Raw genomic sequence first — 72,089 nt, 5'->3', positions numbered from 1 at the left:
CTTGTGGTCTGAGAGAATGCAGGGCATAAATTCAATGTTTTTGAATTTGAACAAATTTGCTTTGTAAACTAAAATGTGGGCTATTATTGAGCATATTCCATGTGATGCTGAGAAGTATGTGTATTCTGTTGCTGCTGGGTGAATTATGTGGTAGATGTGTATTGTCTATTTGATCTATGCAGTTGTGTAGATATGAGGTTTTTCAGTTGACATTTTGCTGGGATGATCTATCCAATAGGGATTGTGATGTGTTAAATTCTCCAGGAATTAATGTCTTTGGATCTATAGGAGACTTGAGGAAAAGTAGTTTCTCAGATGAATTTGGGTGCTCTTTTTTGGTGAAGAGATATTAAGAATTGTAGTATTCATCTGAAGGGTTGATTCATTAACTCAGTGTCACTTCTTGCTCATTTTAATTTGAAATCTATTTTATCTGCTATTTAGTATTGCACCTCTGTTCTTTTTATTCCAGTCTTTTACTTTTTGAATATGTTTGTTTTTGCGGAAGGGAGTGTCTCTTGAAGGCAGCAGATAGAAGCATCTTGTTTTTTGATCTAACTAGACAATCAATGTTGCTTACTTGGACAGTTCAGTCCACTAATATTGAGAATTACAACTGGGAGGTTTTTGGTAGTTCCTGCCATGTTATTCATTGTCTTGTGATCTGTGCCAACTGGGGTCTTCTTATGATTTTTAGATTCTCTCTTTCGAAGCTATTTCATTCCTTTATCATGTTCCTATTGGATTTCTAGATGTGGAAAAATTCAAGTATCGTTTGTAGGGCTGGATTAGTAGAGTTATATTGTTTGAATCTTTCTTTGCAGTGGAAGATAGTTTATTTGACCTTTTCTTTGACGGAGAATTAGTTGGGTCCAGTATTCCTGGTTCATAGTTGTTTGTTTGTAGGACATTGCATATATCATTCCAGACTCTTCTTGCTTTAATTAACTCTGGCTAGAAATCTGAAGTTATTCTGATTGTTTTCCATTTATTGTGATTGATCTTTATTTGGTAACAGCTTTAAGGATCGTTTCCTGGGTCTCATTTGATCCTATGCATATTAAAATGTGCTATCAGGATGTCCTGTTCTGGACCAGTCTCTATTTGTGGATATAAAAGCTTCTTGTATTAGAATGGCCCTATCTTTTAGCAAATTTGGGAAGTTCACTGTAAAAGTCCTGTTAAATAAAGTTCCTAGATCTTTTACTTTTGTTTATAAACATTTGTTTACACACATAAGCTATAAATAAGACCTTTTGATGCCGTCTTCTCATTTTGAAATAGATCTATCACTTTTCTTGGATTTGTCTTGAATAGTTGTTGTTTCTATGTAATGACGAGGTTCTTCCAATCCCAGAAATTTGGCCTTTTGCATTAGCTAACCTACTGAAAAGGCTTTTTCTTTTTATTTATTTATTTTTTAATTTTCTTTCCTTGTAAATGTTCAGATTCTGTCATTTGATTTCTTTGCTGGAGCATTGTTTAAGCTTTTTTTATTCCTTGATTTAAATTTTAGTGTTCTTTCTCCAATTCCTTAGTTCAGTTATTATAGTTTCATTGGAATTCCTTTCCTTCTAGTGGACATCATTCAGCATTCCCTTTTTGGCCTCTATGGATTTCCCTTGCCTTCTGTTTGTGGATTCCAGGAATGCCTCTATTAATCTTTGCTTATTCTCATCCTTCTCATGCAATTCCTGTATTTATCTGAAATTCATTTATTAATATTTAGGTAGACATCAGCCTCCCATAATTCCTGTAATAATCTTTGGGTAAGCCGATTATGCTCAGACCCTGTCCAAGCTTTCATTCCTTTCATTCAGCATGTTTACCAGTCATGTTTGAGAGCAATTTTGGAACTCTTGTCTGGATTACTCATTTACACTTCTGTTACTGATTATCATGAGGGGAGTTGAGTTCCTGGATGATATTTTTCTTGTGTTCCTCTGACTCGTTCATCAACTTTGGGTACGAAAAGAAAATCAATTCAGTGCTAGTACACTATTTTAAGGCAAGTATCAACCCTAGACCTGTAGTTGCCCAGATTTTTGGATGCAGTCAATGTAAGAACACATATAATCTAGTTCAACACATACAATCTAGTTCAACACATACAATCTAGTTCAACCAAAAGCAAGGAAACAAACAAACAAACCTGAATAAATTATCTAAGTCAAGAAGCAAGTCAAAGAAGGAGTCAGCAGATTAGAAATTAATAGGTGTAGGGAGAATTGTGGTGAGAAAGTAAGATTAGAGGAATGTGGGAGGGAAAAAGAGTGAGGGATTCAGAGAGCAGAAAGCATATAAGGAAAGGAAGAGTAAAAGAAAAAAAGGAAACCAAAAATAAAAAAATAAAAATGAGACAGCTAAACATTATATAAGTATAAAATAATAATAGTACAATGATAGAAGTTAAATCAGAGTTTGTGAATTGAGGGATTTATATCTGAATTAAGGATGAACACAATAAAGGATAAGACCTAATAATAGAAGTTGCATATATACTTGTGGATGAATACAAAAGCAACTAAGTGGTGTAAAAAAAAAAAAAAAACAGAAAAAGACCAATAGAGAAAAATATAGAAATAATTTTTAGAACACACACCTAAAATAAAAATGATGAAAAGAAAGAAAAAAAGAATTTTTTTTTTAATTGGTAGAAAGGAGTTACTGGATTTTTTGAGTATGCGGCGTAAAATGTGTGTACCCTGTGTTTGTAACCAGACTCTTGGTGGAGTCTCTGTTTTCCTGTTCTGTTTGAAAGTCTCATGGGTTGACTGGTTTCATAAAATAAGTTTGAGCGTACACAAAGAAGCTCTGCCTTCTCAGAGACTTTATGACCCTCCTTCGAGAGTAATTCAATGGGAGGTAAATCTGCTTTGATCATCACAAAAGAGGGAGATTCCCGTTTCCTCTATCTTGGAGTTGCTCTGGTGGGGCTAAGTTGTGGGTAGGGTTGAGACCTTTCAACAGTCAGTAGCTTTTCCGTGAGGGTCTAGCTCCTGAGACACTCACACAGCCAAGGTTGGAGCCATTCTCAGGAATTTTGTTTCCTGAGTTTCAATTACCTTTCTTGTAAGCCTTCTGCTACCGAGTCTGTTGCCTATGCTGCAAGTCATAGTGGCATCCTCTGACTTTGTTTACCAAGTAAAGAAAGTCACTCTTCCATGGGATGATCTCCATCTGCCTGGGGCAAGTTGAGCCATGTAATTGAAGTTACTTTGACCTGTTGAATGGCTCCTATTGTCTTCTTCCAAAAGCTGAGTTATGTGCTGGCTATTCCGGTCAGGTCTTTTTCACTATCAAAGATTGAGATCTTCTCCATTGATGCGTGCAGGTCTATTTTCCCACCACTACTCCGTGAGGTGTTAGGATGTTGTGGGGTACACACATCATTCCCTCGGTTTCAGAGTTGTCCACCATAGGCTACTGTCTGTGGTCAGTAGGATGAAGATTTTCACTTCTTGTTGGTTCTTTATGACAATGAGTAGAGTCCATTCCTAGGTCACTTCTGGCACCTTTGTCCTGGGCTCTTTCAATTGATATGTTGGTGGAGGAGCTACCACCACCACCGCACTGCAACTACTCAAATCTGGATATGAGCACTTGGATATTTCATTTCTCGTCTAAGTCTGTGTGCTACGATGGCACACTTGGTATGACTCTGTAGACTTGGACTTTTCACTAGAAACCTTAACCTACTTTCTATGCAAGAGCTTGTTAATCCCCAGCTGATCATCCATCATCTTCTTCCAGACCTGTAATTTCATGATTTTTCTCCTCACTTTTCAAACCAGAATGTATTTGACAAGAATTTTTTTCTGACACTAATAAGTCATTTTAGATGTCAATTAACATGTGGTAAACATTAAAATTTTATTTCAGTTTAATTGCTGTTCACTTTTCTGCATGAATCAATGCAACTCCAGCCTTCACACAAGAAAAAAAGTGAAAATTCTTTAATACAGTGTGTTTGATTTAGCATTTAGAAAGTAGCACTGGCTAATGTCCACTAGCAGAGTCTGTATATCGACTCTTATATCCTGCTCTCATTTTAGTACTTAAGGCAGCAAATAATTTTCAATGGAAAAATTGTTAATACATGATAAAACTATCACTACCATATACAGAGTTATCAGACATATTTACAAAATTGTCAGTTTTTATTGATCATTTACTAAAAAGAAGCAATCACATAAAACTTAGAGGAGAGAGGGACATGTTTTATAATTTCCTACTTGAGTTATACTTGAAGGGTTAAAACTTGCCACAAGAAACATGTTCAGTAGATCCTGCTGAGGCATAGTTACTGCATATAAATTTACTACCTGTCCAAATACAACCGTCATGCAATTTTCTTGAAGATAGTAAGTCACTCATTTTGATATATTTTCATGTATTTTTATATCATTTCTTTCCTGCATGTTGGATGAATAATATTGAAGACATGAAATTTCACTTAAATATGTTTGATTCAAAACCAATTGACTAAAAGGACACAAATATTGCTTGACTGATTGATAGCAGTTTGAGGTAATGAATTCTATAGTGTAAAAACAGGCATGAATTTGAATTGAACGATATTTATAAATAGTTCAAACTCTTCCTTCAAATATTCTTTGTTACGCTTAATTTCAGATCACAGTTATTATGACCAATATTTTGAGATTTCCACCCATAGTAATGAAAGGATGTAGAGTGAGTGGTAATTGCCAACAAACAAAATACACGAAATATGCAGAAGAAAGGGAAGAAAGGAAGGCTCTGTAACTTTCTAATTCTTTCACACAGCAAAAGGAACCATAAACATTTGACATAGGTTTAAGATCAGTGTAATGATAATTTTTTAAAAAAATTCATGATAATTTTAGAATTATGTTTTTGACCTTTCTACCCTCTGTGAAAGACAAATTACAATCTTCTAATATATAATTAGGATAAATGCTAAGAACTCTATTAATGCACATTTTGAAAGTACTGATGTGCCATAAGCAATTCCCAATCAATTTGCAATTAATCGATTTTACAAATGAGGGAAATCATCAATACTTGTGTTTTTCCTATAAATTCTTTCATTGCTCATACATACCAGTGTTATGCATATCTTTTTTTCTGAAAATGCAATTCATTTCTAGCCTGTATTGCACATGAAGGAATGATACACTGTAAACATTCAGGCTGCTACATGTACTGCTTAATAAGTAAAATTTATGAAGATCTAATGTGTGAAAGAGATTTGGGAACTATAATTGGAATGTAAGTTAGACCTTTGAATTCAGAATGTGACCAGCAGATACGGTCGTTTTGAATTCACGTTGTTTATGATGATGTGCATATAAAGGCAGTGATATTTTTCCTGTTGAATTCTATAAAATCTTGGGTGCAATTTTGCAGAAATATTTGAACATGATTACAGTTCTTGAGTATAGCAATTATAAATAACATTTTCTCACAGTGCTAGGCTTTTTTCCAGGAACAAACTAATGGACAAGACACTGAAAGTCAGTATAATTGCTGAGAAATATATGTAGTAATAGATTTTTGAGAGATCATGAATTTTCTATTGCCAATCCATACTTACTTCAGAAAACTGATTGGTGAGAATCCATTTTCAGACATATTCTGCTAGTTTCCTGTCCTTTTGACTCTATCATTTCCACAAAAGCAAAGGTTCATTAAAAAAATTATTCTGTCACTAAGCCTGTGTGCACATTTTGCTCAAATTTTCTTAGCACATATTTTAAAAGTTCATAAATCTTTGAAGGTCATTGTCTAGAATATAACTCAGAGTGTTTTTTTCTGTTTCTTCAGAATTCACCCTGTCATATCAAGTGCTAATTTTCCAATGCATACAATGTGCACTATTTGTAGTTGTCGTTATCATTAGACAGCAACTATGAAGAAAAGCAATCGAAGTATTCTTCATCTGGCCAATGTGATTAATTCTTTAAAACCTGATATCTATATTTATCTCTATTAGTTGTATTGAAAAATGTTGTTAACAAAAGTCATTTGCATGTCATAGAATACTGGAAAACAATGCAAGAAATAGAAAACACCAGTGATTTATCAGGATGGATGAGAATAAAGATGAAGTTGCATGTTGTTCAGTAACAGGGAATACCATCTAGGGATCAAATGTACTTAATTTTAGTAAAATTGAAATGAAATATAGTTAATTTAAATATAGGTAGTTGAATCCTGTCCTCCAGTTTGACTTAATTGAGAGAAGCAAAAGTTGTGCTGAAAGTCCTAAGATCATGATTGTTACAAGAGCTCTATTTGTGCAATCAAAGAAATGATGATCACTCCCACACAAACCTGATCATTGCTTCTGAGAAGCCTTCTCATGGCCATCATTTCTATATACTTCAGAAAGGGTTCCAGCTCTGCTTTGGTGTGTCTGATTAACTTCATGAGACATCAAACACTCCCATAACATCCTCTCTTTTTCTCAGAACCTAAGTGTCCAAGTTCTTTGTAAGACTGAGATGTTGTCAGTTTTTCCATTTATATACAATTCGTGGCCTTCTAATTCTTCACTCCCATGTTGGGCTTGTTAAGATTTTCTCAAAACATGTCTGCTTTTTCTACCCAGAGCATTATTGTGTGCTTTAACTCCTCAGTAATACTGATAAGGGAAAATTTGAGAACCCACCTTTTCCTCTCCTTATGAATGTGATATCTCCTTATTAATGTGCTATCCCATACTTTGTTCATATGCATGTGATATTTCAACAAATCAACTTCCACTGAATATTACACAAATCCAATGTCAATATTGAAATCTCCATACACCCGAAGATGCTTCTATAAGTTTCTATAGATTACCCTAACCTTTGAATTAGAGAAGTCAATGTATTTCAATTCAGTGTGTCTAGGTACAAAAAAAACCATAGAGATTAATATGTTCTACATGGTTGCTTTTCCTTTTATTGGAAAAATCACAACATTTAAGTTGTCTAATTTTGAAATACTTAATGATCTTTTCTCTAAGAAAGTTTTTCTCCAAACAGGAATGCTGACATTTACCTTCCTGTCAAAACGAAAAGAAGTACATATCTTTCCATCTTTGTTTTGAAAAATTATTTCAACTGGTTTTATTTCATATTGACAGGAGTACTTGTTGACAGGAGTGAAATGTGAATTGAAGAATCTTTTCCTGATAATTGATCAATATATACACTTGCAATGGGTACTATCATTCTCAAAATGATTAATGAAATATTGGATATATAACTAGTTGGCTGAATTCTATCATGGCATTTTTATAAAAATATTTGATGAAGCCAGGCGCTGTTGGCTCCTGCCTGTAATCCTACCCACTCAGGACTCTGAGAACTGAGGATCACGGTTCAAAGACAGCTTGGGCAGGAATATCTGTGAGATTCTGACCTCCAGTTAACACTAGAAAACCGAAAGTGGTGCGATGGATCAAGTGATACAGCGCTCGCCTTACGTTGAAGAGAACAGGGACAGTGCCCAAGCCCAGAATTCAAGCCCCACACTGACAAAAACAAAATATTTGGTGAAATAAATCCTTGAATATCTCTATTAATGAAATGCATTTAAAGTTTATTTTTAACCAGCTATAAATACATACATTTCAAATTACACGTTTCTTAGGAAATTATTCAAAAGATTGTAATTACTATAATGAACTTGTCCATCTAGGCTCACAAAATTAATTGTACTTTTTAATTAATGGAATGACCAAACAAAAGTCTCTCTTACTGAAATAGGAAGATGGCAAATACAACAACAATGAACAGCAAATTGGACTTCCTAGGAATTTCTTATAAGCATTTATTCCATTTGTAATCATGAAATTTGTGTTGCTTGTCAATATTGGCCCTCAACTTTCTTCTGAGCAAGACAACTCATTCTAGATTCATTTATTATTCATTCAATTATTTTCTTTTCAGATCAATGCTGAAAACCACAAGCTTTTTCTACTTCAGACTATGATGTACTTATGTTAACCTATCATTGCAATGGGCTTCATGTATACTAACCCTGAAAAGTAATATACATACTAGAAAAATTGAATTCAATTCTCTGTTTCATGTCAAAAGTATTTGAATGCTATGTGAATGATGAATTTGCCATTTATATAATGAATAATGTGCTTACTGAGAAGGACATATGGGAATGGGAACTTCACTTTTCCATCCTATAACTAATTTTCTCATTCATGAAGATTATACGGAAGACTAAAACTCATATTGCTTTCAAATTGTAAGGTCAATACAAAATTCAATCAATATTATATGTTTATCCTTGTGGTTCGGATTTTCTCAACCTCAATGCAGAAGAAAATGAATAGGACATGGGATTTTTGAATTTGGAAACCCCACTTGAGCCAGGCCAGATGATCTTGATGGTAATCTTAATATCTCAGGCATTTAACCTATGAGGATCTCCATACAGATTCATAAACTGGAGTATTTTTTTTCTCTGAAATTCATTTCTAGAATGAATCCCCAGAAAATTCAACACTATAGAGTCTTATCCTTGAGAAAAATCATTGATACATCATAGAACTGCGGTGTGGATGAAAGTCCTAAAAAACAAACACAAAAATCTATCAACACACCAAGGAAAAACAGAAAAAATAGCCCCATGCGGGTGGCTTAGAAACCTGCAATCCTACCAACTAAGGAGGCTGAGATCTGAGGATTAGGTTTCAAAGAAGCCCGGCAGGAGTCTCTATGAGTCCCTCATTGCCAATTAAGAACCTCAGAATTAAAAGTGGCCCTGTTGGTCAAGTGGTAGAGAATTATCCTTGAGCTGAAGAACTCAGGGACTGCACCAACCTCTGAGATTTAGGCCAATGACCAAAACAACTGGAAAAATAGACACACATGTTTTGTAATGTTTGTCAACAATGCGCAATATTCACTCGTATACTCACTTTAGAAAAAGTGTCTCAATTATTTCTGCCCACATAAGAGCCTTTAAGATGTTATTCACTCCCTATATGGAACTTCTTGCATTTTCTCTTTGACATCTATAGAGTAATGTGATATGTGATATTTCCCTAATTCCAAAAGTTGTTAAATGACCTAATATGACCCCATGATAATATGAATCCTTTTCCCTTTTGCTAATATGTCTTATTTATGGAATCATAATATTCTGTCTTCTAAGAAGAGGATGGTACTAGAGAACTTGTGAATTGATTAGATAATTGTGACAATTTAGGACACATGCTATTCTTTGCTGATTTGTCTCTTATAGTTGGCTAATATTTTGCAAACCATATCTTTATCATTATACATATGTGAGGAGTTTTGTATGTCTAATCATATATTTCTGTTATCAGTCCATTTGAAGAGGCAATAATTGTTTGTGTGTGTGTGTGTGTGAACAAACTGAAATTATGGTACAATTTTTCCCTACTCAGTTTCAACATCCATATAGTGCGTCAGGGCACATTACTATGTTTTTCGATTCAAAATTGAGGTCATTTTTTGCCTTTCTTCAATTCCTGATTTAATTAAATTTTGATAATTATTTATTATAGGTTTTTCTGGATTTCATTTCTTAGATATTTTTCCTCGATCAGGAGGATTGATACCATGATGGTGCCATTCGTATCCAAGCCTCTTATGCTGGGCTTGATCTCAATGTATTCCCAATGTTAGTGTGCCTATTGAACAGAATTCTCCAACGCATGCACATTTGTGAAAGTAGTATTAACAAAGAAATGCTACCTACGTGAATGGTAATCTTTTCAATGTTGCTATCAAAATCCAATATTTCAGTGTTTATACAGAGTGTGACATGCATGTATCTTAAATGTTAATTTTATTTCCTGATCCCTGAACATATTGACTAGGTATTACTTCATAATGTAATTGTCACTTCATTATGGCATTTGTTTTGTCCACACTTAAGAATGGATAAGCAGTTTTTTGTTGGAGCTTATGCACATGAAGAGCCATGGCACATTCCTCTTAATTGTACCTATCTCTTCAAGCCTTTTTCATGCATTACATTATGCATGTATCCTTTATTAGGATACCTCTCATGACATAATCAATCATTGTGCCTTGCTTTGATGCATCCTTTCACAAACTGAAATGGAAATTTAAACTATGTTGTTTTAAGTTCATAACAATAACATGTTGTAAATCCTTTATAGCTTTCCTTTCTAAATAACCACGTAAAAATGTCTTTTAGATTTTCCTGGATATATATAGCTATATATATACCTTTATATAGGTATATCTATAGTTACATACTTATATCTATGTATACATAGCTATAACTAAATATAGGTATATAGATATATGTATAGATATATATTTATAGATAGATAGAAAGATATCCATGAATATTGTGTAAGACATTAAGGTTTGAATAATTGGGCCATTATCCTTACATTGATAGAGTGATTAGGGTAAGATTTCAAAGGTTCAATGCATTTAATGTGGTGAGAGTGTCCAAGCATAGTTTGTGAGAAGGTGTGTAGACAATCAGCAAGGTTCAATTGAGGAGAAAGTCGAAGCAGGAATAAAATTAATTCAAAATTACTTGCAAAAGCTATTATTAATTTTTGATTATCTCTTGGACAACCAGTAAAGTTTCTTGTTGTTCATAGGCAGAATTCAGAAATATAGTTCCACATCTTTTCCACAATATATATATATATACTATTGTTTCCTCTTATTTCTTTACAGGAACCACTCAGGCGACTCAACATGAGTTCAAAGTATTTGTCATAATCTCAATTATATATTACATTAATATATACATTGTGACACTGGCTAAACCAAATGAATATTTTTATTTCTACTGCCAAATGACCCTATCTGATTTTATTAGTTCATACATGATTTTCTTTGAATGCAGAAATAAACTCTTGTTTTATATCTTTGTTGGAATTCACCATGTCCTTTTCCATACACATGTAGTAAGTTTGGAGTAAAGAAACCTCAATCATCAAATCAAAATGTGCGTATGTTTCCCTATATTGTACAAATCACACTACATATATCATTGTACTAGTCTTCCTGTGAATATCATATTCCATTTCATTTCTTCTTATACTTGTAGAGCGTAATAAATGTGTAACAAAAGTGCAATGATATTGGAGTCCTAACAAATTTTACATCAACTTATTTGTTCCATAAAGAATGGCCATGGAAATTTTGATGGTTTGGTTCAACCAAGGATTCTGAAATATATTTCATACTAAGTAAGTTTCTCACACATCTCAATAATTTTCATGTGTAAACTCATCCGTCAAAGGACACTTACTTCTTTCCTACACTTCTGTCAGGGAAAAAGAAGGTTTTGTATGTAGAAACAAAATATTATCAAAAACTATTTTTGGAAAATATGCACGTTGTGAAGATAGTATAGTTTTCTGCTGAGAATCTGATATTTATAGGGTAGGAGGATACGCATCGTTTAATAACTTCTCAGTATGTATTCTGTAATGTTGAAAGAAGGGTGTACTGTAACTGTCAAGTGTAACAAAAGACAATTTCAGGAAACTATATTAGATGATTCTATCTTTGTTTACGGTTGTGTGTAATTTGCCTCACATATAAATGCCCCCACATATTAAGAGTTGATTTGGCATTGTGGTCCACAATAATCCTAATGAAAATTGGAAAAGAATTTGAAGCATATTTTACATAAATCAAACATATCCAAAATTACTGGTAGAACTCCTAAGCAATCAAATGTTTTGAATTATATGGGTATAGATGAGGAAGTTAAGGATGTGAGAATGTTACTCATATGTATTAATAGTGTGTATATATATATATATATATACATATTTGTGTGTGTGTATATATATATATATATTAATAGGGAAGACTAGGCTAAGCGAAAAAAACTCAAAGATATAGAAACTATAGCTATCTCTTTGTTGCTTCATTTTAAAGTATACTATGTGAAGCTCTTCCTTGTGTTTTTCCTTTATTTTCCCATGGCGTATCCAGGGTTGTCACTTTATTTGATTTTCTTATCTAGTATATTACATGTACATTAATCTAAGTTAGGGAAGGTAAGGGAATAACAATATCTCAGACAAAGGACCAAGATTCAACCAATGCAACTGCAATCCTCACAAAATAACTTCTTGTAATATACTTTATACCTTGTGGGAGGGGATAGAGATTTGAGGGAGAAGAAAAAAATATGAGGAAATGAGGAGTGGGTAAGAACATATGACCAGAAATATACTCACGGCCTTTCATATGTAACTAATCCCACTATGCATCACATTGTTAATAAGATTCTATTAACAAGAAGACTATTCATAAATGCACTCTCTGAAAGTATCTTTTTCACAATGATATTATGTTGATGGGTTTGTAGTACTTATACTGACCTGTGTATATAGTTCTCTTTTCTTTACATCCCTACATCAATTGAAAGACACAGGTTTTCCTCAGTTTCCAGGCTCCAAGCCATCATTTATAAATCAATGTTGAAATCATTTTTTTCAGATATTTATGTCGAATGCTTTACAATGAATGAAATTATAAAATAGGAGAAATCTTGGTGCCCAAATATGTACAAAGTTAGAAACCCTCAGCTTTCCACACCTATCCTAAATACGAGCAAGAATCGCACTTGTGAAACTTCCTTTTCTGTGGTCAAATACTTAAACTCTACTGATTAAATGGGAATCCAGACCTCTAATGTAGTTTTTGCAAAGTGCATTTTCTAAAAATATCCTGCAAAACTATTTTATTTAAAGTAGGAATGTTGTAGGCAAGAAATGTGATATCAGCTATACAATGACATTTCGTGACTTAAATATGTGTGGCAAATTACACACAAGTTGAAAACAACATGAGATTCATGGATATGGTTTCATGAAGTGTCATAAATTATAGTCAAAAATTACAGCGTAATTTTTTTGAACATTTCAGAAATATAACAGGAAATTCTGAAATGATGCATGTGTTCTTGCCTTATACATGGCAGATTCTCTGTGCAAAAGTATGGTGTCTTCCTACTGTGTATATTTACCTCCCAAACTAATAAATATTGGTTGATATTTGAGGGATACATGAAAGAGACTATTTTTTGCCATGCCATGTTCTGTGAAAAAGTCACAGAACACTTCTGCAAATTAGATAACACATCAAAAATATTGAGATATATTAGCCTCTTCTAGTTTGAAAATATGTTGCAAAATTATTTTATTTTCACAACTCACAAAATTTTCCTGCCTATTCTTCTTTTTGGAACATAGAAGTTGATAGGAAATTTATATGAGGGATAAAACATCACTATATTTTTCTCATATTTTATTATGTTCTGCAGAAATAATAAATAATAAGGAAGTTATTATTCACAGGCAAATGTACCTTATTCGATGGGTCCACTTACATTTGGAAATAGCGTTTTCCTCAGTTTTCTTTTTTCTTTGAGCAACCTAGGCCTGCTAAATAATGGGTACTTAGTATTTTCAGAAGGGACAGATTGTCCTAGTCCATCTGCGAGTCTCAATATTCACAAACATTTCTTTGTTCTACAGTAAACATCTGTTGTCAGTAATTCATTCATGGAAGTCTTTTAATAATATATAGCAAACTGGTAAGATTCTAGGTATATGTAGGCAAAGGACATTGATCTCACACATTCTCCTTCATAGGGAAACAAATCTGTGATATGTCTTTGGAAATTTTTGAAGGAAAATTTTGAATTGATTAATTTTGAACTCTAACTTGGCATAACTATATAATGCCGTCAAGAAATGGCTTTTCATCATAAGCCAATGAGTATGTTGAAGCATTTATGCCTAATACAAGGTTTGTAGACTTTCAATGTTACAGAGAAATATGGTGAATGCTTTGTTCTTGCTATTTTTATTCATAACATGCCTGTCATAGGGTTTGTATTCTGGATTTGCAGGCTGTCCCTTTTCTCTTCAGGTCAAAGCCTGAGCTTTGCCAGTTGAGTCACAGGGCCACTTTCAGTTATTTGGTTTTGGGGGTCATTTGGACATAGGACTCCCACCCATGTACTTTCCTGCTCAGGCTGGCTTTGAATCACAATCCTCAGATCTCAGCCTCTCGAGTAGCTAGGATTACAGGCAAATGCCAAGAGCCACCAAAACTTGGCTCTTCTTACTTTGAAAATATAATACCAAATAGAAAATTTAAAATCATGCTGAAATATTTAAACAACATTGAAGTAATTTTGCATCATTTCCAAAGAGAAGAATTTCATGGAAGTTTACCTTCCAACTTTCATGTTGCTTCCACCTGAAGAGCAAACCCAGGTATCAGTTAGGAAGAGAAATGAAAATTTTCAGAAATCCATAGAGCAAAAAATCATGAAGAAAATTCTTCCTTTGTATTGAATTGGACTCATTCATGGAAGTAAGATTGTTTTCGAAGCCAGTGATTTTCTTTTTTAACGATTGCATTAAAAGAACATATTTACCTCTAAAAGTATGGTATCATTTGCCTCTTTTTTATAAGGTTAGACACACTTTCTACTGTGTACAGTTTCCTTTGTACACAGTAAACTATTTCTGAATTAATATTCTGTTTTTGAAGATAATTTCCTGTAAGCATGTACTTTTACTCACAGCGTCTGGAAAAACTTACAAATTCACAAGTTTTACTATCTCTCAATATCTCCACATTCATCCATCAAAACCTCCTTAACAAACTCTGAAGTAATGCCTGTTGGTATGGTAAGAATTGGATAAATGACATGCTAGTGGTGACATGCTAGTGGTAAAGGCTTCTTCATATGAGATCATTTCTTCAATAGGCAGTCGTGAATATTGAAAAGTCATTTGAGGAAGGTTCTTCTACTGCCCTAGAATCACCCTGATTGAAACCTAATATGTAATGTCCAGATTTATGATTTCTATTTATATGAACACTGGTATCAAAAAGAATGAAAAGTTCACATGAAACGAGTGTACCATTTGAACCAAGATGATGGGTAGGCACGGGCAAATAAATATAAGCAGTAGGATATTTTTATGTGTGAGTTAAAAAGGGTAAGAATTCCCCAGAGGTCAATTCTACTGAACCACAGCACAATTCTCAGGAAGTCTAAAAGGGAAAAGTTAGGGCATGCTGTGGTATCTTTGCTTTTGAAATTAGTTCTTTCTGGGAGCCATTCACATGCCATAATGTGGGGTGGTGTTCAATAAACTGAGTAATCTTGACAAAGAAATTATGGTTATGGGGGCAGCGATTGGAGAGGGATGGGAATGGGAAAGAATGGAGGCAACAATGCTTTATAAGTAATGTACTCATTAACTTGCCAATGTAATTGTAACCCCTCTGTCTGGTATTTTCAAAAGAAAAAAATGAAATTATGGTTATAGAAATAATAGAACACATAGATCCCCATCCCGAAGGCACACTGGAAGCAAGGGACAACAGCAGTTGACATACCTTCTTAATGTAGGCTTCTTTCTTTAGAGGGTTAAGTGTTTGCTCTCCTTGATGAAACTGGTTTATATTGTCACATATATGATAGGTTCAGTTTATTTTCAATCTTGTAGCATGTACTAGTTTATTTGCTTCACTTCTCTCTTAGCTCTAAATAACATACATTTTACTTCATTTCTCTAAAATTTAGTGGTTTGGCTTTTGACAAATTAATTGTCCTAAACTTTATTGTATTTATTATACCTCCAAACAACTACATAAGCAACTACATTCTTGTTAAGATATTTTCTACCTATGCAACTGAAGTTGAAATCTTGCAATATGAGCCTCAATATTTCTTCACTTCCCTCATATTTTTATTTTGAATCTTTCATGAGGACTTGTTAAGTCCAGCTGTTAACCAAGTTGCAATACCATGGTATATTTTCAGTAAATGACATGAAACTGGTAAAGGAATCTTTATACTTTATAGGTCTACTGGGCCACAGTGGGTTCTTGATAACTTTGTGGTAATTTTCAATTATTTAATGCTGTTATCCATAATCTAGGAATATTCTACAAAGTTCATTCATCAGAATATAAAATGCTCAAATATTTATTTTTTTCTGTATGAGACATTGGTTGCATAGAATCAACCTGATCTTTCTGTCAATTTGACTGTGTGTCCTCAAAATATTCATGAATTGCGTCCCATGGAATCAAACCAATAAGCATATACTAATTTTGATGGAACCAATATCTAATTGGGAAGTTGTAAGTAAGCTTCATTTGTAGCACAAGTCCTACAATAACTTCGACCTTTTAGTCCTTTACTATGCTAGATGTATTATCTCTCTGATTGTGTAGTCAACATTTCTTGGTAACATGGCATTTTCTTTTCTCTTAGAATGACTTAGTTTAGTAAATATACTCCTTCAGTTTTGCATTCTATGAAGCATAAATCTATCTTCAATGATGACACCTTTATTGTCATGTTTATACACCAAATATTTTGGTCAATCTTTTCTTCCTTTTAAGTGCAAATCTTTAAAATCCTATCTATCCTTTTACAGAAATTATGACAATTGAACTGAAGTGTACAAAACATGTCAAAAAGTGGCATAATTACTTTCTTCTTGAGGCTGCACAACCATTGATGTATTTTTTTCTAAATCGTTAATTGTTTTATGGAAATAGATTAGTGTCTTCAATATACTTCCTTATACCTGGATCAAAGTAAAATATACTGTCCTAGGGCTTGAACTCAAATCTCATCTTGCACCTAAAATGAATATCGGTATCTCTCCTGGTAATTATGATTGAGAATATATTAGCCCCAAAATTTGTGGACACAATCAGGTACTGTCACAACAGGCAACAGAATTACCATTTTAATTTGGAATTCTTTTACTTATTTGAAATGAAAAAGAAAATATACAATGACTAAAAAGCGAACTTCTTCCTTCCTAAACACAAGCAATATTTTGGATTGAACTGTGACTAAATACTTGCACAAAAATCATACATGAGGTGATAATCTCTTCTTATTAATCACATATTTTAAATGTAATGTCTAGAACACAAAATGACAATCTGTCAGAAAAGAGTTTTAGTGTAATTAGTCAAGTGCTATTTACAAATTCTGGTATCAATAGCAACCCCTATGATTAATCTTGTTAGTTATTTCCAGATTACAGAATGTGTGTTATTTTTCGCAGAAACTATATAAATATTGTTTTGTCATATTCTTTTGGAAAAGACGATCCAGTCCAAAAGGTTCTGTTGATTTGAAACATTTCTCCTTTGCAAAACTAAGTTTTAATACATAAATAGATGATGAGTAAGATCTGAAAAGTTTTATATTTATTATGCAATATATCTGAACAATTCTCTGAATGGGTACACTTCTTATTATCAGGGAGTCACACAATTGGTCTTCATAATTACTTTAATGCTAAAACGAAATTACTTCTCTGAAGAGCAAATGAGAATAGTCAATAGATAGTTGAAGATATGCTCAACTTCTCTGGCCATAAAAGAACTGTAAATCAAAACAGTATTAACATTCCACTTTTTACAAATTAGAATGGCTATAATAAATAGTCTAATAATGACAGATGCTTGGGCTGGAGGTGTGGCCCCAAAGGAACCCTACCACACTCTTTATGAGAGAGTAAACTTGTTCAAACTTCTGAAAATCAGTATATATGTTCCTTAAAAGATTATGCATAGAGCTCTCATATGATTCAGAAATCCTAATTTTGGTCATTTAACTACATGATCACTAGCAGGGCCTTTGTAAAGCTACCAGCATAACTATATTTATTGCAGTAATATTCACAATAACTAAGATATAGATCCAACCCCAATGACCCTCAATAAATGAGTTAGATGAGTGCATCAAAAATACGGTAAATATAAACATTTGTATGTACATATGTAAAGAGATAACAATTCTATGTTTCAACAGAAAGCATGGCACTGTCCCTTTGGTTAGGAAATGGAATGACTTGGAAAAATAATAAGTTGTGTAACACAGTCCCAAGGAATTTAGGTCCCATTATTTCCCTTATTTGCAATAATAATGTACATATAATATAATCTTGTTAGATGAACTGAAAAGATCAAAAGTGATGTATATATAATCATATAAAATAATGCTAATTGAAATGAATTCAATATATGAAGACAAGAGATCTCTCTTTATAGTTATTGTTTTAAATATGCTCCATGATTTTATTTTATTGTTGTTTCCTATGGCATATCCCCTGTTGACACAGTACTCAATTTTGGTACCATGCATCTTGTATATATATTTGTCTGATCTGGGAAGGGAAAGGGTGTAATAAATCCCTGAAATAAGGACACATTTCAAGTAGGATAACCACAAGACAGTATATTAGAAAAGAACATTACAACTTCGGAAGGGGTATGCGGAGGAGTGAAGAAGTTGAGTTGGGAAGGGATAGTGGGCCAACAACAAGTCAAAGTGTAAAATTGGTTAAAAAGTACTGTTCTCATTGCCTTATTCATGTAAATGAAATTCCTCTGTCCAGCAACTTTACAATAAAACTTTAAAAAAAAATGCTGAGTATTTTAAGATTGTGTTTTTCCCCCTGTTTGACCTAGAAGTACATAAAATTATACTGCCTGGTGAAATTTGTGAGATCACAAATTTTAGAAAATATTCCACAGCCTGTTACCCCATCCAACACGCATGTCCCACCCCTTCAAAGAAATGTCGTACAAAGCAAAATTGCTGACAATGTGTCTACTGTGTTAATGTGTATATATTCAATCCTTTCTTTTTTGGGGGGATGTGGGGTCCAGTCGTGTGGCCTGAACTCTGGCCCTGTGCCCTGTCCCTCGCCCTTCAGCTCTAGGCTAGTGCTTGACAATTTTAGCACAGTGACAACTCCAGCTTTTTTCTTTTTGCTTATGTGGTGCTGAGGAATCGAACCCAGAGCCTCAGGCATGCAAGGCAAGAGTTCTACCACTGAGCCAACTTCCCATCCCCCTATATTCAAAACTTTCTATGTGTCAGGTTCTTCATGTAATTCTCTCATGCATATTTCTGAAGCATTTGGTTGGACATGATGCAATCTTGTTTCAACTTATGCCTCCTTGGTGGTAAAAGGAAAAGTTAATTTGGGAAGCTTGAATGTTCTCGCTATTTTAATGTGATCAACCCAAATGTACATATATACAATTTGGCACCTTGCCATAAATTTTAAAGTAAATCATTATTTGCATGACTTCTGCCTATACTCCTCACTTCTTATCATGCAATTCGAATAACTATTAATTTCTCTAACACATAGAGAGCTTGCACATATTGGTATTCCCTTTCACCAGAGTTCTGATGATACAGGAATTTAAAAACAATTTTTAACAAGAGCCAATCTTTAGAAACTCCTAATGTTTCACTGTCCAATTGCAATACTCATATCGACAGATATTAATATATTCATGAAAATAAAACTAATTCTACAAGGTTCTATATCTCTCCCTATTATCACTATGTATGTGATGTTAATACTTTAAAAATGTGCATGTTTCACATGTATACTGATTAAACATAGGGGCATCGTTATGCATAACACATGTGTTTTTATTATGTTAAAGACTTTGGATCATATCACTTCAAAATTTTTTGTATATTGATATAATTCTTGTTGAATTCATCATAGTATTCTCATCCAAGTACACAGATCGCTTCACACTGTGATGTGCAAGAGCTTAGGAAATGACCAAATAAGTACAGTAGTCACATAAAATCATGAATAAAATACTTCCAAAGCTAGTAAAGTTGTATTGTATTTCTTCATCACGTCCTGAGTTTTGAAAGACTGTAATTCCTGAGAATACACTCAGTTTTATCAATGTGATGTATTTCCAAAAGTTTTATAAAACTCTGTGGAGGCTTGTGTGTTCACCATGATACTAGTGTGAAAAGTTTGACCTAAAACATTGAACTTATGCAATGACTAGTATGAAAATAATGTTGAATAACAAATAAAAACGGGGGAATCCTGTGTAACAGCATACTCACAATACAATGTGTTGGATAGTATCTGTAATAAGAAAGGGGGTAACAATTTCAACAAGGATGGGACTCATTACTTGTGTAACTAACTATACCCCAACTTAGGTCACTATGACAATAAAATTTAAATAAGAAAGAAAAATCGATTTAAGTAATAGAATTGATGGAAACACTAGTGTTACATATCACATCTTCACACTTTGATACAGATGATTATAACAATATATATATATGTGTGTGTATATATATATACATATATATGTATATATATATATGTATATGTATACATATATATATATACATATATATATGTATCAGTTCCTTCAATTCTAATTTTTCATTAATTTCTTTTTGCATATATAAAATGAACAGAAGAAAAAAGAATTTTAGGCTAATTAAACAACTCTTATTTTTAGAATTGTTGTATCTATAACAATCTCTATGAATATGCTTATCAGTTATTTCCTGATTACAGAAGTTATGGTAAGGTCTTTTACACATATAAAAATATGGTTTTGTTAACAGTGAATAGTATTCTTCCATTTACTCATTATTCTTTAGTACCAAATTACCCATTAAAAATTTTGAAGTTGTACAGAAATTTCATATGCATACGTATAGTCCACTCTCAATGTACACTGATAATGGACCGAGAACTTTTTTTTTTTTTTTTTTGTCGGTCGTGGGGCTTGAACTCTGGGCCTGGGCGCTGTCCCTCAGCTCTTCAGCTCAAGGCGAGCGCTGTACCACTTGAGCTACAGCGCTACTTCCGGTTTTCTGGTGGTTTATTGGAGATAGGAGTCTCACGGTCTTTCCTGCCCGGGCTGGCTTTGAACCGCGATCCTCAGATCTCAGCCTCCTGAGTAGCTAGGATTACAGGTGTGAGCCACCAGCGCCCGGCAGACCGAGAACTTTTAACGAAGTTTTAAACATGAATAAACTGCCAGGGTTTTTGAAAGAATTATTCTATCACAGGTGATCACTGAGTAAATGGTGAAAGTTGTATGATCGCTTTAGATTGCAGTAATTACTCGTAATAAAATACGAGCTACAAATAGAACACATGTCAAATATTTTAATATGGTGATTTGTGAAACCTCTATTGAATCTATCAATATATATATTTATACCGTGGTGAAATTCATAAATTTTAGAAAATATTTTACAGCCCAATACAACTATGAGCAAGTTCAACTTTCATCCACACACTCCACCAAAAAAGAATGGTATATAAAACAAAGTTCCTGAGAAGTTCTTTAGCCAAGTATGAATCCCAATTTTAACACTATATCTCAGTTACTTTCTTTCATTTTATTGTCACTTGAATGAATTACTGCTTACATTTTACCAATTTTGGATGAACATTCCACTCTAATAAAAGTGTATTGTTCTTGTTAGTATTATTATTGTTTTTATTTCTCTTCTTTTTGTCTTAGACCAATTTTGTTTCCAAACAACAATGTAATCTTCTCAATTCATAACATTTGTTTTGTATTTCAAATCAGAATGTATTCCACAAGAAGTTTTCAGGGGATTAAGTAATCCTGAATATTAATACAGGTGAAGTTAACATTATATTTGACTTAATTGCTTTTCACAGTTCTTCATATATCTAATTCCACCCTTGAATATATAAAAAATGATCATCATTCTTCAACACAGTTTGGTCAACTTAGCATTTAGTAAGTAATACAGTATAATGTCAAAAAGTATATATATATCAAAGTTACTTCCTGCTCATATTTTCAGTATCCTTCAGTAAATTCTAATTTCCTTGGGGAACTTTAAAAAAACAAAAATCTCACAATGCAATGATAGTCACATGTGATAAAGCTACTTCAACCTCATATAGATAATAAGGCTTTTGAAAACCATAATCAATTTTTGTTTTCTGTTGTTATTTTTGGCCTTGTATTTTAAAATCATTTTCTTCAAAAGATGCTTTATAAAAAAGCTACATTCATGTCAGTAATGAGTGCATTTCTTGTCAAGCACTATTATCCCTTCTTTCTTTTTTTCTTCTATCATTTACTTCATCCACCTTCACAACTCTTCCTCCACCCCAAAGCTGCAGAGTTTATTTTCCATATAGTGTCATTTTCTTCAAAAGATTCTTTATAGAAAAACTGCATTTGGTAATGATATTCTTCCAGCATAGTTCTTTATGTTGAGGATCGTTTTTGCTATTCAGGGTCTTTTATTGTTCTATATTATATTTGGATTGCCTCTTCTATTTCCTTTCAGAATGCGGTTGTAATATTTATAAGTATCGCACTGAGTTTTTAGATAGCCTCGAGAAGTATTGCCATTTTCACAATGGTGATCCTATTCCAATGCAGGTGCATAGGAGATTTTGCTACTTTCTAAATTCTATTGATTTCCTTTTTCAGGTTTTTAAAGTTTTCTTCGTACAGGTCCTTCATTTCTTTGGTTAATTTGATTCCTAGTGATTTTATTTTTTGTTGAACCATTATGAATAGAGTTTCCAGATTTCAGTTACGCTTTTCTCATTATTGGCAGACAGAAAAGCCATTGATTTTTGAGGGTTAATGTTGTATCTTTCCACTTACCAAAGACTTGAATCACCTTGAGTAATATGGGAGTGGAGTCCCTGGAATTGTTTAAGTACTAAATCATGTCATCTGCAAAGTGGGAGAGTTTTAGTTCATCTTTCCCTATTTGGAACGGTTTTATGTTCATGTATTTTCTTATTACTGTAGATAGACATTCTAATACTAGACTGAAGAGAAGTGGAAAGAGAGGATATCCTTGTCTTGTTCCTGAGTTAAGAGGAAATGGCTTATTTGTTCACCTCAGAGTATAATACTTGCAGCAGTTTTCTCATATACAGCTTTTATTTTATTGAGGAATGTTCCCTGGATTCCTAATTTTTCCAGAACCTTCATCATAAAAGGGTGTTGGATCTTGTCAAATGTTTTTTTTTCTGAGTCTATGGAGATAACCATGTGAATTTTATCCTTGGTCTTGTTGATGTGCTGAATTTTATTAATTGATTCACGTATATTGAACCAGCTGTGCATCCATGAAATGAATTCTGTTTGATCATGGTGTATGATTTTTTAGATGAGTTCTTGAAGTCGATTGGCCAAAATTTTTTTGAGAAGTTTTGCATCAATGTCCATCAAAGAAATGGGTCTATAGTTCTCTTGCTTTGATGAGTTTCTGCCTGGTTTTGGGACGAGGATTATGATGGCTTCATAGAATGTGTTCGGTAGTGAACTTCTCTTTCAATTTCATTGAAGCGTTGGAGGAGTATTGGTGTGAGCTCTGCTTTGAAGGCATTGTAGAATTCTGCTGTAAAACCATCTAGTCCTGGACTTTTCTTAGCTGGGAGGTCTCTTACTGCTGTTTCTAATTGAATGCTTGATATGGGCCTGTTAAGATGGCTTAACTCATCTTGGTTTAGTTTTGGCATGTCAATATTTGCTAGGAAAAGGTTCATTTCTGTCAAGTTCTCAAACTTATTACCATAAAGTTTGAGAAGTATTTCCTTATAATGTTCTGAATCTTGATTGTTTCTAGGGTGATGTTTCCATTCTCATCTCTGAGTTTATTTATTTGGGTGTGTTCTCTTCTTTTTCTGGTAAGATTTGCAAAGGGTCTGTCAATTTTGTTAATTTTTCCTAGGAACCAAATCTTTGTTTTGTTGATTCTTTCTGTGTATTTTTAAAAATTCTAGTTCATGTAATTCTGATTGATTTTTAATTATTTCTTTCTGGGTACTGGATTGGGGTTTATTTTGCTGCTCTTTTTCAAGAAGGTTCAGATGTGTCATTAAATTGGTGGTTTCAGATCTCTCCAATTTGTTGAAGTAGGAACTCAGAGCAATAAACTTGCCTCTGAATACTGCCTTTGCTGTGTCCCAGAGAAGCTGGTAACTTGTGTGTTCATTTGTATTGATTACCATGAACAGTTGAATTTCTTTCTAATCTCTTCTGTGACCCACTCGTGATTCAGCAGTGTGTTGTTCAGCCTCCATATGTTACAAGAATTTGTTGGCTTTTTGCCATGAGTTCGACCTTTATTTCCTTGTGGTGTGAGAGAATGCAGGGTATAACTTCAATGTTTCTTAATTTGGACAAGATTGGTTTGTGACATAAAATGTGGTATATTTTGGAAAATATTCCATGTGCTGTTGAGAAAAACGGGTGTTTTGATGCTGCTAGGTGACATATTTGTTAGAGGTCTGTTTAATCTAGTTAATCTGTGAAGTTGTTTAGATATGCGGTTTTTCTGTTTAGTTTTTGCAGAGTTGATCTAGCTAGTGGGGATAGTGGTGTGTTAAAGTCCCCAACAATTAATGTCTTTGGGTCTTTGTGAGGTTTGAGGGAACATTGTGTTTCTTGTATAAATTTCAGTGCTCAAGTGTTTGGCAAATATCCTCCTTAAGGGCAGATCTTTTCATTAGTATCTAGTGACCTTCCCTATCTTTTCTCACTAATTTTAATTTGACGTCTATTTTATCTGATATTATGATTGCAACTCCTGCCTGTTTATGGGGTTGATTTGCTTGATTGATTTTTGTTCTTACCTTTCACTTTCAAACTGTGTTTTTTTGATGGGCAAGGTGTGACTCCTGAATGCAGCAGATAGAAGGATCTGGTTTTTAATCCAACTAGTCAGTCTATGTCGTTTAATTGGAGAGTTGAGTCTGTTTATATTGAGAGATAGGACTGAGAGGTATTTGGAAGTTCCAGCCGTTTTATCCACCTTCTTGGGGCTGTGGCAACTGGCTTCTTCCTATGGTTCTTGGATTCTAATTTTGAGTGTGATTTCTTGGCCTTTAGTGTGGTATTGTTGGTTTTCTAGGACTTCTGTATATGTTTTGTATGATTTTTGATTGAGATATGTGGGTTCACTTTTTCTTTGCTGTGGAATGTTTTTATTTTACCTTTGGTTATGAAGGAGAGTTTAGCTGGGTACATTATTCTTTGTTTATACTTGTTTGTCTTTAAGGCATTCTATACATCATTCCAGGCACTTAATTGTCTCTGCTGAGAAATCTGAGGTGATTATAATGGGTTTCCCTTTCTATGTGGTTGATTTTTTCTCACTGATATCTTTAAGCATTTTTTCCTTGGTCTGAATTGGTCTTTATAATGTGACAGTGGAACATCCTCTTCTGGTCTGGTCTCTTTCGGTTCGCAAAAGCTTCTTGTATTTGAAAAGGCCTATCTTTTTGCATGTTTGGGAAGTGCTCTACTACGATCCTACTAAACAATCTTCCTAGACCATTGACTTCGGTCTCTAGGTGTCCTCTACAGCAATTATCCTCAGATTATACCTTCTAATGGTGTCTTCCAAATGTTAAATAGATCTATCATATTTCTTGAATTTGTCTTGGATAGCTGTATGTTCTTCCTCTATAATATCTAGATTGTCTCCAATCCCCAAGATTTGATTTCTGCATGGTCTAACCTACTGTCAAGACTTTATATATATATATATATATATATATATATATATGTATACACATACATATATACATATATATATGTATATATATACATATATATGCATATATATGTATATATATATATATATATATATATATATATATATATATATAATTTCTTTTACTTTTAATTGGTCAGCTTTGATGGCTTCATTTTTTTGGTAACTTTGTTTTAGATCCTGTGTGAACTTCTATACTTCCTTAATTTGGTGTTCAATGTTTATTCTAAAATCACTTAGTTGATTGGATATGGTTTCCTTGGACTCCCATTTCTTCTGTTGTGCTCCATTCAGCATTCCCTTTGTGGTCTCCCTGAATTCTTACATCTGTCTGTTCATGGATCCCATGAATGCCTCTATTGGTCTTTGCCTATTCTCATCCTGCTATTGTAGATCCTGTATTACTCTTTGATTAGCTCCCTCACGTTCACCCAATTCCTGTAGTTCTCCTTGACTGTTCCCAGCCTGCTCACGTCATTCCTGGCTTTCTCTATGTCTGTTCTCAGACTGGTTATGTATTTCTGGTCTATCTCTTTGTCTGTTCTCAAACTGCTCACACAATTTCTTTAGTTCTCTTGATTCTTCTAAACCTCCTCACACAATTCCTGTGTTAAATATTGAGAAGCTTCTGCACATTCATGATATTCCTGTATTGACCTTTGGTTTGCCTCCTCTCTCTCCCTGTGACGCTCACACTGAGCACTTTATGGGTTTTCAGTCTTTTCATTCTCCATGTTTACCATTAGTATTTGTAGAGCTTTTTGTGCACTCTCTTCTGGGTCATTCATTATCTGTTCTGTCCCCTGATTATCATGAGTTCTAATTCAAATATGCTTACTTGCAATTTTTTGTGTTTTTCGAGCTTGTTCTGTCCATTTGGCATGAAACTAACACCAGTTTATGCTAGCAAACTATTTTAAGGCAAGTTTTAACCAAAGTCCTGTAGTTACACAGTTAAAAGGCTGCAGATACAATCTAGTTCAACAGATATAAATCTATTCAATATCAGACAACTATGTGTTAATGGGCTAAGAACAACAAAGAAGAATTTAGCAAACCAGATATTTTTAGGTTAGGGAGAAATCAGAAAAATAGGATTAGAGGGATGTGGAAAGGTAAAAGGAGAGTGAAATTGACCAAGTCCTAATCTCAAAGAGGGAAATGGATTGGACAGAATGATAAAGAGAGAAGAAAAGAAACAAGAAAAAAAATGGAAAAACATACATTTAAATTTAAAAAGTGAAACAAAAATTATCTAATATCAAAGATGAAATTGAGAGAAGAGCAGGGATTGGATGAGAGTAGGGGAGGGAGAGAAAGAGATATTAAAAACTAAAAAAAAGGAGTTCCGGGAAGATGGCGGAGGAGAAGCTGGAATCTGAACAAGCTCTTGCATAGAAAACAGTTTCAGAGTTCCAGTGAACAGTCCCAAGCCAGAGAATCACACCAAGTGTGCCATCACAGGACAGAGAGTTAGTCAAGAGAGGGGAAGCCAAGCAGACACATCTGAGCAGCTGCTGCTGCGGCGGCAGGGTCGCAGCGGCGACCACCGCCGCAGAGGCATACCTGAGAAGCAGTCCGGGACGAAGGAGCCAGACGCAGAGGACGAGCGGATTCTACTCAACACCAGCAAGAACCGACAAGGAGCGGACAACTTCATCCTGCACTTTGCAGACCAGAGACGACCCGGGATCCAAGACTCCGCGTGAGTAGAAGCCCCACTTCCTCACTCCTCTGGGAGCAGAGGAGGGAAGGCCACCCCTCCCCCCCCCAGCACCGGTGATCTCCATCTTGGATACCAACAAAGCTCGGAGGAGCGGCTAGCTCCAGCTCAGGCCTTGGAATAAAACGAGTCATTTAGCAGGTCACAAGAACTTAACGGCGAAGTGACCTCACAGACTCAGTTCCATCCAGGGAAAAGTCACCCAGCTCAGGCGCCAGCCATTGGAGTGGCTCTCCTCACCGGGTAACCAGAGCCAGAGGCTGCCCCGCCCTCTAGCAGCCACCACAATCAATTGAAAAACAGAAACCCTGAGAATGGCTCCAGGCTGGGTGCTGTGAGTTTTTTTTTCACAAAATAGCCCCAGGGAAAAGCTACTGTTCTTTGAAAGGCCTCAACACTACCCAGAACCTAGCCTCATCACTGCATCCCCCTCTTTTGTGATTCTCAAAGCAGATCACCCTCCCAGTAAACTAACCTGGGAGGGGGATCTCAAAAACTTGGGTAAAGCAGAGCATTTTTCTGCTTGTTCCAACAAACTGACTTAAGAAACCAATCAAGCCACAGGACCTCAAGCTGACCAGAGACTCCAACCAGACTCTGGTTACAGACAAAAGGGGGATACAGGACTCTTCCCACCCCTCCCAAAAAAAAAAAAAAAAATCAAAGAACTTTTTTTTTTCTTCTTCTTCTTTTCTTTTTTTTTCTTTTCCTTGTTTTTTTTTTTTTCATTTTTTGTTACCTTATATATATATATATAAATTTTTTTTGCTTTTCTAAAACTTTTATTAATCTTTAATTTTTGCCTCTTCTGAAAAAATAATTGTTTTCCATTAACTTTTTTTTTTCTCCTCTTATAATTTTTATTTTAGGAATACGTGAATGTGTGTTTTCTTTTCTTTTCTTGTCTTCTTTCTCTTTTTCTTTCATTCTTAATTATCTTTTTGTTTTTTTTTCTAGCTCTACTGAACTTCTGATCTTTTCTTCTCACTTTCCTATCCTTTCCATCTTTTCCTCTTTGTTCATCTGTATGTGACTTAACTCTTGTCCTGCACATCCTCAGATAAACCCGTAGTTAACCAGTAGACCCTATCCCCCATTGTGTACACACTTAATCCACAAACTTATTACTCAATTCAAAACCTCTGAGACTTAAATTCATTAGTAGCAGTACTACCTCTTTATACCTATATAATATTTTAAGCATGTTTTTAAAGTTTTTCTCATCTCCTCTATGTCCCTCCCTTTCTCTCAACATATTCATATTCCTCTATAAATAGATGGTCTTTTAATCTCTAAAATAACATTAATTTTTACGTTTCTATCTTATTTTCTGGTCTCTTTTCATTCCCCTTTCCCTTTCTTCTTTTTCTCTCTCTCTCTACTTACATCCTACCCAACCTATTTCCTGCATTGTGATTAGGACATAGTTAACTCTCCCTGTGCCTCCCCACACCAATCTATTCCTATTTTTTACCCACATCTCTCCCTAACCCTAATAATTTCTGGTTTTCCAAATTCTTCTCTGCGGTTCGAAGTCCTTTAACATATAGTTGTTTGATGTCGAATAGATGTATCTGTTGAACTAGATTGTATCTGTAGACTATTGACTGTACAAATGCAAACTTTGGTTGATGGTTGCCTTAAGATAGTGTTCTAGCACAAAACTGGTGCTATCTTCATCTCAAATGGGCAGAGTAAGCCGGAAAAACACAAGAAAAATGGCAAATTCGGGTATCTCAATTCCCAATCCTGATAATCAGGGGTTAGAACAGATAATGAATAATCCAGAGGAGAGTTCCCAAACAGCTCTACAAACACTGCTGGCAAACATGATAAATGAAAAGTTTGACAACGTACAAAGGACTCTGTATGAGCGTGATAGGGAGAGAGAGGAGGCATCCCAGAAGTTTATACAGGAATATCATAAGCGTGAGGAAGCTACTCAAAAACTGATACAGGATTTGCGTGAACACCTTGAGAATACTCAAAGAGAAAGAGAGGAATGGCGTGAGCAGGCTGAGAACACTCAAAGAGATCTGCAGGAATCCCACGAACGGGAGGAAGCTAATCAAAGAGTAATACAGGAATTGAGAGACCAGGTAGAGAACACACAAAGATCACTAAAGGCATTCATGGAATCCATTAACAAAGAGCTGAAGGAAGTCAGGGAGACCACAAAAGGAATGCTGAATGGAACCCAACAGAAGGAATGGGAGCCCAAAGAAACCATAACCAATCAACTAAGTGATTTGAGGACAAACACTGAACACCAAATTAAGGAAGTAAAGAAATTCATACAAGACCTAAAACAGAGCTTCAACAAAGAACTTGAAGCCATCAAAGCTGACCAACTAGAAGGAAAAGAGATAAAAAACAAAGTAGAGAGTCTTGACAGCAGGTTAGACCATGCAGAAGATCGAATCTCAGGGATTGAAGACAGCCTAGATATTATAGAGAAAGAACATACAACCATCCAAGACAAGTCCAAGAAATATGATAGATCTATCCAACACCTGGAAGACACCATCAGAAGGCCTAATCTAAGGATAATGGGTGTAGAGGAGCACCTAGAAACAGAAGTTAATGGTCTAGGAAATCTGTTTAACAGGATCCTAGCAGAGAACTTCCCAAACATGCAAAAAGATAGGCCTGTCCAGATACAAGAAGCCTTTAGTACCCCAAATAGACCAGACCACAATAGGACATCCCACCGTCACATTATAATCCACACAGGATCAACTCAGAACAAGGAAAAGATCCTTAAAGCTGTCAGAGAGAAAGGGGTAATCACTTATAAAGGGAAACCAATTAGAATCACCTCAGATTTCTCAGCAGAGACAATCAAAGCAAGAAGAGCCTGGAATGATGTATGCCATGCCCTAAAAATAAACAACTATCAACCAAGAATACTGTACCCAGCTAAACTCTCCTTCATAACTGAAGGCCAAATAAAAACCTTCCATAGCAAAGAAAAATTGAAACAATACATCTCCACCAAACCAGCCCTACAAAAGATCCTTAAAGATGTCCTACACATAGAAAACCAACAAGACCGCAATAAAGGCCAAGAAACTGCAGAACCATAGGAAGAACCCAGTTTTCGCAGCCCCCAAGAAGGTAGATAACATGGCAGGAACTCCCAAATACCTCTCAGTCCTATCTCTTAATGTTAACGGACTGAACTCTCCAATTAAGCGACATAGACTGTCTAGTTGGATTAAAAAACAAGACCCTTCTATCTGCTGCCTACAGGAGTCACATCTTGCCCGTAAAAACAAACACATTTTCAATGTTAAAGGCTGGAACAAAATCTACCAAGCAAACGGACCGCATAAACAGGCGGGAGTTGCAATCCTAATATCAGATAAAATAGACTTCAAATTAAAATTCGTGAAAAGAGATAAAGAAGGTCGCTACATACTAATTAAAGGATCTCTCCTTCAGGAGGATATTACAATTCTAAATATCTATTCCCCAAACAATGGAGCACCCAAATTTATCAAAGAAACACTACTTTCCCTCAAATCCCATATAGATCCAAAGACATTAATTGTTGGGGATTTTAACACACCACTCTCCCCACTAGATAGATCAACTCGGCAAAAACTCAACAGAGAAACCGCAGATCTAAACAGCTGCATAGATCTACTAGACTTAACAGACATTTACCGAACATTTCACCCAGCAGCATCAGAATACACATTTTTCTCAGCAGCACATGGAACGTTTTCTAAAATAGACCACATTTTAGGCCACAAAGCAAACTTGTCTAAATTCAGAAACATTGAAGTTATACCTTGCATTCTCTCTGACCACAAGGGAATAAAGTTAGAACTCAACACCAAAAGCCACCAAAGAAAGTCCGGCATCACATGGAGGCTGAACAACACACTGCTGAATCATGAGTGGGTCATCGAAGAGATTAGAAAGGAAATTCAAATGTTCATGCTATTCAACAAAAATGAACACACAAAATACCAGCTCCTCTGGGACACAGCAAAGGCAGTACTCAGAGGCAAGTTTATAGCTCTGAGCTCCTACATCAACAAATTGGAGAGATCTGAAACTAACAATTTAATGACACATCTAAACCTCCTCGAAAAAGAGCAGCAAGATAAACCCCAATCCAGTAGACGGAAAGAAATAATCAAAATTAAATCAGAATTAAATGAATTAGAATCCAAAAAAACTATAGAAAGAATCAACAAAACAAAGAGTTGGTTCTTCGAAAAACTTAACAAAAATGACAGACCCTTAGCAAATCTTATCAGAAAAAGAAGAGAACACACCCAAATTAATAAACTCAGAGATGAGAATGGAAACATCACCACGGAAACAAGCAAGATTCAGAACATTATAAGGGAATACTTCTCAAAACTTTATGCTAATAAGTTTGAGAACTTGACAGAAATGGACCTCTTCCTAGCAAATATTGACATTCCAAAACTAAACCAAGATGAGGCAAACTATCTTAACAGGCCCATATCAAGCATTGAAATAGAAACAGCAATAAGAGACCTCCCAGCTAAGAAAAGTCCAGGACCAGATGGTTTCACAGCGGAATTTTACAAGGCCTTCAAAGCAGAGCTCACACCAATTCTCCTCCAACACTTCAATGAAATTGAAAGAGAATGCTCACTACCGAACACATTCTATGAAGCCATCATAACCCTCATCCCAAAACCAGGCAGGGACTCATCAAAGAAAGAGAACTATAGACCCATTTCTTTGATGAACATTGATGCAAAACTTCTCAACAAAATTTTGGCCAACCGACTTCAACAATTCATCCAAAAAATCATACACCACGATCAAACAGGATTCATTTCAGGGATGCAAAGCTGGTTCAATATACCCAATTCAATTAATATTATTCATCACATCAACAGGAGCAAGAATAAGAACCACATGGTTATCTCAATAGACGCAGAAAAAGCATTCGACAAGATCCAACACCCCTTTATGATGAAGGTTTTGGAAAAATTAGGAATCCATGGAACATTCCTCAATAAAATAAAGGCTGTATATGACAAACCTACAGCCAGCATTATACTCAATGGTGAAAAACTAAAGCCATTTCCTCTTAACTCAGGGACAAGACAAGGATGCCCACTCTCTCCACTTCTCTTCAATCTAGTATTAGAATGCCTAGCTACAGCAATAAGACAAGATGCAGACATAAAGGGGATCCAAATAGGGAAAGAAGAAATAAAACTCTCCCTCTTTGCAGATGACATGATCTTGTATTTAAAGAATCCCATAGAGTCTACTCCCAAAGTACTCAAGCTGATTCAAAACTTTGGCAAAGTAGCAGGTTATAAAATTAACCCCCAAAAATCAATGGCTTTTCTGTATGCCAACAATGAGAAAAGTGTGGCTGAAGTTAGGAAAGCAACTCTATTTGTAATAGCCCCACAAAAAATAAAATACCTAGGAATTAACTTAACTAAAGAAGTGAAGGACCTCTATGATGAAAACTTTAAAATCTTGAAAAAGGAAATCAACACAGAACTTAAAAAATGGCAAAATCTCCCATGCTCCTGGATTGGAAAGATTAACATCGTGAAAATGGCAATACTTCCCAAGGCTATCTACAAATTCAACGCAATACCTATCAAAATTCCACCCTCATTCTTCAAGGAAATAGAAGAGGCAATCCAAAAATTCATATGGAACAATAAAAGACCCCGAATAGCAAAAACGCTCCTCAACGGAAAGAACACGGCTGGAGGAATATCAATACCAAATTTCAAACTCTACTATAAAGCCATAGTAATCAAAACAGCTTGGTATTGGCATAAGAACAGACCTCAGGACCAATGGAATAGAATTGAAAACCCAGAAATGAACCTACAAACCTATAGTCATCTAATCTTCGATAAGGGAGCTAAAACAATAGAATGGAAGACAGACAGCCTCTTCAGTAAATGGTGCTGGAAAAACTGGTTAACTACATGTAGAAAACTAAAGCTAGATCCTTATATATCACCCTGCACCAGAATCAACTCCAAATGGATCAAAGACCTTGAACTCAAAGCAGACACTCTGAAAACATTACAGGATGGCATAGGAGAAACCCTGGGTCTCCTTGGCTCAGGCCGAAATTTTCTGAATAGAGACCCGGAAACACAACAAATCAAAGAAAGGCTGGACAAATGGGATTGTATAAGGTTGCAGAGCTTCTGCAGGGCAAATGACATAGCTAGCAAGATCAATAGAAAGCCCACGGACTGGGAGAAGATCTTTACTAGCCATACAACGGACAAGGGTCTCATATCTAAAATATACTTGGAACTCAAAAAATTAAACCACCCAACAACAAATCCTCAAAGAAACAACTGCCCAATAAGTAAGTGGGCGAAAGACTTAAAGAGAAGCTTCTCTGAAGAAGAAAGAAGGATGGCCAATAGACACATGAAGAAATGTTCTACATCCCTAGCCATAAAAGAAATGCAAATCAAAACAACATTGAGATATCACCTCACTCCAGTTAGAACAGCAAAAATCAAGAACTCTAACAACAACAGATGCTGGAGGGGATGTGGACAGAAAGGAACCTTACTTCATTGTTGGTGGGAATGTAAACTTGTTCAACCACTTTGGAAAGCAGTATGGAGGTTCCTCAAAAGACTCCACATAGAGCTCCCCAATGACCCAGCAATCCCACTTTTGGGCATTTACCGAAATGATCACAAACAAGGCCACACTAAAGCTACCAGCACAGCTATGTTTATTGCAGCATTATTTACCATAGCTAAGACATGGAACCAACCCAGATGCCCCTCAGTAGATGAATGGATCAAGAAGATGTGGTATATATACACTATGGAATTATATGCCTCCATCAGAAAGAATGACATTTCCCCATTTGTTAGGAAATGGAAAGGCTTGGAAAAAATTATATTAAGTGAAGTAAGCCAGGCCCAAAGAAACATAGGTCCCATGGTTTCCCTTATTTGCAATATCTAGTATAGGTATGAGTCAAGCGGAAAAAGTCAGATAATGTGATGTTAGGAAAATGAAACCTCAAATATGTATTTTAATTTTTTTGTTTCTTTCATGCATGTATTTCTAACGCATTTATAAGATTATTTCTTTGTTGCTTTGTATGTCCCTCCCCCACAGCGTAACCCCCGCTTTCACTATATTTGATGTCAGTATAACATGTGGAGGAGATGGGGACAAACAATTCGTTTAAGGATTCAGGTGGACCTGTTGCAACAATGAGAAGTACAAAATGTCATGTCAAAACCAGCTTTACAATGTCGGTGGGGGGGGTATGATTGTTTGGGAGGGAGGGGGGAGGCTGGGAAGGGAGGTGAAGGGTAAACAAAGGAGGAGGCTGCAATGCTTGGTAAGAAATGTATGCATTATCCTGCCCATGTAATTGTAACCCTTCTGTACAGTATGTTCTCAAATAAAATAAAATAAAATTAAAAAAAAAATTCTTAAAAAAATGATACTAGGGTTGGTTCTTGTGCCAGTACCAAGCTGTTTGATTGTTATGGCTTTAGAGTAGAGTTTGAAATTTGGTATTGATATTCCTCCAGGAATGTTCTTACTGTTAAGGATCTTTTTTTTTTGCTATTTGGGTCCTTTTATTGTTGTATATAAATCGCAAAATTAACATAAAGTCTTATAACCATCTAATTTTCAATAAGGAAGCTAAAAATAGAATGGAAGAAAGACAGACTCTTCAGTAAATGGTGCTGGCAAAATTAGTTAATTACTTGTAGAAAACTAAAGCTAGATTCTTATGCATCTTCCTGTATCAGAATCAACTCCAACTGGATAAAAGACCTCAGATTCAAAGCAGACACTCTGAAAACATTACAGAATGGAATAGGAGAAATGATAAGTCTCCTTGGCACAGACCAAAATTTTCTTAATATAGACCCAGAATTACAACAAATCAAAGAAAGTTGGACAAATAGGATTACATGAAATTGCAGAGCTTCTGCATGGCAAAAGACATAGCTAGCAAGATCAATAGAAAGCCCACCGATTCGGAGAAGATCTTCAGTAGCCATACGACAAACAAGGTCTCATATCTAAAATATACCTGCAACTCAAAAAATTAAAACCCCCAACAACAAATCTTCAAAGAAACAATAAATAAGTGGTCTAAAGACTTAAAGAGAAACTTCTCTGAAGAGGAAAGAATGATGGCCAATAGACATGAAGAAATGCTCAACCTCTCTAGCCATAAAAAAAATGCAAATCAAAACAACCAGTTAGAAAAGCTAATATCAAGAACTCTAAGAACAACAGCGGCTGGCAGGGATGTAGAGAGAAGGGAACTTTAATGCTTTGTTGGTGGGATTGTAAAATTGTTCAACCACTTTGGAAAGCAGTACGGACTTTCCTCCAAAGACACAAAGAGTTCACCTATGATGCAGCAATCCCACTTTTGGATATTTACCCAAATGTTCACAAACAAGACCACACTAAATCTACCTCCACAACTATATTCATTGTAGCTTTATTTACCAGAGCTAAGATATGGAACCAACCCAGATGCCCCTCAGTAGATGATTGGATCAAGAAAATGTGCTATATTTACACAATGGAATTCTAATGACTTCTATGACATTGCTCCATTCGTTAGGAAAAGGAAAGATATGGAAAAAATTATTTTATGTCTTCATTTATTTTATTATTATGTATTCATTTATTCTGGGAAAACCAAGTAAATATTTCACATGTACATAAATTAAGGGGGACATATTATATTGGTCTCTTTTTAACCTGGAAGCTATAGATTATGTTTGGTTGTTTTTTACACTCTAATTAGGGAAATGATCTGTTGTCCGCTAATTTATTCTCCTCCCCTTGAGCTTTCATTTCTAAATTCTTCAATATTATATGAACTGTATCCTTCTGGCAGCCTCCTATGTATTTCTCAAGTGAATATTCTATTACTTCAATTTTTATCCTATTTTATATTGGATATCTTCTTGTGTAATTCAATGTAATTTATGAGATCGTTTAAAGAATTTTAATTGCTAGCATGAACTTGTCAGAAAATAGATTACATGTTTGATTGTAAGGAATTTGAAATCAGTAAGTCTGTCTGACATGTTAAGATGGCAAATAAAAGAAAGAGTGAACAGTAATTGTTTTTTCCTGGAATTATTCATGAACATTTATTTAATTTTGAATCATATAATTTGTCTTGCTTGCCAATATGAGACCTCTTCCTTTTTATAAGTGAGACAAGAGATTCTAGATGTATTGATAATGTTAAGATTTTCTCCTCTAATCAGAATAGAAAAAAAAAAAACTTATTCAACATAAGACCAAGGTGAATTTATGTGAGCCTGTCATCACGGTCAGGCCTCATATATTCTTCATGTGTAAAGGTACTAAGCATACTAAGTATTTGTATTGAAATGTCTGCGATATGTCAAACACATTACAATAGTATGTGAAGGATGAATTGGCAGTTTATATAGGAAGAAATTGTTGAGGAGGAGTAATAGTATTAGATAAATTCACCCTTGCATCTGATGACAATTTACTAATTCATGAAGATTATAGCAAGGACTAAAACTAATCAAATGTACAAACTGAACAGGTCAATTTAGAATTTGATCAAGAGAATACATTTATCTTTGAGTTATTGAGTTTCTCATCCTCTATCATGGAAAGGTGAAGGAATATGTTATGGGAAACAATTTTTGGGGTAGAAAATTTCACTTGAGGCAGGCCAGGAGATAATATTAATTTTAGCATCTCACATGTTTTAAAAACAAGGATCTAATAATAGATAAATGAAGTGAAGGATTTTTTTAGATTCATTTCTGGAATTATTCCACTCAAAATCAAAGACTATCGAGAGCGTTATCTTTAAGGAAAACCATGGTTACTCATAGACTGTCAGTGTGCATGAATGTTGGGAACAGACAAGCGCAAAAATCATCAGCGCACTCTGGATAACAGAGGGAAAAAAAGCCTGATACGGATTGCTTAGGGACCTGTAGGAAGCTGAGATCTGATCCTCAGAACTCAGTAATATTTGTCACACTCTCATCACCAATTAACCATCTCAAAACTGGAAGTGGCTCTGTAGCTCATGTGGTAGAGCATTAGAGCTCTGAAGAGCTCAGGGACCATGCCCAAGACCAAAGTTCAAGCCCAATGACTAACAAGAACAAAAACAAAGACAGGAATGCAATGCAATATTCATCAACAATGCCCCATACTCACTGGTATTTCCAAAATCTCAGATTTTTTTTTCTTCCACATAAGAGCCAGTTAGATTTTATTCAGCCCCTATTCATAATATCATGTATTTTCTCTCTGAATTTCAGAGAGTAATGTTTGAGGGAGCAGTGATATTTCCTTACTTCACGTTTTTGTGGGGGGTCCCGTCCTGGGGCCTGAACTCTGGGCCTGGGCGCTGTCCCTCAGGTCTTCAGCTGAAGGCTAGCACTCTACCACTTGAGCCAGAGCACCATGTCCGGTTTTTTTTTTTGCCTATATGGTGCTTAGTAATCGAACCCAGGGCCTCATTCATGCAAGGCAATTGCTCTACCATTGAGCCACGTTCGCAACCCTATTTCCTTACTTTATTGGTTATTAGAACACTTACTGTAACCCAATGGGATTACTAATTCTCTTCCCTTATGCTAATTTGTTTACTTATGGAATCATAATTTTCTGGCATCTAAAAAGTAGATGATACTAAAGAATCTTTAAATTCATGAGAAAATCTGTGACAGTGTAGGAGACCATGCTACTTATTGATTGGTCTATTCAAGATTTATCTAATGCTAACTTTGCCATTTTATAGATAGATAGATAGATAGTCATGTGAGCTGATTTGTGTTTGTGAAAAGATATTTCTGTTACCTGTCAATTTGTGGATGCAAATGTTGTGTTTGGGTGTGTACAAATTGAAATGGTGTACATTTTTCCCCACTCTGTTTCAATACTCTGTTTCATAAGTGGATGTTTTTTGGAATTGAAAAGTGAGGATATTTTACCGGCCTTCAATTCTTGATTTTGCTCACTCATGATAAAAATTAATCTCAGGATTTCACGGATTTTTTTTAATGTGTCTTCTTTGGCAATTAGTATTGAATCCTTGATTGGTCCATTGGTATTCAAGCCTCTTACCTTGGGCTTGATCCAAGTGATATATTCCAAATGTTGGTATGTCTCTGGCATGTAATTCTCATAACCATACCTATGTGAGAAAGCAGTGTTTATGTAGGAATGTTAATCTAAGTTAAGTAAATTTTCTATTCTTATTTCATAGTCCAATATTTCAGTGTTCCTACTGAGAGAGGATATGCATATGTGTCTTAAAGTTTAATTATTTCTCAGAACTTCGGAATATACTTACCTGATACCACTTCACAATGTAATTGTGACTTCACAATAGCATTTGTTTTGTCCACACATAAGAATGGAAAAGCCGTTTATTTGTATGAGCCATGGAATATTTCTTGTAATTGTACCTGAAGGTATTTGCATGGTATCCCTTCATATTTTACTTGTCTACCATAAAGCATGTATCATTTGGTAGGATACATCCCATAAAACAATCATTCTTTGTGGTTTGTTTTTATGCATCCGTTCACAAATATTGAAATGCAGTGTTGATTTAAGTTCATTGTAATAACATTATAGTAAAACCACTATGGATTTTCTTTACAGTACAACAACGTGAAGTATTTGTTCCTATTTTCCTGGATGCATGATATGTCCATATATATATTACAAGAGACCTAGTTCAGAAATCGTGCCAAGACATAGCGAAGCCTGAAAGGGTGATATTAGAGTAAATTTTTAAGAACTGAAAAATAATCGCTGAAATAATAGATTGACTAGGGTCACACTTCAATTGTTCAGTGAAGTTTGAATGTGTTGAGGCAGAGAGTGTCCAAGTTTAATTAGTGTGGCTTGTATACAATGAACAAATTTCAGTAGAAATGGAAGTGGAAGTAAGCATGATTTTTTTTGAAAATAACTGAAGATATGCTCTTATCAGTTTTTGAATATCGCTTGAACTGCTAGTGAAGTTCTTGTTCATGTGCAGAATTCAGAAATACATATTCCAGTGTTTTCCACAGAGAGTAAAATAATATATTTTTTCTATTTCTTTGCAGGAATCATCCTATGAACAAACCATGAGGTCAAACCATTTCTCATTTTTTCATCTACGTCTTATATTTATTAATAAATTGTTCATGCTCATTCAACCAAATGAATTCATTTAAATTTCTACTACCTATTCAATCCCTACTCACTCTTTCCTTGAATCCAGAAGCAAAGCCCGGTGTTTATGTCCTTACTGGAATTCACCATGTCACTATCCACATAGACACAGTAAGGTTGGAATATAGAAACTTTAATAATCAAATCGAAATCTACATTTGTTTCCCAATAGAGAACAAATCATACTTCTTTATTCACTGTCCTTAAGTTTGCCTGTGAACATCATCTTCCATTTCATATACTGATATAATTTCAGCGCCTATTAAATACATAACAAAACTGTAATGATATTAGACCTCTCATACAAATTTACACCAATTATGTATTCCCATATAGAATGGCCATTAAAATTTCAAAGGGATTTTTCAACCAACATTCTGAAGTATAGTTCTTACTATAGAAGCTTTTCATCTATCTCAATCCTTTCCACATGTAATCTCGCCTAAACAAGGATTCTGAGAGTTCTTCCCAAAACATGTGGCAGAAAAAAAAAAAAAACAGGTTAATATATGTGAACATAAAATAACATTCAAAACTTATTCTTTTGAGGGGCCAAACAGCAATTGTGAAGATAGCATGATTGTGTGCTAAAAATGTGATAATTTTAGGGCAAGAGGATATGCATTTTTTCATTGTATGATGTTCCAAGAAAGAGTGGACTGTATATGTAAAATATAGCAAACACACTTTTATGGAACCATATTCAATGACTATCTTCATATGTAATTTGTGTGTAATTGCCACACATATGTATGCTCCCAAATATTCATAGTGGTCCAAAATATTCTTGATGCAAAATGGAATAATTTTTGAAGCATATTTTAGGAAGATCCACATTGTAAAAATTGTTGGTAGGACTCCTGTGTAATAAACTTAGTCGAGTCTTTTGGGTACAAATGAGGAAGTTAACGATGTAAGAATGTGCCTCATATTTATTATTGGTGTTGAAATGGCAGAGTTTCTGATTTTGGGCTTATTTGTTCACCTACTATATAATTGCAAATGTTTCCTGGTTATCCTTCAGAAATTGTGAGCAGGAATGAATTCAACATTAATTTGTGAAGGATAATTTAGAACCCTCAGACTAAGGGGAACGTGATGTACAAAATGATTATACTTATGTATCTAAGGCAGTGAATGGTTTTCTTTTCACATGTTACTTTTTCCCTCATTTTCCTTACACTTTATTCTGATTCAAAACTGGTCCCTTCCTCCCCCACCCGCTGTAAAGGCCATTTCCAACATGTTTTCTTGTGAGGAATTTTGTGGCATTGGTTCACCCCTTGTCCTCTATCTCTAAACTTTTGATTCCTCTTCTTTGCCTTATTCAGATTAAAGTTTATAGATTCCACAGTCTACCGAAATCAAATATAGTGACAAGAAGGGAGAAACCGTATGAAAAATAAAGGACAAATACCAACAAAAAAGAAATCGTTTTTCATAGTATTTTTTAAGAAAATACCAACCATAATAAACCTCATGTTTCTTGGAGTTCATTTTTCTTACCTTAATGTTCTTGTTCATGTATACATAGCAATTAAACTCTTGCACTCCTCTTTGGATGAAACTGGACATATACCAGTTAAGACAAAAAGAGAAAGTAGGGCACCTATATTTTAAATGCCACTTCTAAAGAAAAAAAAATATGACTCTTCATTAGGTAAGTTTAAAAAGAAGCAGGGTAAATGCTTTAAAATGAAGAATCAATATTTAATAAATAATATTGTAATACTCATTAAATTCTTATAAAAGCTTAAAGTTAGATTATACAGCACCGTGTGTCAAAACACTTTCCTAAGGGATCAGACCTCGAGGTTAAAGAAAATACTCAGAATGGAAGCAGTAGAGAAATACTAGGTCGCGTAGAACAGGTTGAAACTTTCTCATTACAAATGCACAAATGCATCAAGTCAAAGAAACGTTAGACCCACTATATTGCTTGAACTTGTACCAATTCTTTATAAGAAAGGACATAACTAAGTAGGTAAATAAAGCAGAAAAATTGGGAGGAGATCTTCACTAGCCCAGAAAGAGAAAAGGATCGTAGAGTTGAAATATAAATAAAATTCAACAAATCAAATACCCCGGCAAAAAGAAAACCTGAACAATTCCCCAGTCTATGAAAAGAAGTCTAAATACTTAAAGAGAGACTTCACTGATGGCTAATTGAGAATGGCCAAAGGATATAGGAAGAAATGCTGAATGTGTGTGACAATAAAATCAAGCCAAATAAAGTCAATACTGAAATTCCACCACATTCCATTAGAATGGCAAAGTTATGTGCATTCCATAGGGAAAACGAGGGACCACCCCACACTGCCTGAGAGCGATTAATGGATCAGAAAATGTGGGGTATAAACACAATGGAATTATATTTTCTATTAGAAATAATGACATAGTGCCATTTGAAAGTAAATGGAAAATTTTAAACATGAATTAAAGGGCGCCAGACCCAAACAAACATAGGCTCCATCGTTTCTCTTATTTCTAAAAACTGGTATATGTCCATTTTAGTCCTAGAATAGTATCACAATAGCTTAATAGTAATATACATATGACCATAAAATATTAGGCTAAACAATCTCAACTATGCAATAAATAATAGTTGGTTTCTCTTTCTTGATTTTTTAAAATGTAGAATGTGAAGGTATTTCTCTTCACTTGCCTTCTTCCTTTATTTTCCTGTGTTTTGTACAATGTTGTCACTGTATTTGATTTTGGTACACACTGTATTTCATGTAAGTTAATGAGAATTAGGCACAGGGAGGGAACAACAAAATCTGAGACAAAGGATATAGGGCGAACCATACAAGAAGAATCCCAACAAATCTATATGAAGGGAATAAACATTACACCTGGTGGGAGAGGATAGAGATTTTAGGCAAAAAACAGTAAAAGTGAAAAATAGGTAAAAAGCTACGATGAGAGAGGTACTCATTCATTGTTTACATATGTAGTGCAAATCCCTCTGTACATCACCTTGACAAGATTCCATTAGAAAGAAGAGTATTGATTCATCCACTCTTCTCAATTCTCATAAGTTTACCTGTAGATAATTAAGTCAATAGTACACAAATGTCTGATTTCTTGACGTTCCTAAAAGCAGACAGGTTTCCCTAGGTCACCAAGTTTCAAGCCCACAAATTGACAAATTAATGTTGAAATCATTTTTTTTTTTCAAATATTTCGGTAGGAATCCAAATAGTCATTTGAAATTGCAAACCAAGAGATACTGATGCTCAAATATGCTCCAAATCAGAAACCTTCACATTTTCACAACTATCATAAATGTAAGCAAGACTCTACGATGTGAAACTTCCTCATCTGTAGTCAAATACTTCATCTCTTTTGATTACATAGGAATCTGACTAGTAATAAATACATTTTGGCAAGGGAGATCTTCCTAAAATATACTTGAAAGTTTATTCCAGTTAGCAATAGGAATGATGTGGCCCAAGAATGCCAAATGAACTAAAAAATGATGGGGGGCCTAAATATAAGGGCAATTTATACACAAGTCGAAAACAAATATTCATGATGTATGGTTTCATGAACTGACCTTGAATTAAAATCATAACTTACAGGTTCATCTTTTCAGAACAAATTCTTGTCTAATAAATCACAGGTTCTCTGTACAAAATATGGTATCTTCAAAGAGTCCACATTGTCCCCCAAAACTTATAAATGTCAGCTGTTTGTACTCCAGCAAGAATCTAATTTTCCCTGCTACAGAAAATTGGAAAAACGCACAGATTTTTTCTGCAGATTAGATTACACATGAAAAATATTGAGATGATTTACAATCTTATGCCTTGACAAATACGTTGCAAAATTAGGTGGTTTAAAAAATCGGTAAAATTTTCCTACCCATTCTTCTTTTTGGAACACAGAAATTATTGGGAAGTTCGTATTAGGAACCACAAATTATTTATTTTTCTTATATTTTTCTTATATTCTACATTATTAATAAGTGAAATGGAACATATTATTCCCAGACAAAAGTAACTATTCTGAGGGGTCAATTTACATTTAGAAGTTAGGAAACAGTCCTTACCTCAGGTTTCTTTCTTCAACCAACAACCTAGGCATGCTAATGGGTACTAGGGTAAATCCAAGGTGTCCCTGATAGACTAGCTTGTGGCTTGTATGCCCTTCATTCCCATATTTTGTTTGATTGAATAATCTCCAATTCGGCACAATTATTCATTTTTTAAAATAGTCAAGATTCTTGATTCACCCTAAGACCAGAAAAAAAGCTGATTCTTTTATATTTGCCTGGACAACTCCCTGTAACTCATGTCCCTGTCATTACAGTACAAAACAATGTTATAACTTTTGCATTCTCAGGAGAGAATTAATTCCAAATTCAGTGATGGCATGTCAATATTCCCAAAGATTCCTTTGTACATTGGTAAATATCTACTGTCAGTAAGGCATTCATGGAAGAGTCTTGATAGTACATAACACATGGTTAAGAATGAAGGTATACGTAGGGAACAGCCATTAATATCAATATCACACATTCTCCCTTACATGGAGACCCCTTTGTAATGAGACTGAGATGTTTTTGAAGGAAAATTTTGAATTTATAGATTCTGAACTTTGGCAAAGCTCTCTATACAATTCCTGCAAAAATGTCATGTCATCATAAGGCAGTGAATAATTTGAAACACTTCTGCCAAATATATTATACAATTCCTGCAAAAATGTCATCTCATAATAAAACAGTGAGTAATTTAAAACACGTCTGTCATATACTATGCTTCCTAGACCTTCAGAATTACACAGAAATATTGCAAATCCTTCTCTTCTGGCTTTTTTGTGTCTGTCTTGGAGTTTGTACTGTGAGGTTGGGCGTTGTCTCTGCACACTTTAGCTCCAGGATTGCGCTCTGCCCCTTGAGAGAGACTGCCACTTTCACTTTTCTAGTGGTCATTTGGAGAAAAAATAATCTCATGGACTTTCCTGCCAATGCTGACGTTGAACCTTATCATCAGATCTCACCTTCCTGAGTACTTAGGATTACAGACCTGAGCCACTGGCGCTCAGCTGTTCTACATTTCTCTAATAAAATATCATAATATTAGTAACTTAAAGAATAACCACCGGTATTTAAACAACATCGAAGAAATTTGACAGCATCTCTGTAAAGAAAATATGCATTGAAACGTTCTACTTCATTTTTATGTTGCTTCCTCCTGTAGCGGAAACACAGACATAAAGGAGGAAGGAAAAGGAAAATTATCAGGCATTTAGATCTAAAATTAATAACTACACTCACAAAATGTTGAAAATATTGTAGGAAAATCGTCCTTAATTTGCACAGAATTCATTTAAGTGAGATTACATTAAAACCTAGTGTTTTTCATTTTTAACCGTTGTTTATAAGATTAGACAGTTTCTACACTCTATTTATTATCTACACAGTGAACTAACTTTCTCATCTAATATTCCCTTTCTGAAGAAAATTACTTTGTAAACAATTACTTTTACTAAAGACGACAAAACTTGTTAATTCACAATATTCACTATTCCTCACTATCCCCACCTTTATCCTTCTAACCCTCATTTAGAAATGAATTCAATGCCTCCATCAGAAAGAATGACATCACCCCATTTTTTAGGAAATGGTAAGACTTGGAAAAAATTAATTTTTTCCTTTTTTTTCCTTTTTTTATTTATTTATTGTGAAAATACTGTACAGAGGTGTTACATTTACACGGGCAAGATAATGAGTACATTTCTTATCAAGCATTGTAGCCTCCTCCTTTGTTTCCCCTTCCCATCCCTTCCCAGCCTCCCCCTATTTCCCCACCCAATCCTCCCGCCCCATCCCCCACCAAAGTTGTAAAGTTCATTTTCGACATAACGACTTGTACATCTCATTGTTTCAATGGGTCCACCTGTATCCCTATTTAAACGATTTGTTTTTCTGGAAAATATTATACTAAATGCAGTAAGCCAGGTCCTAAGAAACATGGGACCCATGGGTTCCCCAATTTACAATAAATAGTATAAATCGAGGAGGAGTAGAAAAGTCCAAAAGCTATATACATGTGACCATACAAGAAGATGATAAATAAAATGAATCCCTAGATAGGGACATAAGTTGTTTCTAGTTTCTTGAATTGCTTTTATGATTCTAAACTGTCCTATATGATTTGTTTCCCTTGTATGTTCTTCCTCCAAGTTATAACCCCTGATGACAGTGCCCTGCGTCTTTTATATGTATTTTTTTAATTTGTGGAGGTACAAATGCTGAAACAAGACACTGGTTGACGTGTTGTAGCAATGAGATATATAAGATATTATAATGAAAAACACCTTTACAATTTGGGGGTGTGAGGGAGTTGAGGAGGTGGGTTGGGAAGGGATTATAGGGAAAAACAAAGGAGGAGGTGATAATGCTTAATAGGAAATGTACTCATTCCCTTAATCAAGTAATTGTAACCCCTCTCTACACTATTTTTACAATATTTTTTTAAAAAGAAACTGAAATTGTTCCTGCTGCCTCATAGTCCAGGCGGAGGAGCATGGTAAGTATTGGATTAATGGCACGATGGTGATAAAACCTTCTTCATATGAGTACATGTCTTCAGTAGGTGGTCAACCAATTTCAGGGGTCATTATGAAGAAAAGTCTTCTATTACGTTATATGCACACAATTTTAGGTCTAATTTACAATGTATCAATTTCTGATTTCCTGTTCTTATGAAAACTGCCATAAAAAAGTATAAAACCTGCACTGGCAATTAATGCATCACTCAAACCAGACAGAGGGTAGACACATCTTTTTATATGTGAGTTACAGAGGGGAGGAAAGCCACCAAGAGTTCAATTCTACTGAGCAATAGCAGAGTTCTCAGAAAATCTAAAGGGGAAAAAATAGAGCATGCTGCGCAAACTTCGCTTTTATCATTTCTACCTGCAGGGAAGCATTGACTTGCCCTAAGGTGGGATGATGTTCAAAAAAGTGAGTAATCATGACAAAGAGATTATGGTTCTATCAATAATAGAATAACTACAGCCCCATCCTGAAGTCACACTGCAAGCAAGTGACCACTGCTCTTGAGACCCCTACTTGATGTAAGTCCTTGTCTATCGAGAGGGTAACGTTTCCTCCTCTGCTGGCTGTATACTTTGACACACATCAGAAAGGCTCGATTTATTTTCATTCTCCTAGCATGTACTAGCTTATATTTTTCACTAACCACTCATACATAAATAACATATTTTGTCCTCAGTGTCTCTAAAGTCACTGGTTTAGCTTCTCACAGGTTCAGTGTCCTATTCTATTTCCTATATATTACTGTATGTCCAAGCAACTAACTACACAATTAAAATGTTTTCTCCCTGTGGAAGTACATTTCAAATCTCTGAAAGTGAATCTAAATATTCGCTCACTTTCCCCACATTTATACATTAAATCTTTCATAAGAATTTGGTAAGTTGTACTTGTTGTTGTTAATCAAGTTACAACACTGTGCTATAGTTTGGGTACAGGACATCATTGAGAAAATTGGTTGCATAGAATCATGTTGATATTTCTGCAAATTTAGCTGTTTCCTCTCAATGCTCACCATTGAGTTCCATGGAATCAAACCAATAAGCATATACTATGTTCAATGGAACAAAAGTTTAATAAGGAAAATATATTTAAGCTTCATTTCTAGCACAAGGCCTACAATTAGTAGCCCCTTTAGACCTTTGCAATGCTTGATGATTATTTGCCTGATCATGTAGTCAACACTTGGTAACTTTGCGTGTCCTTTCTCTTAAGATGACTGAGTTAAGTATAAAGAGCTCCTTTAGTTTTCCATTCTTTTTTTATTGCGAAGATACTGTACAGAAGGGTTATTATTACATGAGCAAGGAAATGAGTACATTTCTTATCAAACATTGTTGCGTCCTCCATTGTTTCCCATTGCCATCCCTTCCCATCTCTCCTCCTGCTTCCCCCTTACCCCCAAACACCGTCCCCCACCGCGGGGGCCAAAGTTGTAAATGTCGTTTTTCGACATAACATCTTGAACAACAATCTCATTTTTGCAATGGGTCCACCTGTATCTCTATTTAAACAATTTGTTTCACGCATAAATCTCCCATTCAATAATGATGACACCTTTATCTGTCATGTTCCCTTATTGAATATTTTGCTCAATAATTTTATTCTTACTAATGAAAATCTTTAAATCCTATCACCATATTACTTGAAGCCTGGCAATTCTAACCAAATGAGCAAAGCATGTCTAAAAGAGGCATTTTTAAATTTTCATCTTGAAGCTTTACAACTATTTGTAAATACTGAATCACTGTTTCATGGTAATAGTTTAGTTTCTTCAATACACCTGTTTATATCTTGCAGAAAGTAAATTAAGACTGCAAAGTGTCTGAAATTAGACCTCGTCTAACACCTAAAATCAGTATCTGTATCTTAAGTAGCAATTATGTTTGGGTATACCTTAGCCCCAAAATTTGGGAACACAATGAAATACTGTCACAACAGGCAACAGAAATTCATTTTTCATCTGGACCTCATGTACCTGGGTGAGAAGAAAATAAACAAACTATATAAAATGACTAACAAGTGTAATATTCTCAATAAACTTCTTCCTTCCTATCAATCAGCACCTTTTTGGAATGAATGCTAATTCTCTAATTAAAAAAAATTTTCTATGTGGGGTGATGATCACTATAACCAGAAGATTTTAAAGGCAATGAGTATACCGAAATTCCTTCTCATTCTTGGTTGAACAATTTCTATTTTCAAGAGCGAATATCTACATGTTCCTACATTTTAAACTCTTTACACTTTTCAAATTTACCCATCAACTCAATGATAATATCCAAGTAAACATGGAAATATTTTTCTGGATTTCTCTGATCAATCCTTTTATCCAATTAGAATCAATGAAATATTGTTCATATATTTTTGACAAAAAATTGTGTATTTGTAATAAATGTCTATGCTTCACTATATAAAAGATAAAAGAATTGTATTGAATGAAAACTATTCACATCAACATGAGCACCTTACAGGAGTATACTGTTTTCAATTTTGTAATATGATAAAAAAAAAATTCAAAGGGGAACTATATCATAGAAACCCTGGGGACTTGTTGAGGAATACAATGTCTGAAGATTACTCTTCATTTTCTCATTTGTCAATTATCAACTTTTCATGGATTAATAATTTGAATACAGCACCTAATTATTTGAGTATATTTGCCAGTGTCATTTTCTAATTTCATGTACCTTTAGATCAATCCATGAATATTCAGGTTATTTATTTCCAAACCAGAGAAATACATTTGACATTATTTTATTTTAAAAAAATGTAAGTAGGCCTTAATTGAATTCGTTAATCAAAATGCCTCCATTTGCAAACTTTACCCATAATTTGAACCTGATTTTTATTGACTCAAATGTAATTTAAATAACTATATGCTTAATGGAATCAGAAGAACCGTTTTTTATTTTCTCGACTAACTCTCTCCAATTTGCTATGAATATGTATGATTTTATAGGTAAGTATGTAGATAATTATTCGTTAATAGTTGTTGAAGACACAAACACCTGCAGATATTTCTGACTTGGTTAAATTCATATATGCACTTTACAACAATATTTACTGTGTTACTGATTGTTAAGAAAATCATCAAAATGCATTCATGATTGCTTTATTGTGAACAATATTCCATTCGTTTTATTGTTTTGCCTGTGAAGAGGATGCTTCATTTTCTGTAATACATGTTACACTATAAAATACCGAATTAGGATATTTGATAATAACGGAATTTCACATATTCCATACAGAGAAATGCACAGTGGCTATAGTATGATAATTTTATTTTTTTAATTTTTAGTTTTTATTGTGAAAATACTGTACAGAGGGGTTACAATTACATGAGCAAGATAATGAGTACATTTCTTATCAAGCATTGCAGTCTCCTCCTTTGTTTCCCTTTCCCATCCCTTCCCATCCTGCCCCCGACCCCCAACCCAATCCTCCCTGTTACACACCCTCACCCCGCACCAAAGTTGTAAAGTTCATTTTTCGACGTATGGACTTGTACATCTCATTGTTGCAATGGATCCACATGTATCCGCATTTAAACAATGTGTTTTTTCCCTTCCACTCCACAAATTATACCGACATCAAATAGAGTGAAAGCAGGGGTTATACTGTGGCAGAGGGACATACAAAGCAACAAACAAATAATCTTTTAAATGTGTTAGAAACAATCACATGAAAGAAAAAAAAATCAAATACATATCTGAGGGTTCATTTCCCTCACATCACCTTATCTGACCTTTTCTGCTTGACTCAGACATATACTAGATATTGCAAATAAGGGAAACGATGGAATCTATGTTTCTTTGGGCCTGGTTTACTTCACTTAATATAATTTTTTCCAAGTCTTTCCATTTCGTAACAACTGGGGCAATGCCATTCTTTCTGATGTAGGCAAAGAATTCCAATGAGTATATATACCACATTTTTTAGATCCAATCATCTACTGAGGGGTATTTGGGTTGGTTCCATATCTTAGCTATAGTAAATAGTGCTGCAATAAACATAGTAGTGCTGGTAGCTTTAGTGTGGTGTTGTTTGTAATCAATGAAGAAAGGTTGCTTTCCATCTACATCCCCTCCAGCATCTGTTGTTTTTAGAGTTCTTGATTTTAGCCATTCTAACTGGAGTGAGGGAGTATCTCAATTTCATTTTGATTTGCATTTATTTTATGACTAGGTAGGTTGAGCATTTCTTCATGTGTCTATTGGCCATCCTTCTTTCTTCTTCAGAGAAGTTTCTCTTCAAGTCTTTAGCCCATTTATTTATTGGGCAGTTGTTTCTTTCAGGATTTGTTGTTGGGGGATTAATTTTTTGAGTTCCAAGTATATTTTAGATATGAGACCATTGTCTGTTGTATGGCTAGTGAAGATCTTCTCCCAATCCCTGGGCTTACTATTGATCTTGATAGCTATGTCCTTTGCCATGCAGAAGCTCTGCAACTTCATGCAATCCCATTTGTCCAACCTTTCTTTGATTTGTTGTGTTTCCGGGTCTCTATTCAGAAAATTTCAGCCTGAGCCAAGGAGACCTAGGGTTTCTCCTATTCCATGCTGTAATGTTATCAGAATGTCTGCTTTGACTCCGAGTTCTTTGATCCATTTGGAGTTGATTCTGGTGCAGAGTGATATATAAGGATCTAGCTGAAGTTTTCTACAAGTAGTTAACCAATTTTGCAAGCACCATTTACTGAAGAGGCTCCCTTTCTTCCCTTCTATTTTTTTAGCTCCCTTATCAAAGATGAGATGGCTATAGGTCTGTAGGTTCATTTCTGTGTTTTCAATGCTATTCCTTTGGTACTGAGGTCTGTTCTTGTGCCAGTACCAAGCTTTTTTTATTACTATGGCTTTATAGTAGAGATTGAAATTTGGTCTTGATATTCCTCCAGCACTGTTCTTTCTGCTGAGGATCGTTTTTGCTCTTCTGGGTCTTTTATTGTTCCATATGAATTTTTGGATTGCCTCTTCTATTTCCTTGAAAAATGAGGTTGGGAATAAGAGCCCTCCCATCTAAGAAAAGTCCAGGACCAGAGGTTTTACAGCGGAATTCTACAAGGCCTTCAAAGCTGAGCTCACACCAATACTCCTCCACCTTTTCAATAAAATTGAAAGAGAATCTTCACTACCGAACACATTCTATGAAGCCATCATAATTCTCATCTCAAAACCAGGCAGGGACTCATCAAAGAAAGAGAACTATAGACCCATTTCTTTGATGAACTTTCATGCAAAACTTCTCAACAAAATTTTGGCCAATTGACGTCAACAATCCATCCAAAAAAATCATACATCACGGTTGAACAGGATTCATTTCAGGGATGCAAAGCAGGTTCAGTATACGCAAGTCTATTAATATAATTCATCACATCAGCAGGAGCAAGGAGAAGAACCACATGGTTATCTCTATAGATCCAGAAAAAGCATTTGACAAGATCCAACACCCCTTTATGACGAAGTATGACAATTTTAAAATCAGGTTCTTTGTACATACATAATCTAATGTTCAAAATAATGAGAGCAATCAAGTTGTTTTTTTTTATGGTTGTGTATACACTGTCCAATTACACAATGACTACTGTGAAACCCAGCCACAACCTAATTCCAAATTCTTTCAATGGGAAAATTTTTCAAAATCAGCATCAGTCTTCATTAGTTTGGGAGTACATAAAGATGGGGTTGATGAAAGTATATGCACAAATGTATTAGGTCTAAATTTTAAAATATATCAAAGGTAATTAAAGTGTATCGTGTTTTGTTATTTGTCTGTGTTCATCTGTGATAACTGGTCTTCTATAGTTGAATCAGTTTAATAATTGAATCAGTAAATAATTCAAGGCACAGGACGATATGAGGGAATGAATGAAAATATTTTCAAACTTTGATTCCTTCCAGGAGTAACTTATATTAGTATCATGCTGCTTATATCTTCATTCTTTCAGTGTGAATTTGTGATGGGACAATGTGAGTGTGTGTGTGTGTGTGTGTGTGTGTGTGTGTGTTTGGTGAAATGTTCTGATCAGATACTAGGTTATGAAATCAAACTAAAAAATGTGTACAACATCATTTATCATTTGGTAAAATTATTATAGGTTGGTGTCAAGACTAAATTTTTTTAGGCTGGGAAAGTGGCTAAATATTAGAGTTCTTGATAAGTATGCATGAGACTCTGGGTTTGATTCTTTGAGCTGAAGTATTGAACGACAGTGCTAATGCCCAGATTTCAGCCCAATGACAGACAAAACAATTAATTTTTTTATAAGAAGGAAAAAGCTGAAAAATTCGAGCAATAGTTACAAGTCTTTTTAAAATCTTCCTAATTACCATTATCGACTTCAACCCATTTGGCCTCTATAGCTTTATGGAATTTACAGGATGTACACATTTCAAGAAATGATTATATGCAGTAGGCCAAAGGGGACTGATCTACCAGTGTTTGTTCCATTCATTAGCTATATTAATTATAACAATATTCATAGTCATGTTGGTATGTTTATTGTATACTAGTATGCAATCCTTCAGGTCAATGCAAAGGAATAGGATTGCTGATTGATAGAGGAGCTCTGTTTTTAATATATGAGGAACCTCCAAAATTCTTTGCAAGGTGGTTGAATCTAGTCTACATTAATACAACAGACTAGCAGCATTCCCATTTGGTCACATATGTGCTAGCTTCTGATATGATTTCTTTTTTTAACGGGAAGTAGTAGGAATCTCAGTGTAGTTTTCATTTGAATTCTTTTATTCCTGGAAGTTGTTTCAAATTTGCAGTCAAACTTGATGTTAATGCAAGGAAGTACCTTTGCTCTATATTATCAATCTTTTAGGGTAAGAAAGATTCATTTGCTACCTGAGCAAGCTAATATCTAACCATTATTATTATCCACATCGATTCTTTTTTCCTTAGTAGGCATTTGCATATTGCTAGCCACATTCAAGGATAACAGACGATATCAACAGATAGGACAATAGATTAAAATCTTAAAAGAGACATCATTAATATAAAAAAAAATTAAATTCAATACAAGATGCATCAAAGAGGATAAATTAAGGTTACATTCACAAAAATCAACTGTGAGGAAAGAATAATTATCAGCCATTGTATTCAAAACAGTTCACTTGAGTTTGGGGTTGAATAAATATCTTACCAAAATTAAAAGTAAATCATGTCAATGTAGTAATATATGTTACAGCCACAAAAAACCTTCATATTTCTTATCAGATTTCATGTATATAAATTCATGGTGATTGAAGTCACAAAGCTTCTGCATGGCAAAGGACATAGATAGCAAAATCAATAGAAAGCCCACGGATTGTGAGAAAATCTTCACTAGCCATTTGATGGACAAGGGTCTCGGATCTAAAATATACTTAGAACTCAAAAAACTCAATCCTCCAACAACAAGTCCTCAAAGAAACAACTTACTTTCAAAGTGGTTGAACAAGGTGACATTCCCACCAACAATGGAGTTGGGTTTCCTTCTGTCCACAACCCCTCCAGCATTTGTTGTTATTAGAGTTCTTGTTTATAGACATTGTAACTGGGGTGATGCGGTATCTCAATGTTGTTCTGATTTGCATTTCTTTTATGGCTAGAGATGTTGAGCATTTCTTCACGTGTTTATTGGCCATCCTTCTTTGCTCTTCAGAGAAGTTTCTCTTTAAGTCTTTAGCCCACTTATTTATTTGGCAGTTGTTTCAGTTGTTTGGCAGATGGGAAGGGATTTTTAGGGGAAACAATGGAGGAGGCAACAATGCTTCATAAGAAATGTACTCATTACCTTGCCCATGTAATTGTAACCCCTCTGTACGGTATTTTCACAATAAATATTCTTTTAAAAAGAACGAAAGAAACAACTGCCTGGTCAAGAAGTAGGCCGAATACTTAAAGTGAAACTTCACTGAAGGGGCAATTAGAAAGGCCAATATACACGTGAAGAAATTCACAACTTCTATAACAACTACTAAATATCCCCATGCTGCTGATCAAATGCATGGTGTATATGTAAACACCATTATATGTTATAGCCTGTGATACACAATTTGCTCCAGGAAAGTTAGAATGAACTTGTGGCTTTAAATGAGCATCATTATTCCACAATACTCTGAAATTTGGGAAATTATGTAATCACTTAATCACAATTAAAAAAAAGAACCTTGGGGAAGGTAGGGAAAGAAGGGTTGGTAAGGGGAAAACAATGGAGGGGGTAACAATGCTCAATAGGTAGTGTACTCTTTACCTTTCTCATGTAACTGTAACCCTCTGTATAGTATCTTTACAATAAAAAAATTAGAGCTCCCCTATGACCCATCAATCCAACTTTTGAGAATTTACCCAAATGATCAGGAATAAGACCATACTACACATACCACACAACTATGTTTATCATGGAATTATTTACCATAGCTAAGATAGGAAACCAAGCCAGATGTCACTCAGTAAATGAATGGATCAAGAAAGTGTGGCATATTTACATATGTAATATGCATGTATGTACTTATCTGTATATCTGTATATATCTGTATATATATATATACGTACATATATATATATATATACGTATATATATGTATATATGAATTTTATGCCTTCATCAGAAAGAATGACCACTCCATTAGGTAGGAAACAGAAAGACTTGGAAAAAATTATATTATGTGAGGTAAGTCAGGCCCAAAGAAACATTGGTCACATGGTTTCCTTTATTTGGAATAGCTAGTATAAATTTAGGACAAGCAAAAAGGTCCGAAGCTAAATAAATATGTATAGACATAGAGAGAGACACACTAACACAAACACACACACACACACACACACACAACCACACACACATATATATATGTACATATATATATGATATATACGTATATTTATGAGATATACATATACATATACGTATATATACATATATAAACAGATAGAGATATATGATGGTGTTAAGAGAAATGAACCTGAAGATAGGAACACGTGCTGTTGTTTTTAATGTATTTAAAATGTAGTATGAGCTTTTTTGTTTCTTTGGTATGTTCCCCACACACACACAATATAACTCTTGTTTTCACTGTATTTGATTCCAGTGTCCTTCCTGTCGTATATATTTTTTTCTAATTTGGAGAGGTGAAGGGAAAAAAAAACAGAATGCTTAAATTGGTATACAGTTTGAACCAATGTAATAAGGAGATGTTGAAGGCCCTATGTTGAAAATGAACTTTGTAATTTCATTGTGGGGAATAGTTGAGAATGTTCGGAAGGAAGCAATGGGAGGAAAAAAAACAAAGGAGGAGGCAATAATGCTCAATAAAAATGTACTAATTATCTTAGTCATGTAACTGTCACTCTTCATACAGTATTTTTACAGAATTCATGCTAATGATAAGCACAGCACTTTTGATGTACACTGTAGTTATTTGCATTTCGATTTTGGCACCAGAGATATTAAATATTTCCGCATGCAGCTATTGGTCATACACATAAGAATCTCTTGCATAATTTAGACAACTTATAAATAAGGTGGTTGTTTTGTAATGAACTTTTTTAAAATTTTTTATTTTAAAAATACTGTACAAATGGTTTCAGTTACATGACCAAGGTAATGAATACATTTCCTATCAAGCATTGTTCCCTCCTCCTTTGTTTTTCCCCTACTATTCCTTCCTCCCACATCCACAAGTAAACCCCTCTCCCTCCATGCTAAATTGTAAAAATTATTTTCAACAGTCTTGTACATCTCATTCATACAATGGGTCAACTTGAATCCCTCTTTAATCATTCTCTTTTTTTTTCCTTTCCCTCCCCAAATTAGAGATAATGCAGGGCACCGACATCAAATACATTGAAAACATGGATAATAATGTGGGCAGGAATATAAAAAGCAACAAAAAAATCACATGGTACTTATAAATGTGTTAGAAACACTAGTAAGTAAGAAAAAACCACTTGTGTCCCTATCTTGGAGTTCATTTCACTTAACATCATTTTATCTTGTCAATTGTACATAGCTTTTGAACTTTTTTGCTTGTCCCAGACATGTACTATTTATTGCAAATAAAGGAAACCATGGGACCTGTGTTTCTTTGGGCCTGGATTACTTCACTTAATATAATTTTCCTTTGCCTTTCCATTTTCTAACAAATGTTTACTGATGGAGGCATAGAATTCCATTGTCTGTGTGTGTGTGTGTGTGTGTGTGTGTGTGTGTGTGTGTGTGTGTGTGTGTGTGTGTACCACATTTTCCTGATCCATTCATGTACTTAGGGGGATCTGTGTTGATTTCATTTCTTTTTTGGGGGGGAGGGGGTCCAGTCGTGGGGCCTGAACTCTGGGCCTGGGCGCTGTCCCTCAGCTCTTCAGCTCAAGGCTAGCGCTCTACCACTTGACCAACAGCGCCACTTCCGGCTTTTTTTCTTTTTGCTTATGTGGTGCTGAGGAATCGAACCCAGGGCCTCAGGCATGCAAGGCAAGCCCTCTACCACTGAGCCACCTTCCCAGTACCTCATTTCTTATCTATGGTAAATAATGCTCTTTTAAACAAAGTTGTTCTGGTAGGATTAGTATGGTCTTGTTTGTGATCATGTGCTGGGTCATAGGGCAACTCTATTCGGAGTTTTAGGGTCCTCCATACGCCTTTCAAAAGTGGTTAGACAAGTTTATACTCCCACCTACAATATAGTAGGACTTCCTTTTGCCACAACCCTTCCAGCATTTGTTGTTATTAAAGTTCTTGATTTTAGCCATTCCAATTGTGATGAGCTGGAATCTCAATGTTGTTTGTCTGAATTGCTTTTATGGCTGAAGAGGTTGAACATTTCTTCATGTGTGTACTGGTCATTGTCATTTCCTCTTCAGAGAAGTATCTCTTGTATCTTTATCCCACTTCTTTATCAGGCAGTTTTCTCTCTGAGGATTTGTGAATTTGTTATTGAGGAAATTTAATTTTGTGAGCTCTGTCACCCCTGCATGTTGTATAGTTAGAGTTCAATAGATTGTCTCCCAAATGGTGGGTTTATTATGCATATTTCTCTTGCTACCTCTGAATATTGCGCTGCAAAATTCTACAGTTGAACACAATCCATTATATTCAGCCCTCCTTTGATTCGTTGTGACTGGATTGTTATGTAGTAAATTTTGACCTGATTACGCAGTTCAATACGTCATCCCCTAATCCATACTATCATATTTCATGATACATAAACCTACTTTGAGGCCTTTGTTTCATTTACACTTGGCTGTAACTTAAGTTGAAATATAAAGTTCTACTTTAAATTATTCATACATGTATAGCGATTTTTATCTGCACCATATTGAGAAGAGTTTCCCTTTCCTCTATCTGATGCTTTTGGCATCTTTATCAGAATTTAGGTGGCTGTAAATCTCTGGGATGATTTCTGTGTCTTTAATGCTATTCCATTGATCTTTAGGCCTGTTTATGTGCCAATTCTCATTTTATATGTGTATGTATGTATATGTCTGTATACAAACATCTGTGTATATATGTGCATATGTTTCCATATTTCTGTATTGTATGTGTGTGAGTGTGTTTGTGTGTATTTTGAGGTTTTCTGTGTTTTCAATAATAGAGTTTTCAGTAGAGTATTGATATTCTTGCTATGAATTTCCTGCTAAGGGTTGCTTCCTGGTTCGTCTACATGTCTATGTGACTTTTTTGATTATGCCTTCTCTTCCATTAAATTATGTTTTAGGGATGTTGATCAGTACTACTTTGAATTTGGAGGTAGTAGCTTTTGAGAATTTCCCAAATTTCTCAATGTCAATACTTCAAATACAGGAGCGTGTGTGGGTTTGTCATGTTATTAACTATGCTTGAATTTCTATTTTCAGATGATTGATGTGTACCTCACAGAGGTCCTTCACTTCCCTGCTTACGTGAAATCGTAGGTATTTTCTTTTGGAGGCTATCACAAAAGAAGGTTGTTTTTTTTTTTTTTTTGTGGTTTAAGCTTCATTCTTCTCATATTGGGCATACTGAAATGATTTATTTGAGTTCATTATAAACTCTGTTACTTTGCCAAAAGATTAGAACAGCCAAAGGATTGTGATTGTATTCTATAAGTTTTTCAATAGAGAATCAAGTTATCTGCAAAGAAGTAGAGATTCATTTCTTCTTTCCCTATTTGGAAACTTTCCCCTCTTGTATGATTCCACTTCGGTCAGAGTTTGTGGGTTATTTTTATTAGTTCTTCATGTCAGTTCTAAAGAAATTTATTGAGAAAGTTTGCAATGAAGTTCAAGCAAGAAATGTTTCTACACTTCTTTTACTGAGGAATCCATATGAGGTTTGTGGCTAAGCAGTATGCTGGCATCATACAGCAAGTTCATTGTGTAAGTTCACTGTCTGCTTCATGGAAGATTTTAAGAGGATTACAGTGGGTTTTCCTTTGAAGGACTTCCAGAAATGACCTGTAAACCCTTTTTGTCTAGGGCTTTATTTTACTAGCGTTTCACAATATTCTCTTATCCTCTTCTGTATCTTGACTCTGTCATGAGGTTAAATATCTCATCTCTGGTTTGACTCATTTGGGTACATTCTCTCTCTCTGTCCCTCTTCTCTCAGACTCCCTCTGCTTTCAGATTTGCTAAGGGTTTATCAGTTTTGTTAATTTTTTTCCACCTAACCTACTGCTGTCTTATTCAGTCTTTGTTATCATTTTGACGATTGTCATTTTTAATTCCATTTTAATTATAAGCACTTCGGTCCATGTATTCCCGTGGTGTATTTATTTCCTCTTCCACCTCTATTTAGTTTAAACCAGCGAAGTTGAGGAGATAGAAACAAAGATCATTCTAAGATTTATTTTGATGACTTGTCAGTAAACTTTATTATGTTTTGCTATTACATATAGTAAGCAAACATTCTACAGAAGAACTGTGGCCTTCCAAATTATGCAGTCATTTCTTTTGCCATCACTCTCTGAATAGTGCTGCAATTGTCCAATTGATACATTAACTAATTGACAGATTTTTCTAGATGCACCATAGAGGATTTTCAAAATTGTTTGGTCCTAGAAATATCTGGGATGTATGCTGTCATGTTACAAAACAAGATATTCATATTTCTCCTTTGTAAAGGGTCTAGTTACTTCCATGAAGCATTACAATTAAGAAGGTTTCTGCAAATTGAAATAGAGTTCTATTATCAACATTTTAACTTCTATGAATTCAAAATACACTCAATGATTTTGATGAAAATTCTCTGTAATTAACCCTAATATAATTCTCGCAATTTCTCAATCAACCATGGGAAGAAAGAAAGATATAGACAGAATGGTGGCCTCAAACTGACAACTTCTCCTACCAAGGAGTACACATTCCCAATAGGATTTCAGATTTTATTGGCTACTTTTCAATCTGTAACATTTTTTTCTCTTCTTGATGAAGGAGTTACATATTCTAGTCAACAAATTTAGGCTCAAAATTTGAGATGTGGTCCTAGAGTTTCATGAAACTATACAAAGAATGCCATATATTTTTATATACATCAATATGTGATATTACTTTTCTTTATTATTACATTTTAATATTACTTCAGAATAAGGCACTTCAGACAATGATCTGCATTAATAACTCTAAAGAACGTTCACATCATTTCACATAAAAAAATATGATTTAGTATAACAGAATACTGATCAATACACATTCAAGGATATAACTCCAAGATAAAAATTATAATAAGCAATAAAATGATATGTAGGTATTGACAGCATACCTCGATGGATGCATAATTGAAAAAAGGAATATATTTATATATTAATTCTTGAATTAAATTAAGTCTTTATTGGCAAGAATGACATATGTGCAGTGTGAAATATGTTAATAATAATATATGCTTGCCAAATTTCATCCAACTATTGTCATTTATATGTTGCCAGAATTGAAGACATGGTTTTTCTTTTTTTCCTTCTATTCCAGCCACAATGGAGAATTTGAGGATTTCAAGTATCATCCAGAGTACTTAAAACTTGAGGCCCAATTGTTCTGTGTCAGTTGGTTGGCAAGTTTCATGAAGAGACCAGTTTTCCGATTTTCTGTCTCCACACACACTTTAGGATTCTAAACCATACTACTCAAGCTTATTTTTATTTTTTTGCTGTGATAAATGCTGTAACATAACTGTTAATTTTCCTCCTCTGATTTTATTTATAGACAAAAAGTGGAAAAGAATAATGGGGTGTTACGTGTGCATAGCAATAAATAATCAAAGGAAAGGTGTAATATCTGCTAGGAGAATCGTCGAAAATACAGAAAATTCAAACAAGGCACACATCTCCTTAAAATAGCACATTTGCCATGAAATTCATTGAATAAAAGAATAGTGACCATAATGTACACCTTGTCAGGTTGTTTTATGTTTCAATTGACTGAAGCACAAGTTGATCTGAGAGTTCTGAGGTCATGAAAAGGAAATGGCCAGTATTTTCCCTATCACAATGAAAAACACAAAACTCAAGGGACATATTCAACAACAATTGGTTGTAAACAAGGTAATGAGGATGTTTTCTTGCTGCTTCTGGGAGGATCCTCCTTTATTTTAGGTGATATCAACGAAAATGTATCATTTGTGCACCTTCCAAATACTATTTCTAAAGGTTGTTTGGTTCTTGGTTGTTTCTACCTTAACAAATAATGATATTATTCTTCTATTTCCACTTTCCCATGTGTGTTTTGATGGCAGTTTCTAAAAATTGCAGGTTTTGTCCTATATGTACAGCAACACCAGAATGCTTCTGTTTCTATCAGTTTAGAAAATTGCCTTCTCAAACTCGTATAAATGAAAATGGCACTAATATTCATGTTATAGTTTTGAAAACAAGATGTTCATATGTTTTCTCTTCTGCAATTCAGTCACTTCACTTGCATATTAAGAAGTTTGTTACCATTTAAAAGAACGTTCCAACAACAGCTTTTGATTGTCAATATTCCCAAATTTTACTTTTCCTTCAGTGAAGACTCTGCTTTAAGATATTCTTGTGTGATGAACGCCGGTGTCTCATGCCTGTAATTCTAGCTAATCAGGAGGCTGAGATCTGAGGATCCTGGTACAAAGCGAGCTCGAGCAGGAAAGTACCTGAGGCTTTTATCTCCAATATACCACTCAGAAAAAAGGGAATTGGTGCAGTGCCTCAAGTGGTAGAGAGATAAACTTGAACTGAAGAAGTGAGGGACAGCATACAGGCCCAGACTTCAAGCCCATGACATACAGAACAAAAAAAAAAGAAGTCTTGTGTAAAATTTTGTAGCTGAGTCCTGGTGGTCACGCCTTCAATCCTAGCTACTCCTAGCTACTCAGGAGGATGTTGGGTTAAAGCCACAATGGCAGGAGAGTCTTATTTCAAATGAAATACCAGATCACAATAGAGTGTTGGACTTGAGTAAAAAGACCGTAGAGATATGGAGTGGCCCTGAGGTCAAGCTCAATGATCTATAAAAGCCTATCTGTTATGTATCAGAATATGCCAGTTGCAAAAAAAGGAAATTTCAAAAAATGACATTATTGCTAATGACTATCACACGTCACTAAACATTTTACGAATAGTTTCACACAATTTGAATATAATTGTGAATTGTTTCCTTCTTTCATTTGTTATCAAGAAAAGTCCCAAAAATATGAGCAATACATTTTAGGCCTGCCAAGTTATAAGGACTAACTGCTACTATACATCTTTATTTGACACCTATATTGAGTACTTCCCTCTGTCTTGCTCTTAGTCATCAGTAATTTAGAGAAAACCCAGAGGATGGGGTGTTAACATTACATCAGAACTTCACATCACTTTCCCATCACATTATTTCATTAATTTTTTGAGAACATTTTAAATCAAAAGGTGCTATATCATATAACTCCATGTCACATTTTTTTCTTTCTTCCTTTTTTTTGTTGGGAGGGGGGTTGAACTCTGGGCTTGGATGCTGTCCTTGCACTCTTCAGCTCAAAGCAAGTGCTTTATCACTTGAGCCACAATGCCACTTGTGGATTTTTACTGGTTTGTTGGAGATAAGTGTCCCACAGAATGTCCTGTCAGGACTGGCTTTGGACCTTGACCCTCAGATCTCAGCCTCCTTAGTAGCTAGGATTACAACAAGCATGAGCCACCAGCATCCAGTTCCATGTCATATTTTAAGGTATAGTATTTACATACTTTTTAAGTATAATTAATTCTACATCATTCTATATCTTTCCTTATACCTACATACTGTGACTGTGATTATTTTACAAATATTGCACACTTCTTTAGGGAAACAAACTAATTCTCTGTTTAAACACAGGGGCACCATTATGCATAACAGGCCTTTTTCAATTATATTCAAGATTTTTTTATCATATTTTTGTGAGTTGATATATGTCTTGAGTCAATTAATTGTAGTCTCCTCATCATAGAATATAGTCTCTTCATCACACTGTGATTTGCAAGACTTCTTTTTGTCAGTTGTTGTCTCAGCATTGTCCCTCACCTTTTCAGGTCAAGGCTAGTCCTCTACTACTTCACTCAAAGTATCACTTCTTCATTTTTCTGCTTATGTGGTGCTGAGCAATTGAATCTAGGGCCGCATGCATGCAAGTCAAGAACTCTATCAATGAGTTCTTGCCAGGCCAAGACAACTGCTATTTTCAGAATTCTGGTATCTATATTAATCCCTATGAATATATATGCCTGTTATTTCCAGATTACAGAATGTATGTTAGAGTCTTTTGCACAGAAAATATATAAATGAGGTGTTGTTACCAGTGAATAGTATTCTCCAATTCATGTATTGCTTTTTACTACCAAATAAACCACAAAATCTGATATTCTCCAGAAATTTTCAAAGGATATATATACTCCAAACACAGAAATGTACCATGACAATGGAACGAGAACTTTCAAGAAAACTTTTAGACAAGAATCTACTACTGCCAGAGTTTTGACAGAATCATTCTATCACAGGTGATCACTCAGTAAAATTATTAAAGTAGTATGAACTCTCGAATTTGCAGTAGTTACTCCTAATGAAGAAGGACCTACAAAGAGAAAGAACACATGCTGAATATTTTAAGAATGTGATTTGTCACTTCATTGAACCCAGCAATATGTAAAATTATACAACGTGTTGATACGTTGAAATTCATAAATTTTAAGAAATATTCCACAGCATGTTAAAACTATTGGCAAGTTACACCTACACACACACACACACACACACACACACACACACACACACACACACACACACACACACACGACCCCCCAAAAATGTTGTCCATGTGGTTCATACCCGGACAAGAGCCTAACACAGAATCAGAAAATGTAAACAGTAATAATTGTTCTGCTCAGCACAAACAAACTTCCATTTTCGTGACCTGACCACTTATGGAAATGCATAGAAATTTATAGAAAATGATGTACTTATTGTTTTGTGTTGGCCACTGTCTGGAAGGGCAGAATTACTCAATCTCTTTATGTTCTCACATTTTCCAATTTTAATATGCCATGTGACAATTTTCTCCTTTGTTGATTCCTTGATCCTTCCACAGCCTCCACACCATCCAATATGAATAGAAAATCCTTAGAGTTATCCATAGACTCCGGGCCTAGGCCTTGAATTCAGGTCTGAGAAATGAATTCCATGCCTGAGCTTTGAATTTGGCACCTAGGACTTAAATTTTCTGCCTGGCTTTGAATTTAGTATTAGGACTTGAACTTTCAGCATGGGACTTGAACTTGGGGTCGGAACCTTGTACTCAGTGCCTGGGACTTGAATGGTAAGTTGAACAAGGAGCCGGGGATATTAAAAAGCTTGGGACATGAACATGGCCGGGGGTTTGAACTCAGGATCTGGGAATTAACCTCAGTGTTCAGGTTTAAATGCAAAGCCTCTAACTGGAACTCACAGCCTAAGGCTTGAACTCATGGAGTGATATGTGAAATGTTGCCCTCGATCTTGATATCTGAGCATGGTGTTTGAATTCACAGACTGGGATTTGAATTCACAACCCAGGTCCTGAACAGAGTGCCTTGAACATGAAGTTGGAGCCTGGGAAAAGAACTCATAAAAGGGTCTAAAACTTTGGGCCAGGGTCTTGAACTCACAAACTGGGCCTTGCATTCTCATCCTGGGCCTTGAACTCACAGCCTGTGACTTAAATGACTGGCCTGCGTCTTCAACTCACAGCCTGGCCTTAATCTTATTTCTGGTTCTTGATCTGGGTCCCTGGACTTTGAACTCGACAAGAAGTGGGTACTGAGGTTTCATTTTGGGGTTTCGGCTTTGAACTCATAGTCTGGGCCTTAATTTCATGGTCTAAGCCTTGAACTGAAAGCCTGGGATTTGATATCTGGGCCTGGGCTTTGAATTCAATACCTTGCCCTTCAATTTGTAACAGGGGCGATGAACTGTGTTTCTCAGCCTTGAATTGGGACCTGGAGCTTGAACTCATACTCTGGGCCTGAAGCACTAGGCATGGGTCTTGAACTCTCAGAATAGTCCTTGAACTCACAGCTTGGGCCTTCATCCCAAAATGTTGAACTACAGGAGGTAGGGGGGACCTGGGACTCCAACATAGGGACTAGGACTTAAACTCACAGCACGGGCTTTAAACTTGCACACCGGCTTTCAAGTCCATGCCTGGGAATTTCATTGCAGCTTTAGCCTTGATCTTGGGGCCTGGGCCTTGAACTTTCATCTTCTCACTGGAATTGGGTCATAGGTCTTGAACTCAGGGCCTGGGACTTGAATTTGCAGCTTCTATTTTGAAGTCCTGGCCTGGGCTTTGAACTGTCACACTGAGACTTGAATTTGGGGCCTCAAACTTTACCTCTCAGCATAGGGCTTCAATTCAGGGCTTGGGCCTTGAAATCAGTGCCTAGGAGTTGAACTGTTGGTCTGGGCATTGAATTATCACCCTGAGACTTTAATTCCAGGCTTAGGACGGGAACTCCTGTCTTTGGCATTAAACTCAGGACCTGAGCCCAGAACTCATGACCTGGGATTCAAACAGTGGGCCATGGACATTCAACTCAAGGGCTGGCCCTTGAAATTAGGACTTGCGACATGAATTCTTAGCCTGGAATTTTACTCATGATCTGCTACTTGAAATCTTGGCCTGGGATTTGAACTGCTGGGATTTGAACTCATTGCCTGAGACCTTAATTCATGACTTAAGCCTTGAACTCAGTACCTCGGCTACTTAACCTGTGTTCCTGGGACCTGAATTCATAATCTCATTTGAACATGTTGGACTAGGGTATTCAATTCCTGGACTGTGCCTAAAACACAAAACCTGGGCTTTGAATTCATGAACTGCTACTTGAACTGGGGCCCTGGATCTTGAACTCAGTGGGAAAGGGGTCACTGAGACTTCAAATTGGGGATGGGGCTTTTAGCTGATAAGCTGGACCTTAAACTCATGGACCCTGGTATCAACTTCTGGGCCTGGAACTCAATGTTTGGGATTTAAATTCAGGGTCTGGGTATTGAACTTGTGTCCTGAGCCTTTAACTTGGGGCTTGGACCTTGAATTCAAAGCCTAGAACTTAAATTCAGAAACTGAGCAATTAACTCTTAACCTGGCATATTTACTTGGGCCCTGGACCTAGAATGCAGGGCCTATGATTTAATCTGAGGGCTTTGAATTTGATCTCAAAACCCCGGCCTCGAACTGCTGTTTAGTCCTTGAACTGTTTTCCTGGAACTTGAAATAATAGCTGGGCCTGAAACTCTGGGCCTTAAGTCACAGCCTAGGCCTTGAACTCATAGCATGAGGCATGAACTCATGGGCTGGTAGTTTAACTGGGGCCCAGGACCTTGTAATAAAAGACTAAGGGTTGAAATCATAGTCTGGGCCTTGATCTCAGGGCCTGCAACTTGATGTGTAGATCTGGCATTTTAACTCTGCAGTCCTTGGGTTCTTAGCTTGGGCAGGCCTGCTCAGGCATAAACGTCCTCTATCCTGAGGGCTGCTGGCACTGTGTTTGCTTATCCTGGGATCCTTTGTTCTATCAGTGCTGTTTATCCTGCTACTACACTTGCAGCATCGGTATTGTGGGCTCTAAGTACAATGTATGTGTACCCTGAAATGCTTGTTTCTGTTAGTACGAGTGAATCTGCTGACATATAAGATACTCTGGATGCACATTCATGCCGTTTAATCATGTGCTCTTTTGCTATGATACACTATTGTCTGTCAAAATCAAAAGAAAAGAAATAGGATAAGTGAATAACAAACTTTCTTTTCTCCAAACCCATAAAATTTCCTCACTATATTGTAAGTTTTACACATGAGGCTCTCATAACAAATCAATAAAATCAAGGATTTTGCTCAGCTTCATTTAGGGAATGAAGCCCCTAAAAATGAAATACTATAGAGCAGTATCCTTGAGGAAAACCATGGTTGCTTGTAGACCTCCAGTAGGCATGAAAGTTGGGGACAAACTAGCAAAAAATGCTATCAACACAGTGTGTATAACAGAGAAAAGCTTGATACAGGTCATTTAGAAGCCTGTAGGAAGCTAATATCTGAGGATCAGGTTTCATGGCAGCACACCAGGAGCGTCTAGAAGGTTCTCATCACTCATTCATCACCTCAGAATTCGAAGTGGAATTGTTGTTCAATTGGTAGATGATTCGCCTTGAGGGGAATAGGTCTGGGCTTGCACCCATGCCCAGAGTTCAGGCCTAATGACCACCACCAACAACAAACAGAGAAACAAATGTAAAGCAATATTAATCAATAATGTCCAAAACTTACTGTATTACCAAAATGTGAATTATTTTCACCGAAAAAAAAGACCATTTCATTTTTATTTACTCTCTATTTGGACTATCTTGCATTTTCTCTTTGAAATTCAGAAAATAATGTTTGATGGGGAGGTGGTATTTCCCTAAGTACCTCTGTTGCTAGAACTGAATATGATTCCATGGTAATATGAGTCCTGTTTCCGTATGCTTTATATATCTAAGAGAATCATATATTTTTTTTCTGGCTTCTCAAAAGTGGATGGTACTAGAGAACTTGAGAATTAATGAGAAAATCTGTGGCAATATAGGAGTCCATATTCCTGGCTGATTTGTCTCAAAGATTTAATCAACAATACTCTATCATTATATATATGTGAGCAGACTTGTATGTGTAATCAGGTATTTTTGTTGCCTTGTCCATTTGTAGATGCAAATCTTTGTGTGCATTTGTGTGCGTGTGTGTATGTGTGTGTCTGTGTACAACTTGGAAGGTCACAATTATTCCCTACTCTATTTCAGCACCCATAAAATGAAGCAGGGTAAATTACTATTATTTTGGGAAATTAAAATGAGGAGATGTTGCCTGCCTACACTTCTTGATTTTCTTCAATCATGATAAACATTAATCATAGTTTTTCCAGGATATTTTTCTTATATTTCTTCCTTGGTAATGAAGATTGAAACCATGATTTCACCATTGGTTTCAACCTCTTAACCTGGCTTTGATCACAGCCAAGTATTCCAAATATTGGTTTATCTCTGGCATAGAATTCTCTGTCAAACATATTTGAGAAAATAATCTTAACAAAGAAATGCTAATGACAATCTTTTCAATATTCATAGCAAAGTCCAATATTTCCATGTTCATATAGGCAGGTGACATGCATATATTCCTTAGATATTAATTAGTTTTCTGGCCTGATGTACATATTTACCTGATAACACTTCACAATGTGATTGCCACTTCACAATGAAATTTGTTGTCTATAAAAAATAATGGAAAAAGTTTATTGTTTTAACAATAGCACATTGCTTTTAATAGTATGTGAAGGTATTGGAAACGTCCTGAGTTCAAGCCAAATTACCTTTACATAAGCCTATCTGGTATGTATCAGAAGATGCCAGTTGCAAAAAGAGAATTTGGGGGAAAAAGTCATTATGGCTAGTGGCTATTACACAACAGTAAGCCTTTCACAGTTTCAGAAAATTTCAAATATGCTTGAGAATTGTTTTCTTCTTTCAGCTGTTATCAAAAAAAGGTCTACAAAATATGGGCAATACATTCTAGGCATGGAAAATTGTAAGAACTAACAGCCACATTATACATCTTTTTGCTTGATTTAATATAAAATAAACACCTATATTGAGGCCTTCCATCTGTCTTGTTCTTACTTAGTAGTAGTTTGACAAAACCACAGGAAGTTTAGGATTATATGAGAACATATCACTTTCCTTTCACAATCCTAAATTTCTCAGAATAGTTTTACACGTACAAGTATATCATATTCCTCGATGTCATAGTCTAAGGCACAGGTTTTACATACTTTTATACATGTTACACAGCATAAAATATTTCCTAACTAAAGACACATTCATTAAAATATATATGTATATATTCTAATTAAAGTAATTCATTCCTTGCTTCATAAATTTCCTTAATAAGAAAATACTCTGCACTCCAGTCACTTTGTTTCAGGAGCTGAAATGTTACAATCCAGGTATTTTCGCGGAGGTCTGGGAATACTTTTAGGAAAGAGAAAAATTCTCTACAACAAACAAACCTTCGAAACAAGAGTGATATAAAGCACTTTTACCTAGGTATAAACACTATGATCCTGGTTCACATGAGTTAGAGGTGAAGAAAACACCAGCAGCACCCTTCTGTTGAAGTATAGCAGAATTCCAGTGAATTTTATGATGAAAATCATAGTACTCAGCAGTGGAATCTTCACTTCTGTCTTTGGTGCAGAAAGCAGCATTTCAGTTGACATAGGCTGATTTGCTGATGAAAGACCTGAGATCATGAAAAGGAAAAGGATTATATCAGAGCAACAGTTATTAGCACTCCACATAGAGAAGACAGTGGATGTGACCAGTGCAAATAACATGTCTATTTGATGGAAGGGCTTCCTGCTATATTTGCTGTGTCTATTTATCTTTCACGCACACCATTTTCTGGCAATCATGTGGGACATAAACTGAAAAACAAAAAATAGGACACAAGTCAGAGTAATGAAGGAAAAATCAATTAGGGTTGAAACTGACTAAGGATTCACAATCACCTAATTTGTGAAACGCTACTTAATTATCAAGAACAAAATAGTCATTTGCAATTCTGACAAAGGAAATATATTTCAAGTATAAACATGATATGAGAGACAACTCCCCATATAATTTTATGTTAACTAAATATTGGAAAAGGAATGCCATTTTACATTACCTATATAATTTTTTTAATTGAGTTATTTATCCATTCACTTGATATCTTGTCTGGGAATGGGTAATGATTAACTGTATGTCCTCCAATAGGATCAACTTTTCATGCAGTCAATAGGAATTATATTCACATATTCTCTTTTTTGATGTACACGTTATGTGCATCTGACCTAACAGGAACAAAAATATGTGAGTGGATACAAAATCACCAGCTACTTTTATTTTCATATAATAGTAAATTTAATCAGGGAAATTTATTCAAACTTGTAAGAATTGTTTAATTTGAGGCAGCACGCCATTTGCTGAATCTGAAATAAAATATCTCTGAATTTCCTAGAAAGAAAATCCCCAAAGGCTGTTTGCTTGGGGATCATATATATACTTCATAAAATTTTCCAAAGATAAACATAGGCAACACCATTTAATGTGACTCCATGATAATTCAAATATTTTACCTGGCAGCTTAAAGTATAAGTTTTTAGGGTGGAAGAAAACAATAGTCAAGATAGTTGTGTTCAGAGAACATGAGAAAATATAAAGACCAAATTAAAGTTTTCTTTTTTTATCAAAAATTTTTAAATCATTGATTTGCTTCTTTGTGATGAACTGTGTTAATGTGTATATATTCAATCTTTCTTTTTTGGGGGGGTGTGGCGTCCAGACGTGGGGCTTGAACTCTGGCCCTGTACCCTGTCCCTCAGCTCTTCAGCTCAAGGCTAGTGCTCGACCATTTGAGCCACAGTGACAACTCCGGCTTTTTTCTTTTTTGCTTATGTGGTGCTGAGGAATCGAACCCAGAGCCTCAGGCATGCAAGGCAAGCGCTCTACCAGTGAGCCAACTTCTCAGCCCACTATATTCAAACCTTTCTATGTGTCAGTTTCTCCATGTAATTCTCTCATGCATATTTCTGAAGCATTTGGTTGGGCATGGTGCAATCTTGCTTTAACTTATGCCTCTTTGTTTGTAAAAAGAACATTTTTGTTATGTTAATTTGGGAAGTATGAATGTTCCCGTTATTTTAATGTGATCAACCCAAACGTACATATATGCAATTTGGCATCTTGCCATAAAGTTTAAAGTAAATCATTATTTGCATGACTTCTGCCTATACTCCTCACTTCTTATCATGCAATTCGAATAACTATTAATTTCTCTAACACACAGAGAGCTTGCACATATTGATATTCCCTTTCACCAGAGTTCTGATGATACAGGTAAGTTAAAAAATTTTTTAACAAGAGGCAGTCTTTAGAAACTCCTAATGTTTCACTGTCCAATTGCAATACTCACATCGACAGATATTAATATATTTATGAAAATAAAACTAATTCTACACCGTTCTATATCTCTCCCTTTTATCACTATGTATGTGACGTTAAAACTTTAAAACTTTGCATGTTTCACATGTATAAAGATTAAACATGTGGCATCGTTATGCATGACACATCTGTTGTTATTATATTAAAGATATGGGATGATATCACTTCAATTCAAAAATTTTTGAATATAGATATAATTCTTGATGTATTCATCTTCGTATTCTCATCGGAGGACACAGATCGCTTCACACTGTGATGTGCAAGAGTTTAGGAAATGAGCAAATGAGTACAGTAGTCACATAAAATCATGAATAAAGTACTTCCAAAGCTAGTAAAGTTGTATTTGATTTCTTTATCACAACCTTGATTTTTGAGTCTGTAATTTGTGATAGTACACTCGGTTTTATCAATGTGATGTATTTCCAAATGTTTTATAAAACTCTGTGGAGGCTTGTGTGTTCACCATGATGCTAGTGTGAAAAGTTAGACCTAAAACATTGAACTTATGCAATGACTGGTGTGAAAATAATATTGTATGACAAATAAAACGGGGGATCCTGTGTAACAGCAATACTCACAAGACAATGTGTTGATAGGATCTGTACAACATTAGGGGTCATGGGAAAGAGGGAGAAAAATGAGAAAGGGGGTAACAATTTTAAGAAGGATTGGACTCATTACTTGTGTAACTATACCCCAACTTAGGTCACTATGACAATAAAATTTAAATAAGAAAGAAAAAATCGATGTAAATAATAGAATTGATGGAAACACTAGTGTTACATATCACATCTTCACACTTTGATACAGATGATTATAACAATATATATATATCAGTTCTTTGAATTCTAATTTTGCAATTAGCTTCTTTTTGCATATACAAAATGAACAGAGGAAAAAAGAATTTTAGGCTAATTAAACAACTGTTAATTTTAGAATTGTTGTATCTATAACAATCTCTATGAATATCCTTATCAGTTATTTCCTGATTACAGAAGTTATGGTAAGGACTTTTACACATATAAAAATATGGTTTTGTTAACATGAATAGTATTCTTCCATTTACATATTATTCTTTAGTACCAAATTACCTATTAAAAAATTTGAAGTTGTACAGAAATTTCATATGCATGCGTATTCTCCACTCTCAATTCACACTGATAATGGACCGAGAACTTTCAACGCAAGTTTTAAACATGAATAAATTGCCAGGGTTTTGACAGAATTATTCTATCACAGGTAATCACTCAGTAAATGGTGAAAGTTGTATGATCCCTTTAGATTGCAGTAATTACTCCTAGTAAAATACGAGCTACAAATAGAACACATGTCAAAAATTTTAATAAGGTGATTTGTGAAAACCTCTATTGAACCTAGCAATATATATATATATATATATATATATATATATATATATATATATATATATATATTTACACTATGTGGTGAAATTCATAAATTTTAGAAAACATTTTACAGCCCAATACAACTGTGAGCAAGTTCAACTTTCACCCACACACACCGACAAAAAAGAATGGTATATAAAAAATAGTTCCTGAGAAGTTCTTTAGCCAAGTATGAATCACAATTTTAACACTATATCTCAGTTACTTTCTTTCATTTTATTGTCACTTGAATGAATTACTTCTTGGATTAAAGATGATAAACTATACCAATTTTGGATGAACATTCCACTCT

The sequence above is a fragment of the Dipodomys spectabilis genome, unplaced genomic scaffold (genome assembly GCF_019054845.1).
Source record: "Dipodomys spectabilis isolate Male_0828 unplaced genomic scaffold, ASM1905484v1 ptg000164l, whole genome shotgun sequence".
Classification (NCBI taxonomy): Eukaryota; Metazoa; Chordata; class Mammalia; order Rodentia; family Heteromyidae; genus Dipodomys; species Dipodomys spectabilis.
This window is presented reverse-complemented; position numbering follows the sequence as displayed.